The sequence below is a fragment of the Scyliorhinus torazame genome, chromosome 23 (assembly GCF_047496885.1).
Source record: "Scyliorhinus torazame isolate Kashiwa2021f chromosome 23, sScyTor2.1, whole genome shotgun sequence".
NCBI classification, from domain to species: Eukaryota; Metazoa; Chordata; class Chondrichthyes; order Carcharhiniformes; family Scyliorhinidae; genus Scyliorhinus; species Scyliorhinus torazame.
Window position 1 is genome coordinate 55,001,044 of NC_092729.1, and position 72,089 is coordinate 55,073,132.

At 53.3% G+C, this 72,089-nt stretch overlaps 1 long non-coding RNA gene across 1 annotated transcript; it reads left to right on the top strand.

Moving 5' to 3' along the window:
- Positions 1 to 7,057: 7,057 nt before the first annotated feature.
- Positions 7,058 to 16,942, top strand: LOC140399607 (uncharacterized). The gene is made up of 2 exons (XR_011937758.1): positions 7,058 to 7,552; positions 16,641 to 16,942. It is a non-coding gene; the product is annotated as an uncharacterized lncRNA (long non-coding RNA).
- The last annotated feature ends 55,147 nt before the right edge of the window (positions 16,943 to 72,089 follow it).

Consider the following 72,089-nt stretch of genomic DNA (forward strand, 5'->3'; position numbering starts at 1 on the left):
CATAGTCCATTTTGCTTTATTCCTACCAAAATAGATTGACACATTTACCAAACATGTACTCCACCTGCCAGATCCTTACCTACTGACTTAAACTATCTACAACCTTCTGCAGACATTCAGTGTCCTGTAAACTTTGCTCCAACACTCATCTTAGTGACATCTGCGAACTTTGACACGTTACAATTGGTCCCAAACTCCAAATTATCTATGTAAATTGTAAACAATTGCGATCTCAACACTGATCCACGGGGAACACAACTAGCCAATGATCACCAACAAGAAAAAAACTGTTTTCCCCACTCTTTGCTTTCTTTCAGTTAACCAATCCTCTATATATTCTACTGTATTACCCGTAACAATTTACACCTTTAACTGATGTAGCAGCCTTTCGTGCGGTACCGTGTCGAATGTCTTCTGGAAATTCAGATTCCTCACATCCGCGAGTTCCCCGTTGTCTACCGAGCTAGTAATGCCCTCATAGAATTCCAGACAATTAGTGAAGCATGACCGGCCTTTCATGAACCCATGCTGCGTCTGCCTATTGGGACACATTCGATCCAGATGTCTCGGTATTTCTTCCTTGATGATAAATTCTAGCATTTCCCCCACTACAGAAGTTAAGCTAACTGGCCTTTTGTCTCCCTCCTTTTTAAATCAGTGGCGTCATGTTTGCTGTTTTCCAATCTGCCAGAATCGCCCAGGTTCCAGCGACATTTGGTAAACTACCACAAAGGCATTTGCTATTTCCGCCCCCATCTCTTTTAGTTCCCTGGGATGCATTCCATCATGGCCAGGAGACTTGTGTACCTGTAGCCCCAATAGCTTACCCAACACTATCTCATTAGTAATAATGATCGTTTCTAGGTCCGTACCTGCCATAGCCTCCTTGCCTTTAATTATTGGCATGCTGTTTGTGGCTTATACTGTGAAGACCGACACAACATATTCGTTCACTCCATCGCCATTTCCTCAATTCCCATTATTAAATCCCGTTCTCATACTCAAAAGGAACAATGTTGACCCTAGCCACTCCTTTTCATTTATATTCTCAGCTACTTTAGCCTCTTAATCTATCTTCCTTTTCTTTATTTCTTTTTTCGTGGCTTTCTATTGACTTGCAAAGGTTTCCAAATGCTCTAGTTTCCCACTAATCTTTGCCACTTTGTTTAGATTTTTATTCACGTTTTCCCTTCGATATCCATGGCTGATTATCCCTTTTCCTCCACTCCTTCAATTTCACTGCAACATACCTTTGCGGAGCACTATGAATAAACTCTGAATGTACTCCACGTTTCGTCAATTGTCCAACCATGAAGTCTTTGCTCCCAGTCTACATTAGCCAACTCCTCCCTCAGTGTCGTCTCCTTTGCTTAAGCAGATGAAGCTGCAATAGGATTTTAGCTTCTTACCCTCCATCTGTATTTTAAATTCAACCATACTGTGACCGCTCCTTCCGAAAGGATGTCTACCTGTGAGATCTTTAATTATTCACCAGATCCGTCGGTGAGGCAGAATCCGAGTCAGTTTAAATAACGTGAAGGAAGATCATTATTGAGGCCAAAGTTTGCAAGAAAATTTAGACGGAAATATAGAAGCAAAGGTCGGAAAAAATTGGACATGTATATTAAAACCATTGAAAATTTCCTAGGCAGCGACCTAGGAGAAACAGCAATAGAACAAGTGACATTTAAATGATGTCGCTATAGAACTAGGAGACAACGTTGCAGAATAACGATCATTTTTACAAACTACCTGTTAACTGGGAGACACAGTTACAGAGTAAGGATCATGTGTGCACACTGCCTGTTAACCAGGAGATACAGTTACAGAACAAACGTCATGTGTGTCAGCTCCCTGTGGAACTGGCGGGCCCAGTTACAGAACAAGAGTACTGTAAGGAAGCTTGCTTGAGAATTTGGTGACAGTTACATGAAATATATTACGTGCATACACCTCTGGGTGACTGAGAAACACGGTTACAGATTAATGGTCATGTACATAAGCTCGCTGGAGAACTAAGACTCACATTTACAGCATGGGGATTATGCATACGAGCTCACTAGTTGAACTCAGAGACACAGTTCCAGAATAAGGGTCATGTTCATTGCTAGCACGGTTACTCGTCATTTCAGGAATCTGCAATGTTCCCAACTCCTTCCTTAAAACCCCTGGAATGGGAAGGGCCTATTCCTTGGTATCTGTCACATTCCAACACTAGTAATTTCTCCAATAGGGATGCGCAGACTGTGTGAATTTTAATAAATCCCTGCTCCTGTTTAATAATATTGTCCTTGAGACCTCTGGCATGCCAACCTCTTCCTCTATTGTAAATATTGAAAGCAATCCATCCTTCAGCATATCTGTCACCACCTTCTTTTAATTGAAGACAGCCCCATTATAAGTTTAAAAGGGCCCAATTATCTTCTAACTTTTCTCATTTTCCTTAAAAATTGTAAATGTTTCCTGTGATGCCGATGTTTTCACTTGCGAGGTTGCTTTCAGGCACCGTTTTTGTGGATTTTATTAGCTGTTTGGTCAGCCTTTCTAGTTGTGGGCATCTTGCAGTCATGTCTCTGTCATGTCTGCCATGTTGTGACAGCCAAGTTGACTTTTTGGCTGAGATAATTCATTCTGTTCTTTACACTCTGTGTGCCTGTATAAGGAAGACTATTTATACCATAAACTGTACACTGTCCTTCTGCTCTCATGTCTCACTCAAATACCGACTCCGCATCGCGATATATCCACCCGTATCTGTAGACACTCACCGGTCAATCTGGATAGGGGAGACGCAGTCTCAGGGGCCGCCACTGAAGACTGAAACGAGGTGAACAATATTTATCTCAGAGGATTTTGGATCTTTTGAATTCTGTTTTCCCAAACCCTGTGGATATTCAGCCGCTGAGGGTATTCTCTTTGACACTCTGTCTCTGTAACTGAGGCAGCTGTGTCAAATTGTAGACGTATCTTACAGATTTTAACATTTGGCAAATGTTGCTCCTGATATTCTGAGTGTATTCCCCTATTGAACATCGATCCCTGGAGTGAGGGAGGCTCCTAGTTAATTTAAACAATATGAAGAAAGATAATTTTTTAGACCTAATTTTGGAAGACAATTCAGTGGAATATAGGTAATATAAGGTCGGAAATAATTAAGACATAAATAAGAGTTATGGAATACGAGATACGAGTCATGTATATATGATTACATATGGTTACAAAAAATGGGACATGAATATAACCTAGCTGAGGAACTAAGAGACACGTAACATAAGAAGGGTGATGTGGGGAGAGGGATGAGATCCAGGTGGACGAGTCCAGGAGGCAGAGTTACAGGATCCTCAGCCCATGTCCATCTCCAAAAAGTTCGACATTCTTTCCACCTGATTGGGTGGAATCGGGGACTGGAGAGAGGATGACCAAATTGACCATGGTACAGGGATCGGTTAAAGTGTGTGTGGGGGGCGGGGCAGCGGAGAAAGAAATGGAGGCGTCATCGGGGAGAGTACAGTTACCGGCATTGGTATTATTTACTGGAACCAAGATCGATAATCTCGCAGGTTCTGGTGCTGTCTGGGGCAGGGGTTTGGCCATCTCATCTGGGGTGAAGACGAACAAAGAAAGGTACAGCACATGAACAGGCCCTTCGGCTCTACAAGCCTGAGCTGACCAATGTACCCCACCCTTCCCCAGACACATCATTCCTCAAGTCGTTCTCTGTGGTAAATGCTGATGCAAAGTACTCATTCAGTACCTCTCCGATTTCCTCTGGTTCCAAGCAGATATTCCCTCCGCTGTCCTTCACTTGGCCAACCCTTTACCTGGCTCATCTCTTGCTCATTATATATGTCTAATAGACTTGGGCTTTTATTTAATCCTGTTTGCCGATGACGTTTTTCATGACCCTTTAAGCCCTGACTCCTAGCGTATGTTCCTTCCTGGTTTCTTTATATTCCTCACAGGCTTTGTGTGTTCCCAGCCATCCAGCCCTTACACATGCTTCATTTTACTTTGGACCTGGCTCACAATATCCCTCATTATCCAAGGTTCCCAAAACTTGTCCTTCTTATTCTTCCTCACAGGATCATCCCGGTCCTGACTTCCTTTCAACTGACATTAGAAACCGTTCCACATGCTAGATGTTGATATACTCCCAAATATCCGCCTCCCCCCCACCCCCCACCCCCCTCCCCCCCCCCACGTCTCCCAATCTGGACTGTTCAGTTCCTGCCGAATATTGTTATAATCAGCCTTCCACCAAATTAGCACCTTCACCCGAGGACAACTCTTATCTTTGTCTAACAGTACCTTAAAACAAAATAGATTATGGTCACTCTTCATGAAATGTTCCCCAACAGAAATGTCGAAAGCCTGGCCGTGGTCATTCCGCTGGGCCAGATCCAGTGCGAACCCTTTCCTAGTTGGACTATCTACATATTGTTTCAAGATGCCCACATGGATGCTCCGTACAGGTTCTATAGATCCAAACCCCTGGAAATAAATGCGTCCCAGTCAACCGGGCAGCACGGTAGCATTGTGGATAGCACAATTGCTTCACAGCTCCAGGGTCCCAGGTTCGATTCCGGCTTGGGTCACTGTCTGTGCGGAGTCTGCACATCCTCCCCGTGTGTGCGGGGGTTTCCTCCGGGTGCTCCGGTTTCCTCCCACAGCCCAAAGATGTGCAGGTTAGGTGGACTGGCCATGTTAAATTGTCCTTAGTGTCCAGAATTGCCCTTAGTATTGGGTGGGGTTACTGGGTTATGGGATAAAAACTCCAAGTTTTTATTTAAAAATATGTTTTGTTAAGAATTTTTCAACAAAATTTTCACCCATATAACCACCCCCCCCCCTTAACAGAAAGAAAAGAAAAGTCACCGAGCAAGACATACACATATCAAATCGACATAATACAGAACTTTGTACATTCGATTCCTCCCGCACAGATTAACTTTCCTGAACATTTATGTATTTTCTTGCTCAAGTGCCCCCAGGAAAACCCCCTTCCCCGTCCAGCCTCCCCCCCCCCCCCCCCCCGAAAGAGATGTCCCCCCTCCCCCCGGGTTGCTGCTGCTGCTAACCGATCTTCATCTAACGCTCCGCGAGATAGTCTAGGAACGGTTGCCACCGCCTGGAGAACCCCTGCACTGACCCTCTCAAGGCAAACTTTATCCTCTCCAACTTGATAAACCCTGCCATGTCATTTATCCAGGCTTCCACACTGGGGGGCTTCGCATCTTTCCACACTAACAAGATCCTCCGCCGGGCTACCAGGGACGCAAAGGCCAGAATGCCGGCCTCTTTCGCCTCCTGCACACCCGGCTCGTCCGCCACTCCAAATAGTGCTAGCCCCCAACTTGGCTTGACCTGGACTTTCACCACCTTAGATATAGTTCTCGCAACCCCCCTCCAGAACCCATCCAGTGCCGGGCGCGACCCGAACATATGGGCGTGGTTTAGAAACTCCAAGTTAAAGGAGAAGGTAGAAGCGCAGGTTAATGGAGAAGACTTTAATTTAATTAAAGGGGCCGAGGCCTCCAGAAAGGATAGTAAAATTTCCAGAACACCGAGTACAACAGGAGAAGGTGGCAGGAATCCAACTTCAGCTAAAGCAAAAGAGGGGACAAATATGATGACGGAGTGGGGCGGTGGTGGCGGTCTATTCTGGAATGAAGGGGTTGCACCTGAATGCGCGCATTATACGAAACAAGGTGAATAAGATGGTCGCGCAAATTGAAATTTGGCCGGTACGATGTTGGGGGCATCACAGACTCGTGGCAGCAAGGGGATCAGGGCTGGGATTTAAATGGCCAATGATATATGCCCTCCAGAAAGGACACGCAGCTGGGACGAGTGAGCGTGGTTGCATTGTTAGTAAGGAAATGAATTCAATTTATAGTCAGAAGCGACATAGGGTTGGAAGGCAGAGAATCTGCGTGGGTAGAGTTGAGGAGCAGAAAGGGGAAAAAGCCTGATGGGAGTTAGGTACAGACCCCCAGGCAGTAGTCGGGATGTGGGACAGAGATAAAGAAAGGAATATAAGAAAGGCATCATGAAATACACAAAGATGATGTTCCACTGTGAGTCAATGGGAATCAGGGGGAAAACTCTCCGCTGGTTGGAGTCATACCTGGCAGAAGGTACGATGGTTGGACATCGCTGCAGGAGTTCCTCAGGATATTGCCGGGGGCCCAACCATCTACAGCTGTATTGTGCGGGTGGGTTTAAACTAATCTGGCAGGGGTGGGAATCAGGACAGTACGCCAGCAAGTGTAGAGACTGGGGATGAGCATGGTACCAGGGTCAGCCAGGATAACAGGAAGGGTAGGCTGAGGGAGGTCGAACTCAGTGGGCCTGGAGGTCTGGAGTGTATCTGCTTCAATGCACGGAGTACAACAAGTAAGACAGATAGCATACAAGCAAACCTCCCAGTCAGGATATTGGTGCCCCTCTAGTTCAGGTGTAACCTGCCCTTCTTGTAAGGCCTCGCCTTCCGTGGAAGACATCCCAGTGATCAAACAAATTGAAGCCCTCCCTTCTGCACTAGTTCTTTAGCCACGTGTTCATCTGCACTATATCGCTGTTGCTAGCCTTGCGAGTACATGGCACCTGGAGTATTCCTGAGATTACTACCCTAGAGGATTTGCTTTTTAATATTGTACCGAGCTGCGTAAATTGCAGTTACAGGACCTCGCTACTGCTTCTCCTATGTCATTGGTGCCAATGTGGGCAATGACCTCTGTCTGATTTCCTCCCGTTTGAAGATGCTCTGTAGCCGCTCAGAGACATCCAGGACCTTGGCATCAGGGAGGCAAACTACCAACCTGGAGTCCTTTCGCGGCCACAGAAGCGCCTTTCAGACGGGCAGCAAAGTGGCTGCAGTCTTGAAGGGCCGAAGGGCCTGCTCTTGTGCTGTAATTTGCTTTGCTCTTGTTTTCCTTCGTTGTGACGTGATGCATTTTGACAAGAGTGATAGGGAGGGACTACACGGAAATAATGTCTCCGGTCTGAAGAGTGCAGGGATACAGTGTCCGGACCTACATGTGGATAGGCATCTGAAGGTGGCCTTACACAACGCGACAGGGTCTAAGATACAGATGTGCTTCACAAAAAAGGACGTTCGTCCAAATTCAGGGGTTTTGATGAACATTTTTACAGGCACTGTGTCTGTATATGCACTCTAAGCACAGCTTCATTTCGGAGGGAGAGGCTGTCAGCAAGAGGAACACATCATGTGGAACACTAGCGAGGTACACTGCTGTCCCCTTTAGATTTTTAAACTAAACAGCTGTGTGGATCTGGCTTTGCTCAAGGCGACATTCATGGAAATAAGGCAGCATTAAGGAAAACAGTTTCCAATGATATCACCAGGAAGCAGACACGCCCGCTCGTGGGATTATAAAAGCAGCAACACTCCGCGATTAGATAGAGAGCAGATCTACACCAGCATTCTGACCGTAACTCTGACAGACCCCAGTGAAGATGCAGAAAGCGCTGTTCCTGGTGCTTGTACTTCTCGTGCTGACTCAGAGCAATCCTACTGGAGCGAGACCAGGTATTATGGAAGGAAGTAAGAATCTCTGAACGTTCTCCAACACTAAAGCCGCTGGGGTTCATGCAGATTAATTTTAAATCGATTGTATTTGCTTTGAATGCAATGGTTTGATAGGTTAAGAGATGTGGATTGTGAGATTCTAAAACAAACTGAAGAATTCAGGATAAACAATCTCCATTGGTAAATCTCTGATATTTTAGTCACTATCGGAGTGTTTCGCGGGGCTTGTTGGTTTTGTGAGCTGGTCCACACGGATCAATAATGAAACCACAAGTTACTGAGCGGGGCACGTTGCTGGGTCAAAGTGGGATCATTGATCCGGATAGCAAACTCTGTCATTGTCCTTATTGCAGAATTCAGTTACTGCTCCCGGTCACTGACACTGCTACAGATTGTGAGAGTGTGGACTGTGTGTGAAGACAGGATCAGCATCTCCATCAGCTATTTCTCCCCATTTAATTTTCACTGTACTTCGGTACAGGAGGTAGAGGGAGGTAGTGAGTTTGTACAGACTAGGAGGAGGGAGGGAGGGTGTTGATGTAGACCAGGAGGTAGAGGGACGGAGTGACTTTGTGCAGACCAGGAGGTTGAGGGTGTGAATTTGTAAAGACCAGGAGGTGGAGGGAGTGAGTTTGTACAGACCAGGAGCTGGAGGGTGTGAGTTTGTACAGACCAGGAGGTGGAGGGTGTCAGTTTGTGCAGACCAGGAGTTGGAGGGAGGGAGTTTCTACAGACCAGGAGGTGGAGGGAGGGAGTTTGTACTGACCAGGAGGTGGAGGTAGGGAGTTTGTACAGACGAGGAGGTGGAGGGAGGGAGTTTTTACAGACCAGGAGGTGGAGGGAGTGAATTTGTACAGACCAGGAGGTGGAGGGCGTGAGTTTGTACAGACGAGGAGGAGAGGGAGTGAGATTGTACAGACCAGGAGGTGGAGGGAGGGAGTTTGTACAGACCAGGATGTGGAGGGTGTGAGTTTGTACAGACCAGGAGGTGGAGTGAGTTAGTTTGTACAGACGAGGTTGTGGAGGGAGTGAGTTTGTACAGACCAGGAGGTGGAGGGAGATAGTTTGTACAGACCAGGAGGTGGAGGGAGTGAGTATGTGAAGACCAGGAGGAGGAGGGAGTGAGGGAGTTTGTACAGACCAGGAAGTGGAGGGAGTGAGTTTGTACAGACCAGGAGGTTGAGGGAGTGACTTTGTACAGACCAGGAGGTGGAGGGCGTGAGTTTGTACAGACCAGGAGGTGGAGGGAGGGAGTTGGCACAGTCCAGGAGGTGGAGGCAGTGAGTTTGTACAGACCAGGAGGTGGAGGGAGTACGTTGGTGTAGACCAGGAGTTGGAGGGAGGGAGGGAGTTTGTACAGACCAGGAGGTGGAGGGAGGGAGTTTGTCAAGACCAGGAGGTGGAGGGAGGGAAGGAGTTTGTACAGACCAGGAGGTGGAGGGAGTGAGTTTGTAAACACCAGGAGGTGGAGGGAGCGAGTGTGTTTGTCCAGACCAGGAGGTGGAGGGAGGGAGTTTGTACGGACCAGGAGGTGGAGGGAGAGAGGGAGTTTGTACAGACCCAGAGGTGGAGGGAGGGAGTTTGTACAGATCAGGAGGTGGAGGGAGTGAGTTTGTACAGATCAGGATGTGGAGGGAGTGAGTTTGTACAGACCAGGAGGTGGAGGGAGTGAGTTTGTACAGACCAGGAGGTGGAGGGAGGGAGTGAGTTTGTACTGACCAGGAGGTGGAGGTAGGGAGTTTGTACAGACCAGGAGGTGGAGGGAGGGAGTTTGTACAGACCAGGAGGTGGAGGGAGGGAGTTTGTACTGACCAGGAGGTGGAGGTAGGGAGTTTGTACAGACCAGGAGGTGGAGGGAGGGAGTTTGTACTGACCAGGAGGTGGAGGTAGGGAGTTTGTACTGACCAGGAGGTGGAGGTAGGGAGTTTGTACAGACCAGGAGGTGGAGTGAGGGAGTTTTTACAGACCAGGAGGTGGAGGGAGTGAGTTTGTAAACACCAGGAGGTGGAGGGAGGGAGTTTGTAAACACCAGGAGGTGGAGGGAGGGAGTTTTACAGACCAGGAGGTGGAAGAGGGAGGGAGTTTGTACAGACAAGGAGGTGGAGGGAGTGAGTTTGTACAGACCAGAGGGTGGAGGGAGTGCGTTTGTACAGACCAGGATGTGGAGGGAGTGAGTTTGTACAGAGCAGGAGGTGGAGGGAGGGAGTTTGTACAGACCAGAGGGTGGAGGGAGTGCGTTTGTACAGACCAGGATGTGGAGGGAGTGAGTTTGTACAGACCAGGAGGTGGAGGGTGTGAGTTTGTGCTGACCAGGAGGTGGAGGGAGGGGGTTTGTGCAGACCAGGAGGTGGAGTGAGTGAGTCCGTACAGACCAGGAAGTGGAGGGCGGGAGTCTATTTGTACAGACCAGGAGGTGGAGGGAGGGCGTGATTTTTTATAGACCAGGAGTTGGACGGTGTGCGTTTGTACAGAGCAGGATTTGGAGGGAGGGCCTGTGTTTGTCCAGACCAGGAGGTGGAGGGAATGTGTTTGTACAGACCTGGAGGTGGAGGGAGGGAGGGAGTTTGTACAGACCAGGAGGTGGATGGAGGAAGTGAGTTTGTACAGACCAGGAGGTGGTGGGAGGGAGTGAGCTTGTACAGATGAGGAGGAGGGGGGAGTGAGATTGTACAGACCAGGAGGTGGAGGGAGTGAGTTTGTGCAGACCAGGAGGTGGAATGAGTGAGTTTGTACAGACCAGGAGGTGGTGGGAGGGAGTTTGTACAGACCAGGAGGTGGTGGGTGTGAGTTTGTACAGACCAGGAGGTGGAGGGAGTGAGTTTGTGCAGACCAGGAGGTGGACGGAGTGAGTTTGTACAGACCAGGATGTGGAGGGAGTGAGTTTGTGCAGACCAGGAGGTGGAGTGAGTGAGTTTGTACAGACCAGGAAGTGGAGGGAGGGAGTCTATTTGTACAGACCAGGAAGTGGAGGGAGTGAGTGAGTTTGTACAGACAAGGAGTTGGAGGGTGTGCATTTTTACAGAGCAGGATGTGGAGGGAGGGCATGTGTTTGTCCGGAACAGGAGGTGGAGGGAATGTGTTTGTACAGACCAGGAGGTGGTGGGAGGGAGAGAGTTTGTACAGACCAGGCGGTGGATGGAGTAAGTGAGTTTGTGCAGACCAGGAGGTGAAGGGCGTGAGTTTGTACAGACCAGGAGGTGGGGCGAGGGAGTTTGTACAGACCAGGAGGTGGATGGAGGAAGTTTGTACAGACCAGGAGATGGAGTGAGTGAGTTTGTACAGACCAGGAAGTGGAGGGAGGGAGTCTATTTGTACAGACCAGGAAGTGGAGGGAGTGAGTGAGTTTGTACAGACCAGGAGTTGGAGGGTGTCATGATATTCAAACACACACATCATGATAGACACACCAACAGACAAATCAGAACACACAACACCACAACCAATGACAGAAAGATATAAAAGCACAGACACGACCCCCGGTAGTCAGTATTAGCTGCAGAGGAGAACCAGGACACATCTGTTACCAAACACACTCAGGGAGACAGCACGTGCAGAGTATCCAGAACGAACTGTATTATAAGAGTTATAATAAAATAGAGTTGTACCACATACAACTGTGTTGGCTCATCTGTGCACCAGAGCACCCAACACCACAGAGGGTGTGCGTTTTTACAGAGCAGGATGTGGAGGACGGGCATGTGTTTGTCCGGAACAGGAGGTGGAGGGAATGTGTTTGTACAGACCAGGAGGTGGTGGGAGGGAGAGAGTTTGTACAGACCAGGCGGTGGATGGAGGAAGTGAGTTTGTGCAGACCAGGAGGTGAAGGGCGTGAGTTTGTACAGACCAGGAGGTTGGGCGAGGGAGTTTGTACAGACCAGGAGGTGGAGGGAGTGAGTTTGTACAGAACGGGAGGGTGAGGGAGGGAATTTGCACTGAACAGGAGGTGGAGGCAGTGGGTTTGTACAGACCAGGAGGTGGGAGGGTGTGAGTTTGTGCAGACCAGGAGGTGGAGGGAGTGAGTTTGTGCAGACCAGGAGGTGGTGGGTGTGAGTTTGTACAGACCAGGAGGTGGAGGGAGTGAGTTTGTACAGACCAGGAGGTGGAGGGAGTGAGTTTGTACAGACCAGCAAGTGGAGGGAGGGAGGGAGTTTGTACAGACCAGGAGGTGGCGGGTGTGAGTTTGTGCAGACCAGGAGGTGGTGGGTGTGAGTTTGTACGGACCAGCAAGTGGAGGGAGGGAGGGAGTTTGTACAGACCAGGAGGTGGCGGGTGTGAGTTTGTACAGGCCAGGAGGTGGCGGGTGTGAGTTTGTACAGACCAGCAAGTGGAGGGAGGGAGGGAGTTTGTACAGACCAGGAGGTGGCGGGTGTGAGTTTGTACAGACCAGCAAGTGGAGGGAGGGAGGGAGTTTGTACAGACCAGGAGGTGGAGGGAGTGAATTTGTACATACCAGGAGGTGGAGGGAGGGAGTTTGTACATACCAGGAGGTGGAGGGAGGGAGTTTGTACAGACCAGCAGGTGGAGGGAGGGAGGGGGTTTGTACAGACCAGGAGGTGGAGGGAGTGAGTTTGTACATACCAGGAGGTGGAGGGAGTGAGTTTGTACAGACCAGGAGGTGGAGGGAGTGAATTTGTACAGACCAGGAGGTGGAGGGAGGGAGTTTGTACAGACCAGGAGGTGGAGGGAGGGAGGTAGTTTGTACACACCAGCAGGTGGAGGGAGGGAGGGAGTTTGTACAGACCAGGAGATGGAGGGAGGGAGTGAATTTGTACAGACCCGGAGGTGGAGGGAGGGAGTTTGTACAGACCAGGAGGTGGAGGGAGGTAGTTTGTACACACCAGCAGGTGGAGGGAGTGAGTATGTGAAGACCAGGAGGAGGAGGGAGTGAGGGAGTTTGTACAGACCAGGAAGTGGAGGGAGTGAGTTTGTACAGACCAGGAGGTTGAGGGAGTGACTTTGTACAGACCAGGAGGTGGAGGGCGTGAGTTTGTACAGACCAGGAGGTGGAGGGAGGGAGTTGGCACAGTCCAGGAGGTGGAGGCAGTGAGTTTGTACAGACCAGGAGGTGGAGGGAGTACGTTGGTGTAGACCAGGAGTTGGAGGGAGGGAGGGAGTTTGTACAGACCAGGAGGTGGAGGGAGGGAGTTTGTCAAGACCAGGAGGTGGAGGGAGGGAAGGAGTTTGTACAGACCAGGAGGTGGAGGGAGTGAGTTTGTAAACACCAGGAGGTGGAGGGAGCGAGTGTGTTTGTCCAGACCAGGAGGTGGAGGGAGGGAGTTTGTACGGACCAGGAGGTGGAGGGAGAGAGGGAGTTTGTACAGACCCAGAGGTGGAGGGAGGGAGTTTGTACAGATCAGGAGGTGGAGGGAGTGAGTTTGTACAGATCAGGATGTGGAGGGAGTGAGTTTGTACAGACCAGGAGGTGGAGGGAGTGAGTTTGTACAGACCAGGAGGTGGAGGGAGGGAGTGAGTTTGTACTGACCAGGAGGTGGAGGTAGGGAGTTTGTACAGACCAGGAGGTGGAGGGAGGGAGTTTGTACAGACCAGGAGGTGGAGGGAGGGAGTTTGTACTGACCAGGAGGTGGAGGTAGGGAGTTTGTACAGACCAGGAGGTGGAGGGAGGGAGTTTGTACTGACCAGGAGGTGGAGGTAGGGAGTTTGTACTGACCAGGAGGTGGAGGTAGGGAGTTTGTACAGACCAGGAGGTGGAGTGAGGGAGTTTTTACAGACCAGGAGGTGGAGGGAGTGAGTTTGTAAACACCAGGAGGTGGAGGGAGGGAGTTTGTAAACACCAGGAGGTGGAGGGAGGGAGTTTTACAGACCAGGAGGTGGAAGAGGGAGGGAGTTTGTACAGACAAGGAGGTGGAGGGAGTGAGTTTGTACAGACCAGAGGGTGGAGGGAGTGCGTTTGTACAGACCAGGATGTGGAGGGAGTGAGTTTGTACAGAGCAGGAGGTGGAGGGAGGGAGTTTGTACAGACCAGAGGGTGGAGGGAGTGCGTTTGTACAGACCAGGATGTGGAGGGAGTGAGTTTGTACAGACCAGGAGGTGGAGGGTGTGAGTTTGTGCTGACCAGGAGGTGGAGGGAGGGGGTTTGTGCAGACCAGGAGGTGGAGTGAGTGAGTCCGTACAGACCAGGAAGTGGAGGGCGGGAGTCTATTTGTACAGACCAGGAGGTGGAGGGAGGGCGTGATTTTTTATAGACCAGGAGTTGGACGGTGTGCGTTTGTACAGAGCAGGATTTGGAGGGAGGGCCTGTGTTTGTCCAGACCAGGAGGTGGAGGGAATGTGTTTGTACAGACCTGGAGGTGGAGGGAGGGAGGGAGTTTGTACAGACCAGGAGGTGGATGGAGGAAGTGAGTTTGTACAGACCAGGAGGTGGTGGGAGGGAGTGAGCTTGTACAGATGAGGAGGAGGGGGGAGTGAGATTGTACAGACCAGGAGGTGGAGGGAGTGAGTTTGTGCAGACCAGGAGGTGGAATGAGTGAGTTTGTACAGACCAGGAGGTGGTGGGAGGGAGTTTGTACAGACCAGGAGGTGGTGAGTGTGAGTTTGTACAGACCAGGAGGTGGAGGGAGTGAGTTTGTGCAGACCAGGAGGTGGACGGAGTGAGTTTGTACAGACCAGGATGTGGAGGGAGTGAGTTTGTGCAGACCAGGAGGTGGAGTGAGTGAGTTTGTACAGACCAGGAAGTGGAGGGAGGGAGTCTATTTGTACAGACCAGGAAGTGGAGGGAGTGAGTGAGTTTGTACAGACAAGGAGTTGGAGGGTGTGCATTTTTACAGAGCAGGATGTGGAGGGAGGGCATGTGTTTGTCCGGAACAGGAGGTGGAGGGAATGTGTTTGTACAGACCAGGAGGTGGTGGGAGGGAGAGAGTTTGTACAGACCAGGCGGTGGATGGAGTAAGTGAGTTTGTGCAGACCAGGAGGTGAAGGGCGTGAGTTTGTACAGACCAGGAGGTGGGGCGAGGGAGTTTGTACAGACCAGGAGGTGGATGGAGGAAGTTTGTACAGACCAGGAGATGGAGTGAGTGAGTTTGTACAGACCAGGAAGTGGAGGGAGGGAGTCTATTTGTACAGACCAGGAAGTGGAGGGAGTGAGTGAGTTTGTACAGACCAGGAGTTGGAGGGTGTCATGATATTCAAACACACACATCATGATAGACACACCAACAGACAAATCAGAACACACAACACCACAACCAATGACAGAAAGATATAAAAGCACAGACACGACCCCCGGTAGTCAGTATTAGCTGCAGAGGAGAACCAGGACACATCTGTTACCAAACACACTCAGGGAGACAGCACGTGCAGAGTATCCAGAACGAACTGTATTATAAGAGTTATAATAAAATAGAGTTGTACCACATACAACTGTGTTGGCTCATCTGTGCACCAGAGCACCCAACACCACAGAGGGTGTGCGTTTTTACAGAGCAGGATGTGGAGGACGGGCATGTGTTTGTCCGGAACAGGAGGTGGAGGGAATGTGTTTGTACAGACCAGGAGGTGGTGGGAGGGAGAGAGTTTGTACAGACCAGGCGGTGGATGGAGGAAGTGAGTTTGTGCAGACCAGGAGGTGAAGGGCGTGAGTTTGTACAGACCAGGAGGTTGGGCGAGGGAGTTTGTACAGACCAGGAGGTGGAGGGAGTGAGTTTGTACAGAACGGGAGGGTGAGGGAGGGAATTTGCACTGAACAGGAGGTGGAGGCAGTGGGTTTGTACAGACCAGGAGGTGGGAGGGTGTGAGTTTGTGCAGACCAGGAGGTGGAGGGAGTGAGTTTGTGCAGACCAGGAGGTGGTGGGTGTGAGTTTGTACAGACCAGGAGGTGGAGGGAGTGAGTTTGTACAGACCAGGAGGTGGAGGGAGTGAGTTTGTACAGACCAGCAAGTGGAGGGAGGGAGGGAGTTTGTACAGACCAGGAGGTGGCGGGTGTGAGTTTGTGCAGACCAGGAGGTGGTGGGTGTGAGTTTGTACGGACCAGCAAGTGGAGGGAGGGAGGGAGTTTGTACAGACCAGGAGGTGGCGGGTGTGAGTTTGTACAGGCCAGGAGGTGGCGGGTGTGAGTTTGTACAGACCAGCAAGTGGAGGGAGGGAGGGAGTTTGTACAGACCAGGAGGTGGCGGGTGTGAGTTTGTACAGACCAGCAAGTGGAGGGAGGGAGGGAGTTTGTACAGACCAGGAGGTGGAGGGAGTGAATTTGTACATACCAGGAGGTGGAGGGAGGGAGTTTGTACATACCAGGAGGTGGAGGGAGGGAGTTTGTACAGACCAGCAGGTGGAGGGAGGGAGGGGGTTTGTACAGACCAGGAGGTGGAGGGAGTGAGTTTGTACATACCAGGAGGTGGAGGGAGTGAGTTTGTACAGACCAGGAGGTGGAGGGAGTGAATTTGTACAGACCAGGAGGTGGAGGGAGGGAGTTTGTACAGACCAGGAGGTGGAGGGAGGGAGGTAGTTTGTACACACCAGCAGGTGGAGGGAGGGAGGGAGTTTGTACAGACCAGGAGATGGAGGGAGGGAGTGAATTTGTACAGACCCGGAGGTGGAGGGAGGGAGTTTGTACAGACCAGGAGGTGGAGGGAGGTAGTTTGTACACACCAGCAGGTGGAGGGAGGGAGGGAGTTTGTACAGACCAGGAGATGGAAGGAGGGAGTGAATTTGTACAGACCAGGAGGTGGAGGGAGGGAGTGAGTTTGTACAGACCAGCAGGTGGAGGGCGGGAGTTTGTGCAGACCAGCAGGTGGAGGGAGGGAGGGAGTTTGTACAGACCAGGAGGTGGAGGGAGGGAGGGAGTTTGTACAGACCAGGAGGTGGAGGGAGTGTGTTTGTACAGACCAGCAGGTGGAGGGAGGGAATGAGTTTGTTCCGACCAGGAGGTGGGGAGACGGAGTGGGTTTATACAAGTCTGGGAGTGGGAGGCTGTAAACTGTGGAATATTATTATATACAACAAACCTAATGTTGCTGCTTTGTGCCGAGTGTGTCCCTGTCAGGCTGAGAGATTCTGCTTTCTGTTTTCTCATTGTTCTCCATCAGGCTGAACAACCCGTAATTAATTCCTTCATCATGTTTTCTTTTACTCTTAGACGGTTATAAATCAAAAACTCCGATGTTGGAGGCCAGAATCAGTGATCCGTCAGTCACTGAGAAGATTGCACGTGACTTTCTCCCTTCCCAAAACGATGATGGGTCAAATTCGGATTGAAGGTAAAGATGAATGATCCAGTGAGGGGCGACCATCAACCCGGGATCTCCATGTTCTCTCTGAATGGAAGCTTCTTTCCTGGACAACAGGCTAATTTATTACTTCACTCCTCTAACACCTGACCTTGTATTCCTGCTGTCTGGATAATGGCCTGTAATCAGAAATAAAACTTACTGCATTGGTCACTGCTTCATGTCTTGTTAACCCTCAGGATCAGGCTGTCTGTAGCGAAGGTGTCCGGTTTGAATTGAGGCTGGGAACAGATGTGTACATTCCAGATAAAGGGGAGGGGAGGTCGATGCAAATGGTCTGAGATAAGATAGGGGGCCACAATATCAGCTCTCTGACCACTTACATGTGAGGATGTCTCAAGTACTGGGCTATGGAGAACGAGCTGGGGGTCTGGAAGTGATAGAAGGTAACCATGGAAATGGTTCTGGAGCTCGGCAATTGATTCAGAAAATAGGGGAGGGATTTAGTGGGTGAGTAAGAGGATGGTGAAGTGATTCAGAGGATGGTGCAGGAGATCAGAGTGTGGAGGAAATGTTCAGTGGGTGCTGAGGTTTGCTTTCATTTTCCAGGGCACCCCGGATGTTTTCAGAACACCACAAAAGTTTTCCCGGAACCGTTAACGGTTTCTCGGCGCCGCGAACTGCATTGAGGCGCCATGGAGGGGTTCAAGGCACGGTGAAGTGTTTCTGAACGCCATGGAGTGTTTCAGAACACAGTTACGGGTTTCTAGGTGCCATGGAACTGTTCGGAACACCGTGAAGCGTCTCCAGGCGCCATGGAGGGGTTCACGGATGAAGGGTCTCTCGTCGCCATGGAGGGGTTCACGGATGAAGGGTCTCTAGTCGCCATGGAGGGGTTCACGGATGAAGGGTCTCTCGTCGCCATGGAGGGGTTCAGGGTTCCTTGCAAGCTTTCTAGGCGCCATGGAGCGGTTCACGGATGAAGGGTCTCTAGTCGCCATGGAGCGGTTCACGGATGAAGGGTCTCTAGTCGCCATGGAGGGGTTCACGGATGAAGGGTCTCTAGTCGCCATGGAGCGGTTCACGGATGAAGGGTCTCTAGTCGCCATGGAGGGGTTCACGGATGAAGGGTCTCTAGTCGCCATGGAGGGGTTCACGGATGAAGGGTCTCTAGTCGCCATGGAGGGGTTCCGGACACGGTGCGGGGTTGGCGGTTACCGGAAAGGATATTAGAGGACTGTGAAAGATTTTAGCGCAAGGAATGAAATTCCTGCTGGAGGGGAAGGAGTTTTCTGCGTCACAGATGGATTGATCTTGCTACAAGATATTTGAACGGTCGGAGGGAGAAGAATAGTGAGGGGAATTTCCAGTGAGTGCAGATGGTGCTGGGAAACGTTTCAGTGGATAGGAAAGCGGTGGTGACGGGGGTCAAGGGAACTTAAATAATTTCAATGGGTGGGGAGGGAATGAGCGGCTAAGGAAGATTTTCAGTGTGTTTAGAAAGGATTCGGAGAGATGGGAATGACTGTCACTGGGTGCGGAAGGCAAAGAGAGGATGGGGAGGAGATTCGGTAAGCGACAAAAGGTATCAGGAATAGATGTAGAGGGGAGGCGGTGGCGTAGTGGTATTTCCATTGGACGAGTTAACCAAAGACTCAGAGACCCTAAGCACTGCTCTGGGGACGCAGGTTCAAGTCCCACCATGGCAGATGGTGACATTTGAATTCACTGAAAGTTTGATGGTGACCATGAAACAATTGTCGTAAAAACCCATCTGGTTCACAAATGTCCTTTCGGGAGGAAATCTGCCGCCTTTACCTGGTCCGGCCGACATGTGACGTCAGACCCACAGCTATGTTGTTGACTCTTAACAATCCATTTCGGATTGGCAGAAAATTCTGGCACAGACTGAGACGCCCACATCCCATGAACAAATTTTTAAAAGGTCCTTTGAATGAGTGTCCTACATGAAGCTAACATTAGAAACATATCCTTTTAAAAAATAGTTTATTTAACCTGTGTCCTGAATTTAACAGAGACTATTTAAGCCGTGTACAATATTAAATACAAACTACTTAAACAATGTGAGGTCATTAGAACATTTTCGTACATTAAATAGACCAATTAAACCGTTTCCGACAGAAAACCGCGTTGATTTAAATACCGTTCTGCATTCAAAAGAGAGTATTGAAAAAGTGTCCTCCTTTCAACAGAGAGAACTAAAATAGTGCCCTGGACCTACATTAAACGTAGAACATTTAAATAGTGACCTCCAGTCAACACAGATTATTTAAAAAGGTTCCTACGTTAAAGAGCCGATTTAAATAGTACTCTCCACGCAAAAATGGCCATTTAAACAGTTTCTTGTATTAAACAGAGACCATTTGAACAGTATACACACAAAAATCAAAGATAATTAAAACAATGTCCAACATTAAACAGGGACCATTAAAACATTATACACAAGAAAACAGCTATTAAGGCAGAGAAAGAGCAGGAAGGCAATGCAGGTGTCCCCTGCGGTCATCTCCCTCCAAAACAGGGTATCAGAGCGGGGCTTGATCTCCCAACTAGGGGAGGGGAAGCCTTCCAGCCCGTCAATCTCGCCTCCGTGCCATCGACTAGGTGAAAGACGTCCCGTTTCCGACCCCCCGTATACAACGCCAGGTGAGTCGGTGGCCAAGGCTCCAGATCGCTACCAAGACCCCCTGACATGGCGTTAAAGAGGGGATCAGGGATCTGACAAGTTTAGAGCAAAACCAGAAGGCATGATACCCCGCACCTCAAAACTAACATATGCACATATCCCCCACCCCTGAGGAAAATACCACTCATCCTTGCCCTGGTCAAGGCCGCCCTGTGCACCATCTTCAACCGGATCAAGATGAGCTGAGTGCAGGGGAAAAACATAAGAACTAGGAACAGGAGTAGGCCATCTGGCCCCTCGAGCCTGCTCCGACATTTAATGAGATCATGGCTGATCTTTGTGGACTCAGCTCCACTCTCCGGCCCGTACACCATATCCCCGAATCCCTTTATTCTTTAGAACACCAGACGCTGCGACAACGAATGAACGGACATCGCGCAACAATTACCAGGCAGGGATGTTCCCTTCCAGTCGGGGAACACTTCAGCAGTCAAGGGCATTCAGCCTCTGATCTCCGGGTAAGCGTTCTCCAAGGCGGCCTTCAGGACCCGCGACAACGCAGAATCGCCGAGCAGAAACTTATAGCCAAGTTCCGCACACATGAGTGCGGCCTCAACCGGGACCTGGGATTCATGTCGCATTACATTCATCCCCCACCATCTGGCCTGCAAAATCCTACCAACTGTCCTGGCTTGATTTCATAGAATTTCATAGATTTCATAGAATTTACAGTGCAGAAGGAGGCCATTTGGCCCATCGAGTCTGCACCGGCTCTTGGAAAGAGCACCCTACCCAAGGTCAACACCTCCATCTCATCCCCATAACCCAGTAACCCCACTCAACACTATGGGCAATTTTGGACACTAAGGGCAATTTATCATGGGCAATCCACCTAACCTGCACATCTTTGGACTGTGGGAGGAAACCGGAGCACCCGGAGGAAACCCACGCACACACGGGGAGAACGTGCAGACTCCGCACAGACAGTGACCCAAGCCGGGAATCGAACCTGGGACCCTGGAGCTGTGAAGCAATTGGGCTAACCACCATGCTACCATGCTGCCCTAATTGATACAATTCACACCTCTTTAACCTGGGGTTACCCCATCTCTGGATCTGTAAAGATTTAATCACCTGCTAATGCTCGCATTCCTAGCATTGTTTGGCATATTTGAATTTGTCTATATGTGTGTTTCTGGAACAGACCTCTTCATTCACCTGAGGAAGGAGCAGCGCTCCGAAAGCTAGTGCCATCGAAACAAACCTGTTGGACTTTAACCTGGTGCTGTAAGACTTCATACTATGAAAATAGGAGACACAGTTACATTGTGTGGGCAATGTAAATACACAAGATTTTTAATTTGGAGACACAGCTACCGCATGGGTTATTAAGTGAAGCTTGTTGGGAAATAGTAGAAACAGTTACAGACTGTGGCTATATTTCCAAGTCAGGGTGGTGAGTGACTTGGAGGGAAATCACCCGGTAGTGGGGTTCCTAGATATCTGAATTTTGCCCAGACCCTGCTCCTGTTTCAATAATATGTCTCCTCGTATCGCTGGCATTTTGAACTCTTCCTCTCTTCTAAATACTGAAACACAGTCATTAAAAAGCACGTTTGTCATTTCCTTATTTTAATTGACAAATGCACCATCAACTGTTAACAAGGGACGACCTTCCATGTGACCACTCGCATTTTCATAATTAATTGCAAAAGCTCCCTGTGATGATTTTAGTATTGCGAGTTTATTTTCATGCTCCATTTATTTGTATTTTACTCTTGCTTTGTCACCATTTACAACTGTGACAATCTTGCATTCATGATTCTGTCATGGCTGCCATCTTGTAACCCGCAAGCTAGATTTTGTGGCTGGAGTCATTTAATCTATTATTTATACTCAGGATATGTACAAACAAGATTAATAATGCCGGAAGCTAGACACTGTCATTCTGCTCTAATTTTGTTTGTTAACTATTGCTATTTCAGTGACTTATCCACGTTTTTGTACAGACACTAACCCGGGTACTGGAAGATACAGTCTCGAAATAATTGGTAGCAACTGACGTCTGTAAAAAGGGGCATATTATTTATTTCAGAGGTTTTGGGATGTTCTGAATTCTCTACCCCAGAACGCTGTGAATTTTCAGCTGCAGAGGATATTATCTTTAAAAGGCTGTCTCTGTGAATGAGGCTGCTGTGTCAACTTGCAAATATACCTTCTAGATTTGAATTATTTGCAAGAGTTGCTGGTGATCTTCTGAGTGTATTTCCCTATTGGACATCGGGGTCAGGGTGAGCAAAGCTCAGACTAAGTTTAAATAACGTTAAGAAATATAATTTTTGGACCTAATTTTGGATGACAACTTAGAGGAAACGATATAACCAAAGTTATGAAATAATTGAAAATAAATATAATACTTCCATAAAAATACAAAGCCATAGAACTTGGAGACACTGCAATAGAACACATGTTCTATTCAATAGACATTAATCAGAGCTAGCTGCGGAAATGGGGCACACAGTTACAGAATTATAGCTCAGGTATATAAGCTCGCTGGTGAACTGGGAGACACAGTTACAGAAAAGGGCCATGAATTTAAGCTCTCTGGGTAAGTGGCGAGCCAACTTAAAGAATAACGCTGTTGTATGTCAGCATAGGAACTGCCAATTCATGCTGCAGTTGTTTCCAACCTATGTGTGGCCGCACTTGAATCATTGAGCACGATTTTTGTCCACAGAAGGATGGGGAGGCTTTGAGAGAGGGTGCAGAGGAGGTTTACCAGCATGTTGTCTGGTCTGCAGGGTGTTAGCTATGGGAAAAGGCTGAAAACACCCGGACTGTTTTTATCAGAACGCCGGAGGTTGATGAATAAGGCTGGAGAATATCAGTATAAAAAGTCATCTTTCATTTTTTTGGAACCGATGTAAGGCATAAAATATTTTGAGGTGCGTGCAGAGAGTGGATGAGCAGGCACTCTACTGTTGGGTGGAGGAGTCAGGCACCAGGAGGATTTATGGTCAGTGGGGAAATGTTTAGAGGAGATGTGCGAGACAGGTTTTATTAGATTGGGTGGTGATTGCCAGGAACGCATTATCAGATTAGTTTGTCGAAGCAGATATATTAACGGCGTTCAAAGGGGTTAATGACAAATACATGGATAAGATGGATATAGAGGGATACGGCGCCAGGAAGTACTAAGTGTGGTATTGTAGCCATCTGGGATGGCCACTTCCCGATTACAAAATGGACACTTTGTAAGGATTGCAGGGAAAATGGACAATACTGAGAAAACAAGCAGGTTCAGGGTTTGTCTGTTGATTCGAGCCGCAGCTCCCAGACAAGACCAAAAACTGTAGGTCCATTAGCATACTAATGGCCCATCTCCGGGATCAAAAGAGTAACATTTGATTAACCGATACTAAGGCAGACACCCCGGCGCCAGAGGAGACCAGAACAAAGCAGGCCAACGGCCACCTAGGACACGCCCAGCAATCAGGGCACCCACCCCTTTATTGGATGAAATCGATAGGAACCATCAAGAAACGGCCCAATTGATTGGGGCCAAGTTCAAGGCTCGCCCAAAAAAGGGTGCAGCCCCTTCACAGAGAGCGAGGGAGGCACAGAGAGCGAGGGACACACAGAGCGAGGGGCACACAGAGAGCGAGGGATGCACAGAGAGTGAGGGACGCACAGAGAGCGAGGGAAACACAGAAAGCGAGGGACACACAGAGAGCGAGGGACACACAGAGCGAGGGGCACACAGAGAGCGAGGGACGCACAGAGCGAGGGACACACACACAGAGCGAGGGACACACAGAGAGCGAGGGACACACACCGAGAGCGAGGGACACACAGAGAGAGCGAGGGACACACAGAGAGCGAGGGAGGCACAGTGAGCGAGGGACACACAGAGCGAGGGGCACACAGAGAGCGAGGGACACACAGAGCGAAGGGACACACACACAGAGCGAGGGACACACAGAGAGAGAGGGACACACACCGAGAGCGAGGGACACACAGAGAGAGCGAGTTACACACAGAGAGCGAGGGAGGCACAGAGAGCGAGGGACACACAGAGCGAGGGGCACACAGAGAGCGAGGGACGCACAGAGAGTGAGGGACGCACAGAGAGCGAGGGACACACAGAGCGAGGGGCACACAGAGAGCGAGGGACGCACAGAGAGTGAGGGACGCACAGAGAGCGAGGGAAACACAGAAAGCGAGGGACACACAGAGAGCGAGGGACACACAGAGCGAGGGGCACACAGAGAGCGAGGGACGTACAGAGCGAGGGACACACACACAGAGCGAGGGACACACAGAGAGCGAGGGACACACACCGAGAGCGAGGGACACACAGAGAGAGCGAGGGACACACAGAGAGCGAGGGAGGCACAGTGAGCGAGGGACACACAGAGCGAGGGGCACACAGAGAGCGAGGGACGCACAGAGCGAGGGACACACACACAGAGCGAGGGACACACAGAGAGCGAGGGACACACACCGAGAGCGAGGGACACACAGAGAGAGCGAGTTACACACAGAGAGCGAGGGAGGCACAGAGAGCGAGGGACACACAGAGCGAGGGGCACACAGAGAGCGAGGGACGCACAGAGAGTGAGGGACGCACAGAGAGCGAGGGAAACAAAGAGAGCGAGGGACACACAGAGCGAGGGGCACACAGAGAGCGAGGGACGCACAGAGCGAGGGACACACACACAGAGCGAGGGACACACAGAGAGCGAGGGACACACAGAGAGAGCGAGGGACACACAGAGAGCGATGGAGGCACAGAGAGCGAGGGACACACAGAGCGAGGGGCACACAGAGAGCGAGGGACGCACAGAGCGAGGGAGACACACACAGCGAGGGACACACAGAGAGCGAGGGACACACACCGAGAGCGAGGGACACACACCGAGAGCGAGGGACACACAGAGAGAGCGAGGGACACACAGAGAGCGAGGGAGGCACAGAGAGCGAGGGACACACAGAGCGAGGGGCACACAGAGAGCGAGGGACGCACAGAGTGAGGGACACACAGAGAGCGAGGGACACACAGAGAGCGAGGGACACACAGAGAGCGAGGGACACACAGAGAGCGAGGGACACACAGAGAGCGAGGGACACACAGAGAGAGAGGGACACACACAGAGCGAGGGACAAACAGAGCGAGGGGCACACTGAGAGCGAAGGACGCACAGAGCGAGGGACACACACACAGAGCGAGGGACGCACAGAGAGCGAGGGACGCACAGAGTGAGGGACACACACAGAGAGCGAGGGCACACAAAGAGAGAGGGACACACAGAGAGCGAGGGACACACAGAGCGAGGGGCACACACACAGAGCGAGGGACAGACAGGGACCGAGGGACACACAGAGAGCGAGGGACACACAGAGCGAGGGACACACACAGAGAGCGTGGGACACACAGAGAGCGAGGGGCACACAGAGAGCGAGGGACGCACAGAGCGAGGGACACACACAGAGAGCGAGGGCACACAAAGAGCGAGGGACACACAGAGAGCGAGGGACACACAGAGCGAGGGGCACACACACAGAGCGAGGGACAGACAGGGACCGAGGGACGCACAGAGAGCGAGGGACGCACAGAGCGAGGGACACACACAGAGAGCGAGGGCACACAAAGAGCGAGGGACACACAGAGAGCGAGGGACACACAGAGCGAGGGGCACACACACAGAGCGAGGGACAGACAGGGACCGAGGGACACACAGAGAGCGAGGGACACACAGAGCGAGGGACACACACAGAGAGCGTGGGACACACAGAGAGCGAGGGGCACACAGAGAGCGAGGGACGCACAGAGAGCGAGGGACGCACAGAGCGAGGGACACACACAGAGAGCGAGGGACACACAAAGAGCGAGGGACACACAAAGAGCGAGGGACACACTGAGAGCGAGGGACACACAGAGCGACGGACACACACAGAGAGCGAGGGGCACACAGAGAGCGAGGGACGCACAGAGAGTGAGGGACGCACAGAGAGCGAGGGAAACAAAGAGAGCGAGGGACACACAGAGCGAGGGGCACACAGAGAGCGAGGGACGCACAGAGCGAGGGACACACACACAGAGCGAGGGACACACAGAGAGCGAGGGACACACAGAGAGAGCGAGGGACACACAGAGAGCGATGGAGGCACAGAGAGCGAGGGACACACAGAGCGAGGGGCACACAGAGAGCGAGGGACGCACAGAGCGAGGGAGACACACACAGAGCGAGGGACACACAGAGAGCGAGGGACACACACCGAGAGCGAGGGACACACAGAGAGAGCGAGGGACACACAGAGAGCGAGGGAGGCACAGAGAGCGAGGGACACACAGAGCGAGGGGCACACAGAGAGCGAGGGACGCACAGAGTGAGGGACACACAGAGAGCGAGGGACACACAGAGAGCGAGGGACACACAGAGAGCGAGGGACACACAGAGAGCGAGGGACACACAGAGAGCGAGGGACACACAGAGAGAGAGGGACACACACAGAGCGAGGGACAAACAGAGCGAGGGGCACACTGAGAGCGAGGGACGCACAGAGCGAGGGACACACACACAGAGCGAGGGACGCACAGAGAGCGAGGGACGCACAGAGTGAGGGACACACACAGAGAGCGAGGGCACACAAAGAGCGAGGGACACACAGAGAGCGAGGGACACACAGAGCGAGGGGCACACACACAGAGCGAGGGACAGACAGGGACCGAGGGACACACAGAGAGCGAGGGACACACAGAGCGAGGGACACACACAGAGAGCGTGGGACACACAGAGAGCGAGGGGCACACAGAGAGCGAGGGACGCACAGAGAGCGAGGGACGCACAGAGCGAGGGACACACACAGAGAGCGAGGGACACACAAAGAGCGAGGGACACACAAAGAGCGAGGGACACACTGAGAGCGAGGGACACACAGAGCGACGGACACACACAGAGAGCGAGGGACACACAGAGAGCGAGGGACATACAGAGAGCGAGGGACACACAGAAAGCGAGGGACACACAGAGAGCGAGGGACACACAAAGCGAGGGACACACACAGAGAGCGAGGGACACACAGAGAGCGAGGGACACACAGAGGGAGGGACACACACAGAGAGCGAGGGACACACACAGAGAGCGAGGGACACACACAGAGCGAGGGATACACACAGAGAACGAGGGACACACAGAGAGCGATGGACACACAGAGAGCGAGGGACACACAGAGAGCGAGGGTCACACAGAGAGCGAGGGATACACAGAGAGCGAGGGACACACAGAGAGCGAGGGACACACAGAGCGAGGGACGCACAGAGCTTATATACATGACCCTTATTCTATAGCTGGCTCCTTGTCATTCTGTAACTTTGTCTCCTAGTTCCCCAGCTAACTTACGTACATGACCCTTACTCTGTACCTGTATCGCCTAGTTCCCCAGCTAACTTACATAGGTAAGGTTTACTCTGTAACTGTGTCTGCTAGTTCCCATCTAACTTTTAGACAAGACCCTTATTCTGTGCCTGTCGTGCCTCGTTTCCCAGCTAGTTTATATACATGACCCTCATTTTGTACTCGTGTCTCCCATTCCCCAGCTAGCATGTTTACCAACCCTTATTATGTACCCGTGACTCCCAATTTCCCCATTTGCGTATATACATGGCCCTTAGTGTGTACCTATGTCCCCTAGTGTCTCTATGTTCTCCAGCGACCATGAATACGTGGCACTTATTCTGAAACTGTCACCCAGTTCCCCAGCGAACTTACATACATACTCTTATTCTGCAACTGTGTCTCACAGTCCCCCAGCCAGCTGATAGAGATGAAACACGCGATGTTAACTGTGCCTCCAAGTTCATAGAATTCACAGTGCAGAGGGAGACCATTTGGCCCATCGAGCCTGCACAGGCCGTTAGAAAAATCACCCTACTTTAAGTCCACCTTCTCCCCGCAACCCAGTAACCCCACCCAAACCTTTTTGGACATAATGGGCAATTTAGCATGGCCACTCCACCTAACCTGCACATCCCCGGACCGTGGGAGAAAGCCGAAGCTCCCGGAGGAAACCCACGCAGACGTTGGGAGAACATGCAGACTCCGCACAGACAGTGACCGAAGCCAGGAATCGACCCTGTGACCCTGGCGTGTGAAGAAACAGTGCTAACCAATGTGTTCCTGTGCCACCCACTGACAGTGCGACCAAGTGACACTTACTCTCAGTAATAACCTGCTCGCTGACCCCCAGTTCGGTTCTACAGCAAGTGAATATGCATAACTCTTATTGTGTAACGGTGTCTCCCAATTCACCATTGTGCTTATACGCCTTACACATGTTCTATAACTGCGACCCTGAGTTCTCCGGCTAGCTTATATATATGACGCTGATTTTGTAACTGTGTCTCCCGCTGCCCAGATAGCTCATATACATGACCCTTATTCTGTAACTATATATCCTGGTTCCCCAGCTAGTGATATCCATGGTCCTTATTTTGTAACTGTCCAGACAGTTGCTGAGGGAGATTTTATACGACCCTCATTGTGTATCTGTGTCTCCTAGTTCCCCAGATAGCTAGGTACACATGACCCTTATTCTCTAACTGTCTCTTCCTGTTCATCAGCGAGCTAATATACATGTCCCATTTCCGTAACTGTGTCTCCTAGTTTCACAGCTAGTTACCATACATAACTCTAATTCTGTAACTTTGTCTCCTCGTTCTGCAGGTAGCTTCTCTACATGGCCAGTGTTCTGTTACTGTGTCTCCGCCTTCTCCAGCGCGAATGTCTCCATGACTCTCACTGCAACTGTCACCCTGTTCCCCAGCCAACGTACATGCATACTCTTATTCTGTAATAGTGTCTCACAGTTCCCCAGGTAACAAACATGTATAAAACTCATTCTGGAACTGTGCCTCCCAGTTCTGCAGCGAGCTTATGTACATGACCATTACTCTGTAACGGTGTCTCTTAGTTCAACATCTAACCTACACGCATGATCACGATTCTGTAACTGTGTCTCCCATTTCCCAGCTGGCTTGTATACCTAACAGTTATTCTCCACCTGCCACTTCCAATTTCCCCGCTTGTGATACACATGACCCTTATTATGAAATTGTATCTCCCAGTTCACCAGCTAGATTTTGTGCATTTCTCTTATTCTGCAACTTTATCCCAGTTCACTGAGAGCTTTATATTGTGACCCTCATTATCTAACGGTGTCTCAGAGTTCTCCAGCGACATTAAATTAATAAATATGATTCTGCTATTGACTCCCAGATCCTCCGCGACATTATATACATGACCGTTATTCTTCAACCGTGTCTCGCACTTGCACAGCTCGCTAACATACATGAGCCTCATTGTGTAATTTTGTCTCCTAGTTCTAAATAAATGACCCTTATTCTGCAACTGTCTGTCTTGGTTCCCCAAAAGCTTATACACATGATCTATATTCTGTAACTGCGACTCGTACTTCTCCAACTAACTTATATACATGAGGTCTATTGTGTAACTGTATCTCCTGCTTCCCAAGGTAGCTTATATACATGAACCATTTTCAGTAATGTGTCAGCCAGTTCCTGAGCAAGTTTATATACATTACCCTCTGTATGTACCTATGTCTCCCAGTTCCCCAACTAGCTCGGTATATTATTCCCTAGTTGTAGGGTGCACAGAGAGCGAGACACACACACAGAGCGAGGGACACACAGAGTGCGAGGAACACACAGAGAGCGACGGACACACGGAGAGCGAGGGACACACAGAGAGCGAGGGTCACACAGAGAGCGAGGGACACACACAGAGAGCGAGGGACACACAGAGGGCAAGGAACACACACGGAGAGAGAGGGAATCACAGAGAGCGAGGGATGCACAGAGAGCGAGGGACACACACAGAGAGCGAGGGACACACAGAGAGCGAGGGACACACACAGAGAGCGAGGGACACACAGAGAGCGAGGGACACACAGAGAGTGAGGGACACACAGAGAGCGAGGGACACACAGAGAGCGAGGGACACACAGAGAGCGAGGGACACACAGAGAGCGAGGAACACACAGAGAGCGAGGGACACAGAGAGCGAGGGACATACAGAGAGCGAGGGACGCACAGAGAGCGAGGAACACACAGAGAGCGACGGACACAGAGAGCAAGGGACACACAGAGAGCGAGGGGCGCACAGAGAGCGAGGGACGCACAGAGAGCGAGGGACGCACAGAGAGCGAGGGACACACAGGGAGCAAGGGACACACACAGAGAGCGAGGGACACACACAGAGAGCAAGGAACACACAGAGAGCGAGGGACACACAGAGAGCGAGGGACACACAGAGAGCGAGGTACGCACAGAGAGCGAGGGACGCACAATGAGCGAGGGACGCACAGAGAGTGAGGGGTACACAGAGAGTGAGGGGCACACAGAGAGTGAGGGATACACAGAGAGCGAGGGACTCAGTGAGAGCGAGGGACTCAGTGAGAGCGAGGGACACAGCGAGAGCGAGGGACACAGCGAGAGCGACGACACAGCAAGAGCGAGCGACACAGCGAGAGAAGGAGAGTGAGCGATAGAGTGATAGAAAGAGAGATGTACACAGTGAGAGATAGTGGGACAAAGAGAAAGAGGGATAGAGATAGAGGGAGAGGGAGAGAGGGAGACAGAGAGAGGGGGATACAGAAAGGGAGAGGGCGACAGGGAGAGTGACACAGAGAGAAAGAGGTAGACAGTGAAAGAGAGGGATAGAGTGAGAGGACACTTTGAGAGCAACAGGGACACAGAGGGAGAGAGGGACAGAGAGAGATGGGCACACGGTGAGAGTGAGGGACACACACAGAGAAAGAGGTACACAGCGGGTCAGGATCTGAGGTTTCGGGGACGTGAGTGGGTCAGGATGTGAGGGTTAGGGGACATGAGGGTGTGATGGTGTGAGGGTGCCAGGACGTGAGGCAGTCAGGACATTAGGGTTATCAAACTGACCGTTTTCATTCAATCCAAATTGTTTCTTTATAAATTCTAATCTCAGGAATTAACATCAGAAGATTTCAGTGAAAAATCTGTCCGTGAACAACAAGTAAAATATGAAGTGAAACTTTGCAATGAGCTTTGTTTGTCTGGCCAGGAATCTTCTCTCTAAATGGAAGCAGGAATGAAGTTGTGTTTAACTCACATTCTGTGATTTCTTGCTGGTTTTTACTCATTCTATGGAAAGCCTTCCTAAGGCGACAGACGAATGGTCATTCCCAACAGGTCAGAAATTCAGAGGGAACAAATGTTAAACAAAGACAGAAATAAGGACAGGACATTGTGAATCTGTGGCTGTCTGCTGAATTAACATAACCATAGACAGGACAAGTGTTACCTTTGCAGATACAGGAAACGCACCGAGGGGGACATTCCTGACAGAAAGTTGGGGGTGGGGACTGCACACAGGTCACTGAGGAGATCTCAGTCCAAACTGTTTCTAATCATTTCCCAAATGTTTCACAACATTTGTGGCTCTTCCAAAATTTAAGATACTTTGCTGTCTGTATTCTGTGAATCCAGCTGTGAAATATCTTCACTTCAATGTCTTTTCCCCAACACTATCCCCATGTCCCTTTATGTCATTGGGATTTAGAAAGCTGTCAATTTCTGCTTTAACTTGCTCAATAACTTTCCATCTTTGAGAGTGGAGACATCACCAGGAATGTGGGATTAGATCTCCAGGGTTAGGTTGGAGAAACAGGGCTCGTTCGGGTCCTATTGAACCAATCTCTCCTCCTAGGACAGTCCGGCAATCTCCCTATCAGCAGATTGACCCTCCGCTGCACTCCCTCTCTGGCAACTATATCCTTTCTATGTTAGGGAGACCAAAAACTGTACACAGTACTCCAGGTGTGGTCTCACCAAGGGCTTGTATAACTGCAGTAAGACATCTCCACTTCTGAACTCAAATCCCTCTTTCAATGAAGGCCAACATATCATTGGTCTTCTTAACTGCTTGCTGCACCCCCCTCTCCACTTTCAGTGACTGGTGTACAAGCTCCATTTGTACATCCACATTGCCCAACATATCACCATTTAAATTTGACTCTTTCCTTCAGTTTTTGTTTGACACTAACTTGGACAACTGTCCGAATTGTCTCAGTGTTGTGCTCACATAAAATGGCCACCGTTCAGTAACTTAAAATGGCTGACTGCTGATCGTGGATTTGTTTATACAGATTCCCAGAGAGAGAGAGAGAGAGATGCAGAGACAGAGAAGATGGGGAGAATAACAGAATACATTAATTCAATATTCAGAATCTCCATCTCTGTGTATACTCTGCACAGCGCTGTTGGAATGTAATACATTTCAATCAGAGCTCACAGAATCATAGAATATACATTGCAGGAGTAGCCCATTTGGCCCATCGAGTCTGCACTGGCCCTCGGAGAGAGCACCCTACCCAAGCCCACGCCTCCACCCTATCCAAATAACCCCAGTAACACCACCTAACCTTTGGGCCACAAAGGGGCAATTTAGCACGGCCAACATCTCCTCACATCCTTCTAGGCCCTAGTGAATACAGGCACAATCATAGAATCCCTACAATGCAGAAGGAGGCCATTCTGCCCATCGAATCTACACCAACCCTCTGACACAGCATTCTATGTAAGCTCAGTCACCCGCCCTATCCCAATAACTCCTTAACCTAATCTAAACAATCTTTCTTGGACACTAAGGGGTAATTTAGCAGGACCATTCCACCTAGCCTGCACATCTTTGGACTGTGGAAGGAAACCGGAGCACCCGGAGGAAACCCACGCACACACGGGGAGAAACTGCCAACTCCACGTAATCAGTCACACAAGGCCGGAATTTATCCCGGGTCACTGGCACGATGAGGCAGCAGTGCTAACCACTGTTCCACAGTCAAACCAATCTCTCCTTGTAGGACAGTCCGGCAATCTCCCTATCAGCCGATTCACCTTCCGCTGCACTCCCTCTCTGGCAACTATATCCTTTCTTAGTCAGGGAGACCGAAACTGTACGCAATACTCCAGGTGTGGTCTCACCAAGGCCTTGTGTAACTGCTGTAAGACATCTCCACTTCTGAACTCAAATCCCTCTTTCAATGAAGGCCAACATATCATTGGCCTTCTTAACTGCTTGCTGCTCCCCCCTCTCCACTTTCAGTGACTGGTGTACAAGGACAGCCAGCTCCCTTTCTACATCCACATTCCCCAACAAATCGCTGTTTAAATCAGACACTTACCATCAGGATTTTGTTATACCAACGTGTACAAATATCAGAAATGACTGTGCTGTGCTCACCTAATATGGCCACCATTATGTAACTTAAAATGGCTGACTGCTGATCGTGGATTTTGTTCTGACAATATTCCCAGACAGACAGAGAGAGAAGCAGAAACAGAGGGATGGAGAAACTAACAGAAGACATTTATTTGAGATTTTGAAACTCCGTCAAACACGACCAGCAATGGTACATCATGGGGTTAGACAAAGATTCCTCTACACTGTACCTGGCAAACACTCCCAGGACAGATACAACATGGTATTAGATATCGAGCAAGGCTCTCTCTACACTGTGCCCATCAAACACTCCCAGGACAGGTACAACACGGTATTAGATATCGAGCAAGGCTCTCTCTACACTGTCCCCATCAAACACTCCCAGCACAGGTACAGCACGGGGTTAGACATAGAGTAAAGTTCCCTCTACACTGTCCCCATTAAACACTCCCAGCACAGGTACAGCACGGGGTTAGACATAGAGTAAAGTTCCCTCTACACTGTGCCCATCAAACATTCCTAGGACAGGTACAACACGGTATTAGATATCGAGCAAGGCTCTCTCTACACTGTCCCCATCAAACACTCCCAGCACAGGTACAGCACGGGGTTAGACATAGAGTAAAGTTCCCTCTACATTGTCCCCATCAAACACTCCCAGCACAGGTACAGCACGGGGTTAGACATAGAGTAAAGTTCCCTCTACACTGTGCCCATCAAACACTCCCAGCACAGGTACAGCACGGGGTTAGACATAGAGTAAAGTTCCCTCTACACTGTCCCCATCAAACACTCCCAGGACAGGTACAGCACTGGGTTAGATACAGAGTAAAGCTCCCTCGACACTGTCCCCATCAAACACTCCCAGGACAGGTACAGCACGGGGTTAGATACAGAGTAAAGCTCCCTCTACACTGTCCCCATCAAACACTCCCAGGACAGGTACAGCACGGGGTTAGATACAGAGTAAAGCTCCCTCTACACTGTCCCCATCAAACACTCCCAGGACAGGTACAGCACGGGGTTAGGTACAGAGTAAATCTCCCTCTACACTGTCCCCATCAAACACTCCCAGAACAGGTACAGCACGGGGTAAGATACAGAGTAAAGCTCCCTCTACACTGTCCCCATCAAACACTCCCAGAACAGGTACAGCACGGGGTAAGATACAGAGTAAAGCTCCCTCTACACTGTCCCCATCAAACACTCCCAGAACAGGTACAGCACGGGGTAAGATACAGAGTAAAGCTCCCTCTACACTGTCCCCATCAAACACTCCCAGAACAGGTACAGCACGGGGTAAGATACAGAGTAAAGCTCCCTCTACACTGTCCCCATCAAACACTCCCAGAACAGGTACAGCACGGGGTAAGATACAGAGTAAAGCTCCCTCTACACTGTCCCCATCAAACACTCCCAGAACAGGTACAGCACGGGGTAAGATACAGAGTAAAGCTCCCTCTACACTGTCCCCATCAAACACTCCCAGAACAGGTACAGCACGGGGTAAGATACAGAGTAAAGCTCCCTCTACACTGTCCCCATCAAACACTCCCAGAACAGGTACAGCACGGGGTAAGATACAGAGTAAAGCTCCCTCTACACTGTCCCCATCAAACACTCCCAGAACAGGTACAGCACGGGGTAAGATACAGAGTAAAGCTCCCTCTACACTGTCCCCATCAAACACTCCCAGAACAGGTACAGCACGGGGTTAGATACAGAGTAAAGTTCCCTCTACACTGTCCCCATCAAACACTCCCAGGACAGGTGCAGCACGGGGTTAGATACAGAGTAAAGCTCCCTCTGCATTTTTCCTCTCAAACACTCCCAGGACAGGTACAGCACGGGGTGTGATACCGAGCAGGGCTCTCTCTACACTATACTGTTTCCATTTTCCCCCATCACATTTGCTTCTTTTCCAATTCACTTTAATTCTGTGCCATCTCGTTCTTGATCTTCTCAACAGTGGGAACCGTTTCTCCCTGTCTACTCTGTCCGGCACCCCCAAGAATTTGATCACCTCTATCCAATCTCCTCTTGGACATTTCTCTCCGTGGAGAACAGACCCAACCTCACCAATCTATCCTCATCACTGAAGTTTCTCATTCCTGAACCATTCTTGTGAACCTCCTCTGCACTCGCTCCAGTGTGTTCACATCCTTCCTATAGTGTGGCGCCCAGAACTGTCCACAATATTCCAGCTGAGGTCTAACTAGTGTCTTGTATAAGTTCAGCCGTACCTCCTCGCTCTTGTACCAATGCGGGAAAATACTGAGCACGTCAGGCAGCATCTGTGGAGAGAGAAACAGAACGTTGGACCAGGGCGACTGGCAGATAGACAGATAGAGAAAAGTCCACACACACAGTAACACACTTACCCTCACACAGACACCCTGCTCTAAACAGATAGAAAATGCGGCAGATCACTTCTCCATCAGTAAATGGAAGGAGATTTTGGATTTCTCTTCAAAAGGACCAGCACACATTTAAAAAGAATGGGTGGGTGGGAGGGTTGGTGCTTCCCAATCTTTTGTATTATTATTGGGCGGTGAATTTGGAGAAGATTCGACAATGGTGGGGAGAGGAAGAAGCGGAATGGGTACAGGTGGAGTAAGCATCGTGTAAGGGGGCTAGTTTGCAGACTTTCGCTGCGGCCCCACTCCCATTTCCCCCGGGGAAGTTTACACAAAGCCCGGTGCTGGCATCTTCCTTCAACATCTGGAGCAAGCGGAGACGCCATTTTGCTTTGGTTAACTTGCCGGTGCGAGCCCCTATTTATGGAAACCCCCGATTCACCCCGGCGGCAAGACTGGATACAATATTTAAACAGTGGCATAAAGCTGGGCTGAGACAGGTTACAGACTTGTTGTTGGAAAGTAGATTTGAAGAATTGAGGGAGAAACATAAAATGCCGAGGGAGGTGAAGTTTAATTATCTTCAATGATGAAACTTGGTGAACAAGGAGTTGTCCTCTTTCGTTGCCTACCAGAGAACAAGCTGCTGGATAAATTGCTCCTCCCAGCTGAGTTGGTGATGGGAGAATGACTAACATTTACAGCTGGCTGATGGACAGAAAGAAAGCAGCAATTGAGGAAATAAAACAAAAGTGGAAGGAAGAGTTGGGTGTGGCGTTGGAATGGGGACTATGGAGTGAGGTTATACACAGGGTCAATGCGACATCTTCACGTGCTCGAATGGGCTTGATACAATTCAAGGATGTACACAGGGGCGATATGACACAGGGATGAACGAGCAGATCCTTCACAGAGGAAGAAGATAAATGTGAGAGTGTAAAGGAGGACCAGGGAACCACGTCCACATCTTCTGGTCACGTCCACGATTATTGGGCTTCTGGCTCTCGCTATTTAAAACAGTAACAAAAGTTGTGGAGGTGGAAATATTACTGGGACCACATGAGGCAATTTCTGGGGTGTCGGAAGTACCGGGACTAATAGATGGGGACGGGGCCGATGTGGTGGCCTTTGCCACATTGATCGCCCGGAGGCTAATTGTATTGGAAGGGAAGTCAGAAGATCCGCCAAAAATATCGACATGGTTGAGGGATATTGCGGAATTCCTTAAACTTGAGAAACTAAAGTTAGCCCTTTGTGGCTCAGGTGGGGGGTTCTGCACGAGATGGAAGCTGTTCTTGTCTCTATTTACAGATCTGTTTGTTGCCAGTGGGTAAGGGGAGGGAAGAGGGGAAAGTTTAATGGAAATAAAGGAATAAATCTCAAATGAGGAGAATAGTATTTTGTTTGTGTTGTGACTGATTGTTTGTATTTTGTTATGTCCGTCCTCATCGGAATGATAATATTTTCAAAAAACACAGCAATAATGACCACATTTTTTAAAAATTAGCTCACGGACTGCAAAATGGGTTTGAAGGTCTTGAGTTAAAAGTCTTAAACTTAAAGGTGGGAATGAGGGAGTTAATTCATCCTTTCCACTGGGGACGTGGGGGAATTTTCCACCAGGATCACATTTCTGATTGTGGAATCTTACTGTGCAATCAATATGCCTGCTGTCAGTTTGTACAGGTTCAAGTAGAAAGAGAGAAAGAAATCCATCTTCAGAGACTCTGAACTTAATTTTGAAAGTGCCACCATTTTTGGGGCTCTTCCTGTGCACAAGCTGCCTGCAGAATTCCCCAAATTAAAATCAAGGTGAGAGAGGAGCGTGAGGGGCGAGGTAACAGAAAGCAGTTGGGGTTATCAAACTGACCGTTTTCATTGAATATTGTCATGATATTCAAACACACACATCATGATGGACACACTAACAGGCAAATCAGAGTACACAACACCACAACCAATCACAGACAAGAACACCAACCACATAAAAAGCACGAGCACGACACCTGGAGGTCAGTAGGTCTGGGGAGAAGGGAACAGAAAGAGCTGATGAAACACCACAAGCAGGGAGCCCCCCACGTGCAGAGTGCAAAGACCAAGTTGTAAATAGTGAGTTTAAATAAAGAAGTGTTGTACCATATGCAACTGTGTTGGCTCATCTGTGTGTCAGAACACCCAACACCACATGGTACAGGAGTGGATCGATACCTGCCTACTAACCTGCCATTCTGGACATGGACCACACCGGCAAACCGCAGCCGATGCAAGTCACGGGGAACCTAGGCACCAACTGGAAGCTCTACAGGCAGCGATTTGACCTGTACATCCGTGCCACCGAAAAACAGAATGTCTCGGATGATTCGAAGATTGCAATGCTCCTCTTCTACGCAGGCCCCCACCCAAACGATGTCTATAATTCACTGGTGTTCGAAGAAGGCGAAAACCAGGCCAAATATGACACGGTCATCCTCAAACTGGACCAGCACTTTCAAACTGAAGTAAACGAAACTTTTGAAAGATACATCTTTCAGCAACGCCTGCAAGGTAAGGAGGAGCTTTTTCAACCCTTTTTGACGCACCTCCGGATTCTAGCGCAGTCCTGCGGTTACGGCACCACTACAGAGTCCATGATCAGGGACCAGATTGTTTTTGGCGTTGCCTCTAGTGGCCTACGCCAGCAGCTTCTTAAAATAAAGAGCCTCACCTTAGCGTCTGCTGTGGAAGCCTGTGTCCTCCATGAAAATGCTACCTGCCGTTTTGCCCGATTTCAGGCGTCCCAGTTGGCACGGAGGGGGTCCCCAGCCGTCGAATCGGCAAGCCAGGCCGCCCACGACGTTGAACGCATCCAGGCCGTCGATTTCTTCCCGCCCCACGGCCCGGACGACAGCGGCCGCTTCCCGCGCTTTTCGCGGTCTCCCGCGCAGGTGCGCGCCAAAAATAACGGCCACAACGAGGGACGCACTGCGCAGGCGCGCCCACCGCAAGATCGCACTGCGCATGCGCAGTGGCGCAACGAACGCCGTGACGTCATGACGTGCAGAAATTGTGGAGGTCTACACTTAAAAGGGCAATGTCCTGCAAAACACCGACAGTGCAACAGATGTGCCATGATAGGCCACTACGCAGCCCGCTGTCGTGCGGCTCAACCCATGGATCCGGCGCATCCTCGACAACCTCGCACACGAGTCAGGACCGTCCAGCCCACGCATCAAGACTTCCAATTAAGTGATGCAGATGACCAGGATGACTTCCGAGTTGCCGTCATTGATGTCAACAAGGTCAATGCCATCAATCCAGACGATGAGTGGTGTGCCACCCTGACGGTCAACCGATCGCGCGTCGCCTTCCGTCTGGACACCGGCGCATCCGCCAACCTGATTGCTTACTCTGCAGTCCAAGCCATGAAGGTCAAACCACCCATCACACCATCCCGGCTTAAGATGGTTGACTATAACGGGAACGTTATCCCGTCCATAGGATCTTGCCAGCTACAGGTGACTCACAAGAGGTACACGGCCACACTCCCCTTCGAAGTTGTGGGCTCATCAAAGGACTCGTTACTGGGCGCACAAGCGTGTAAGGTCCTTCACCTGGTACAGCGCATCATGTCTCTCTCTCCAGATGAGATATCCGACTTCCCGGATGCTGAGTTCCACGCGAATCTCCATTCCCTCCTCGCTCACAACCAGGAGGTTTTTGAAGGCATGGGGACATTGCCACACACGTACAAGATTCGACTCAGACCGGACGCCATCCCTGTCGTTCACGCACCTCGCAGGGTTCCTGCGCCTCTCAAAGACCGCCTCAAGGCACAACTGCAGATTCTTCAGGACCAAGGGGTCCTATCCAAGGTCACGGAGCCCACGCCATGGGTCAGCTCCATGGTCTGTGTAAAGAAGCCCTCTGGCGAGCTCCGTATATGTATAGATCCAAAAGATCTGAACAACAACATCATGCGGGAACACTATCCCATCCCGAAACGAGAAGACCTCACCAGCGAGATGGCGCGAGCCAACATATTCACTAAATTGGATGCGTCCAAAGGATTCTGGCAGATCAAACTGGACCCGGCCAGCCGAAGACTATGCACATTCAACACCCCTTTTGGCAGATTCTGCTACAACCGGATGCCATTCGGCATCATTTCGGCATCTGAAGTATTCCACCGCATTATGGAACAGATGATGGAAGGCATCGAAGGGGTACGTGTATATGTGGACGATATCATCATTTGGTCCACCACTCCGCAGGAACACATGCATCGTCTTCGACGTGTCTTCACCCGCATACGGCAAAATGGCCTGCGTCTCAACCGTGCGAAGTGTGCTTTCGGCCAGACGGAGCTGAAATTCCTCGGGGACCACATCTCAAGGTCCGGGGTCCGTCCCGATGCAGACAAGGTTAGCGCCATCACAGCCATGCCACGACCGGCTGACAAGAAGGCTGTCTTAAGATTCCTCGGCATGGTCAACTTCCTTGGGAAGTTCATTCCCAACCTGGCTTCTCATACAACAAACATGCGCCATCTCGTAAAAAAATCGACGGAATTCAACTGGCACCAGTCGCATCAGCGGGAATGGGAGGAGCTCAAGCACAAACTGGTCACGGCACCAGTGCTGGCCTTCTTTGACACGACTCGCCCTACAAAGATCTCAACAGACGCCAGCCAATCTGGTATTGGAGCGGTACTCCTCCAAAAAGACAGCACGTCATCATGGGCCCCGGTTGCGTATGCCTCACGAGCCATGACCCCTACCGAACAGCGCTACGCGCAAATCGAAAAAGAATGCCTGGGCTTGTTAACTGGACTGGACAAGTTCCACGACTATGTGTATGGCCTGCCACGATTCACGGTCGAAACTGACCACCGCCCCCTGGTCAACATCATTAACAAAGACCTGAACGACATGACTCCTCGCCTCCAGCGCATCTTACTCAAACTCAGGAGGTACGATTTTGAACTGATCTACACTCCGGGGAAGGAACTCATCGTGGCGGACACTCTTTCCCGAGCAGTGAGCACACCACCAGATGCAGAGGGGTTCGTGCGTCAAATTGAGGCACACGTGACTCTGACAGCAGCAAATATGCCAGCTGATGATCCTAGTCTGGCCCACATACGCGCAGAGACGGCGACTGACCCTCTGCTGCAGCGAGTGATGCGCCACATGACGGAAGGGTGGCTAAAAGGGCAGTGCCCCCAGTTTTATAATGTGCGAGATGATCTCACCAATATAGACGGGGTCCTTATGAAATCGCATAGGATCGTCATTCCACACAGTGTGCGCCAGATGATTCTTCGTCAACTACACGAAGGCCACTTGGGCGTCGAAAAATGCAGACGAAGGGCCCGGGAGGCGGTATATTGGCCGGGTATTAATGAAGACATAGCCAACATGGTTCTCAACTGCACAACCTGTCAGAGGTTTCAGCCAGCGCAACCTCCGGAAACACTTCTACCACACGAGATGGTGACGTCCCCCTGGGCGAAGGTGGGTGTTGACCTATTTCACGCGCTCGGCAGAGATTACATTGTTATTATAGACTACTTCTCAAACTACCCGGAAGTCATGCCTCTCCATGATCTGACGTCGTCCGCAGTCATTGGGGCCTGCAAGGAAACGTTTGCTCGCCATGGCATTCCAAGGACTGTCATGTCAGACAATGGACCTTGTTTTGCCAGCCGTGAATGGTCGTCCTTTGCCGCAGCATATGGTTTCACTCATGTGACATCCAGCCCTCTGCATCCACAATCGAACGGGAAGGCTGAAAAGGGTGTCCACATCGCAAAGCGGCTCCTGTGCAAGGCGGCTGATGCCGGATCGGACTTTAACCTTGCCTTGCTGGCCTATCGATCGGCCCCGTTATCCACGGGCCTCTCGCCAGCGCAGCTACTAATGGGTCGCTCCCTCAGGACGACGGTACCTTCCGTCCTGGCACCGACAACAGACCATGAGGCGGTTCTTCGGAACATGCAACTGCAGCGTGATCGCCAGAAAGGTCGGTACGACACACGAGCGACGGACCTGCCCCCCCTGTCCTCCGGAGACAAAGTACGCGTCCATCAACCGTATGGTGGCTGGTCAGCACCGGCCGAAGTCCTCCGACAAGTGGCTCCCCGCTCGTTCCTGGTTCGCATGCCGGATGGTTCCGTGCGTCGCCGCAATCGGCGCGCCCTTCGCCGACTTCCACGCTCACAGCCACACAACACGCCAGATCCTCAACCGGCTTCCGAGGATGACTTTGTGGAGCTGCCGCACATCACGCCCTTTCCATCGCCACCCATGGCCATGCCTGCACAGCAGCCGGTGGTTCTTGATCCACCCTTAAGGCGGTCAACCCGAATTCGTCGCAAACCCATTAGAATGGACTTATAATACAGTTCATATGTTTAATAAGTTGGACAATTTTACATGATAACCTGTTGTTGTTTATCGTTCCAGATGTCGTCTGACTGGACAACTGATCAAATTTTTTTTCTTCTTCTCTCGTTCGCATTTCTGTTATGTTATGGTACAACTGGATTCATGTGACGCACTCGACATCGCCCCATGTACATAGTTCCGTCATAGACACATGCTGCACACGACACACACACACTCTTAGATGCACTCACGTCACGATCATATTTATTACCACGTAGGCACATATCTTTGTAAAAAGGGGGGATGTCATGATATTCAAACACACACATCATGATGGACACACTAACAGGCAAATCAGAGTACACAACACCACAACCAATCACAGACAAGAACACCAACCACATAAAAAGCACGAGCACGACACCTGGAGGTCAGTAGGTCTGGGGAGAAGGGAACAGAAAGAGCTGATGAAACACCACAAGCAGGGAGCCCCCCACGTGCAGAGTGCAAAGACCAAGTTGTAAATAGTGAGTTTAAATAAAGAAGTGTTGTACCATATGCAACTGTGTTGGCTCATCTGTGTGTCAGAACACCCAACACCACAAATATAAATTGTTTCATTATAAATTCTAATCTCAGGAGGGTTTCCTGAAACAATATGTTGACAGGCCAACAAGAGGCGAGGCCACGTTGGATTTGGTTTTGGGTAATGAACCAGGCCAGGTGTTGGATTTGGAGGTAGGAGAGCACTTTGGGGACAGTGACCACAATTCGGTGACGTTTACATTAATGATGGAAAGGGATAAGTATACACCGCAGGGCAAGAGTTATAGCTGGGGGAAGGGCAATTATGATGCCATTAGACGTGACTTGGGGGGGATAAGGTGGAGAAGTAGGCTGCAAGTGTTGGGCACACTGGATAAGTGGGGCTTGTTCAAGGATCAGCTACTGCGTGTTCTTGATAAATATGTACCGGTCAGGCAGGGAGGAAGGCGTCGAGCGAGGGAACCGTGGTTTACCAAGGAAGTGGAATCTCTTGTTAAGAGGAAGAAGGAGGCCTATGTGAAGATGAAGTGTGAAGTTTTGGTTGGGGCGATGGATAGTTACAAGGTAGCGAGGAAGGATCTAAAGAGAGAGCTAAGACGAGCAAGGAGGGGACATGAGAAGTATTTGGCAGGAAGGATCAAGGAAAACCCAAAAGCTTTCTATAGGTATGTCAGGAATAAGCGAATGACTAGGGAAAGAGTAGGACCAGTCAAGGACAGGGATGGGAAATTGTGTGTGGAGTCTGAAGAGATAGGCGAGATACTAAATGAATATTTTTCGTCAGTATTCACTCAGGAAAAAGATAATGTTGTGGAGGAGAATGCTGAGCCCCAGGCTAATAGAATAGATGGCATTGAGGTACGTAGGGAAGAGGTGTTGGCAATTCTGGACAGGCTGAAAATAGATAAGTCCCCGGGACCTGATGGGATTTATCCTAGGATTCTCTGGGAGGCCAGGGAAGAGATTGCTGGACCTTTGGCTTTGATTTTTATGTCATCATTGGCTACAGGAATAGTGCCAGAGGACTGGAGGACAGCAAATGTGGTCCCTTTGTTCAAAAAGGGGAGCAGAGACAACCCCGGCAACGATAGACCAGTGAGCCTCACGTCTGTAGTGGGTAAAGTCTTGGAGGGGATTATAAGAGACAAGATTTATAATCATCTAGATAGGAATAATATGATCAGGGATAGTCAGCATGGCTTTGTGAAGGGTAGGTCATGCCTCACAAACCTTATTGAGTTCTTTGAGAAGGTGACTGAACAGGTAGATGAGGGTAGAGCAGTTGATGTGGTGTATATGGATTTCAGCAAAGCGTTTGATAAGGTTCCCCACGGTAGGCTATTGCAGAAAATACGGAGGCTGGGGATTGAGGGTGATTTAGAGATGTGGATCAGAAATTGGCTAGCTGAAAGAAGACAGAGGGTGGTGGTTGATGGGAAATGTTCAGAATGGAGTACAGTCACAAGTGGAGTACCACAAGGATCTGTTCTGGGGCCGTTGCTGTTTGTCATTTTTATCAATGACCTAGAGGAAGGCGCAGAAGGGTGGGTGAGTAAATTTGCAGACAATACTAAAGTCGGTGGTGTTGTCGATAGTGTGGAAGGATGTAGCAGGTTACAGAGGGATATAGATAAGCTGCAGAGCTGGGCTGAGAGGTGGCAAATGGAGTTTAATGTAGAGAAGTGTGAGGTGATTCACTTTGGAAGGAATAACAGGAATGTGGAATATTTGGCTAATGGTAAAGTTTTTGAAAGTGTGGATGAGCAGAGGGATCTAGGTGTCCATGTACATAGATCCCTGAAAGTTGCCACCCAGGTTGATAGGGTTGTGAAGAAGGCCTATGGAGTGTTGGCCTTTATTGGTAGAGGGATTGAGTTCCGGAGTCGGGAGGTCATGTTGCAGCTGTACAGAACTCTGGTACGGCCGCATTTGGAGTATTGCGTACAGTTCTGGTCACCGCATTATAGGAAGGACGTGGAGGCTTTGGAGCGGGTGCAGAGGAGATTTACCAGGATGTTGCCTGGTATGGAGGGAAAATCTTATGAAGAAAGGCTGATGGACTTGAGGTTGTTTTCGTTGGAGAGAAGAAGGTTAAGAGGAGACTTAATAGAGGCATACAAAATAATCAGGGGGTTGGATAGGGTGGACAGTGAGAGCCTTCTCCCGCGGATGGATATGGCTGGCACGAGGGGACATAACTTTAAACTGAGGGGTAATAGATATAGGACAGAGGTCAGAGGTAGGTTCTTTATGCAAAGGGTAGTGAGGCCGTGGAATGCCCTACCTGCTACAGTAGTGAACTCGCCAACATTGAGGGCATTTAAAAGTTTATTGGATAAACATATGGATGATAATGGCAGAGTGTAGGTTAGATGGCTTTTGTTTCGGTGCAACATCGTGGGCCGAAGGGCCAGTATTGCGCTGTATCGTTCTATGTTCTATGTTCTAGAGCGAGGGATGCACAGAGAGCGAGGGACACACAGAGAGCGTGGGACACACAGAGAGTGAGGGACACATACAGAGAGTGAGGGACACACAAAGAGCGAGGAACACACAGAGAGCGAGGGACACACAGAGAGCGAGGGACACACAGAGAGCGAGGGACACACAGAGAGCAAGGGACACACAGAGAGCGAGGGACACACAGAGAGCGAGGGAAACACACAGAGCGAGGGACACACACAGAGAACGAGGGACACACACAGAGAACGAGGGAGACACACAGAGAATGAGGGACACATGGAGAGCGAGGGAAACACACAGAGAGCGAGGGACACACACAGAAAGCGAGAGACACACAGAGAGTAGGGACACACAGAGAGCGAGGCGCACACAGAGATCGAGGGACACACAGAGAGCTGGGACACACAGAGAGCGAGGGACACACAGAGAGTGAGGGACACACAGAGAGCGAGGGACACACAGAGAGCGAGGGACACACAGAGTGAGGGGCACCCAGAGAGCGAGGGACACAGAGAGCGAGGGACACACAGAGAGCGAGGAACACACACAGAGAGCGAGGGACACACAGAGAGCGAGGGACACACAGAGAGCTGGGACACACAGAGAGCGAGGGACACACAGAGAGCGAGGGACACACACAGAAAGCGAGGGACACACACAGAGAGCAAGGAACACACAGAGAGCGAGGGACACACACAGAGAGCGAGGGACACACACAGAGAGCGAGGAACACACACAGAGAGCGAGGGACACACACAGAGAGCGAGGGACACACACAGAGAGCGAGGGACACACACAGAGAGCAAGCGACACACACAGAGAGCGAGGAACACACACAGAGAGCGAGGGACACACAGAGAACGAGGGACACGCACAGTGAGCGAGGGACACACAGTGAGCGAGGGACACACAGAGAGCGAGGAACACACAGAGAGCGAGGAACACACAGAGAGCGAGGGACACACAGAGAGCGAGGGACACACAGAGAGCGAGGTACACACAGAGAGCGAGGGACACACAGAGAGCGAGGGACACACAGAGAGCGAGGGACACAAAGAGAGCGAGGAACACACAGAGAGCGAGGGACACACAGAGAGCGAGGGACACGCACAGAGAGCGAGGGACACACAGAGAGCGATGGCACAGAAAACGAGGGGTGCACAGAGAGTGAGGGACACACAGAGAGTGAGGGACACACAGAGGGCGAGGGACACCAGAGAGCGAGGGGCACACAGAGAGCGAGGGACACACAGAGAGCGAGGGACACAGAGAGCAAGTGACACACAGAGAGCGAGGGACGCACAGAGAGCGAGGAACACACAGAGAGCTAGGGACGCACAGAGAGCGAGGGACACACAGAGAGCGAGGGACACACACAGAGAGCGAGGGACACACAGAGAACGAGGGACACACAGAGAGCGAGGGACTCACACAGAGAGCGAGGGACACACAGAGAGCGAGGGACGCACAGAGAGCGAGGAACACACAGAGAGCTAGGGACGCACAGAGAGCGAGGGACACACAGAGAGCGAGGGACACACACAGAGAGCGAGGGACACACAGAGAGCGAGGGTCACACAGAGAGCGAGGGACTCACACAGAGAGCGAGGGACACACAGAGAGCAAGGAACACACACAGAGAGCGAGGGACTCACAGAGAGCGAGGGATGCACAGAGAGCGAGGGACACACCAGAGAGCGAGGGACACACAGAGAGCAAGTAACACACACACAGAGCGAGGGACACACAGAGAGCGAGGGACACGTACAGAGAGCGAGGGACACACTGAGAGCGAGGGACTCACACAGAGAGCGAGGGACACACAGAGAGCGAGGGACGCACAGAGAGCGAGGAACACACAGAGAGCTAGGGACGCACAGAGAGCGAGGGACACAGAGAGCGAGGGACACACACAGAGAGCGAGGGACACACACAGAGAGCGAGGGACACACACAGAGAGCGAGGGACACACACAGAGAGCAAGCGACACACACAGAGAGCGAGGAACACACACAGAGAGCGAGGGACACACAGAGAACGAGGGACACGCACAGTGAGCGAGGGACACACAGTGAGCGAGGGACACACAGAGAGCGAGGAACACACAGAGAGCGAGGAACACACAGAGAGCGAGGGACACACAGAGAGCGAGGGACACACAGAGAGCGAGGTACACACAGAGAGCGAGGGACACACAGAGAGCGAGGGACACACAGAGAGCGAGGGACACAAAGAGAGCGAGGAACACACAGAGAGCGAGGGACACACAGAGAGCGAGGGACACGCACAGAGAGCGAGGGACACACAGAGAGCGATGGCACAGAAAACGAGGGGTGCACAGAGAGTGAGGGACACACAGAGAGTGAGGGACACACAGAGGGCGAGGGACACCAGAGAGCGAGGGGCACACAGAGAGCGAGGGACACACAGAGAGCGAGGGACACAGAGAGCAAGTGACACACAGAGAGCGAGGGACGCACAGAGAGCGAGGAACACACAGAGAGCTAGGGACGCACAGAGAGCGAGGGACACACAGAGAGCGAGGGACACACACAGAGAGCGAGGGACACACAGAGAACGAGGGACACACAGAGAGCGAGGGACTCACACAGAGAGCGAGGGACACACAGAGAGCGAGGGACGCACAGAGAGCGAGGAACACACAGAGAGCTAGGGACGCACAGAGAGCGAGGGACACACAGAGAGCGAGGGACACACACAGAGAGCGAGGGACACACAGAGAGCGAGGGTCACACAGAGAGCGAGGGACTCACACAGAGAGCGAGGGACACACAGAGAGCAAGGAACACACACAGAGAGCGAGGGACTCACAGAGAGCGAGGGATGCACAGAGAGCGAGGGACACACCAGAGAGCGAGGGACACACAGAGAGCAAGTAACACACACACAGAGCGAGGGACACACAGAGAGCGAGGGACACGTACAGAGAGCGAGGGACACACTGAGAGCGAGGGACTCACACAGAGAGCGAGGGACACACAGAGAGCGAGGGACGCACAGAGAGCGAGGAACACACAGAGAGCTAGGGACGCACAGAGAGCGAGGGACACAGAGAGCGAGGGACACACACAGAGAGCGAGGGACACACAGAGAGCGAGGGACACACAGAGAGCGAGGGTCACACAGAGAGCGAGGGACTCACACAGAGAGCGAGGGACACACAGAGAGCAAGGAACACACACAGAGAGCGAGGGACTCACAGAGAGCGAGGGATGCACAGAGAGCGAGGGACACACCAGAGAGCGAGGGGCACACAGAGAGTGAGGGACACACAGAGAGCGAGGAATACATAGAGAGCGAGGGACACACAGAGAGCGAGGGACACACAGGGAGCGAGTGGCACACACAGAGAGCGAGGGACACACAGAGAGCGAGGAATACATAGAGAGCGAGGGACACACAGAGAGCGAGGGACACAGAGAGCGAGGGACATACAGACAGCGAGGGACGCACAGAGAGTGAGGAACACACAGAGAGTGAGGGACACACAGAGAGCGAGGGACACACAGAGCAAGGGACACACAGAGAGCGAGGGGCGCACAGAGAGCGAGGGACGCAGAGTGAGCGAGAGACACAGAGAGCGAGGGACACACAGAGAGCGAGGGACATATAGAGAGCGAGGGACATACAGACAGCGGCGGACGCAAAGAGAGCGATCACAGTTTGTCAGAGAATTTAAAGTGCAGAAGGAGGCCATTCGGCCCGTCGAGTCTGTACCAGATCTTGGAAAGGACACCCTATCCAAGCCCACACCCCCACCCTATCCCCATAACCCAGCAACCCCACCCAACACTAAGGGCAATTTTGGACACAAAGGGCAATTTATCAAGGCCAATCCACCTAACCTGCACATCTTTGGACTGTGGGAGGAAACCGGAGCACCCGGAGGAAACACACGCACACACGGGGAGGATGTGCAGACTCCGCACAGACAGTGACCCAATCCGGAATCGAACCTGGGACCCTGGAGCTGTGAAGCAATTGTGCTATACACAATGATACCGTGCGCATGGGCGCACACAGAGCGAGGGACGCACAGAGCGAGGGACGCACAGAGAGCGAGGGACACACTCAGAGAGCGAGGGACACACTCAGAGAGCGAGGGACACACAGAGAGCGAGGGACACACACAGAGAGCGAGGGACACACAGAGAGCGAGGGATGCACAGAGAGCGAGGGACACACAGAGAGCGAGGGACACACAGAGCGAGGGACACACAGAGAGCGAGGGACACACAGAGAGCGAGGAACGCACAGAGCGAGGGGCACACACAGAGAGCGAGGGGCGCACAGAGAGCGAGGGGCGCACAGAGAGCGAGGGACGCACAGAGTGCGAGGGACGCACAGAGAGAGCGAGGGACGCACAGAGCGAGGGACACACAGAGAGCGAGGGACACACAGAGCGAGGGGCACACAGAGAGCGAGGGACACACAGAGAGCGAGGGACACACAGAGAGCGAGGGACACACAGAGAGCGAGGGACACACAGAGCGAGGGACACACAGAGCGAGCGGCACACAGAGAGCGAGGGACACACAGAGAGCGAGGGACACACAGAGAGCGAGGGACACACAGAGAGCGAGGGACACACAGAGCGAGGGGCACACAGAGAGCGAGGGACACACAGAGAGCGAGGGACACACAGAGAGCGAGGGACACACAGAGAGCGAGGGGCGCACAGAGAGCGAGGGACACACAGAGCGAGGGACACAGAGAGCAAGGGACGCACAGAGAGCGAGGGACGCACAGAGAGCGAGGGACGCACAGAGCGAGGGACACACAGAGCGAGGGACACACAGAGAGCGAGGGACACACAAAGTGCGAGGGACACACAAAGAGCGAGGGACGCACAGAGAGCGAGGGACGCACAGAGAGCGATGGACGCACAGAGAGCTAGGGACACACAGAGAGCGAGGGGCACACAGAGAGCGAGGGACGCACAGAGAGCGAGGGATGCACAGAGCGAGGGACACACACACAGAGCGAGGGACGCACAGAGAGCGATGGACGCAGAGAGCGAGGGACACACAGAGAGCGAGGGACGCACAGAGCGAGGGACACACACAGAGAGCGAGGGGCACACAGAGAGCGAGGGACGCACAGAGAGCGAGGGATGCACAGAGCGAGGGACACACACAGAGAGCGAGGGAGGCACAGAGTGAGGGACACACACACAGAGCGAGGGACGCACAGAGAGCGAGGGACGCACAGAGCGAGGGACACACAGAGTGCGAGGGACACACACAGAGAGCGGGGGACAAACAGAGCGAGGGACACACAGAGAGCGAGGGACACACAGAGAGCGATGGACACACACAGAGAGCGGGGGACAAACAGAGAGCGAGGGACACACAGAGAGCGAGGGACGCACAGAGAGCGAGGGACACACAGAGAGCGAAGGACACAGAGAGCGAGGGGTGCACAGAGAGCGAGACACACACACACAGAGCGAGGGACACACAGAGTGCGAGGAACACACAGAGAGCGAGGGACTCACAGAGAGCAAGGGACACACAGAGAGCGAGGGACACACAGAGAGCGAGGGACGTACAGAGAGCGAGGGACACACAGAGAGCGAGGGATGCACAGAGAGCGAGGGACACACAGAGAGCGAATTACACAGAGAGCGAGGGGTGCACAGAGAGCGAGGAACACACACAGAGAGCGAGGGACACACAGAGAGTGAGGGACACACAGAGAGTAAGGTACACACAGAGAGCGAAGAACACACAGAGAGCGAGGGACACACAGAGAGCGAGGGACACACAGAGAGCGAGGGACACACACAGAGAGCGAGGGACACACAGAGAACGAGGGACACACAGAGAGCGAGGGACACACAGAGAGCGAGGGACACACAGAGAGCGAGGGTCACACAGAGAGCGAGGGACTCACACAGAGAGCGAGGGACACACAGAGAGCAAGGAACACACACACAGAGCGAGGGACTCACAGAGAGCGAGGGATGCACAGAGAGCGAGGGACACACCAGAGAGCGAGGGACACACAGAGAGCAAGTAACACACACACAGAGCGAGGGACACACAGAGAGCGAGGGACACACACAGAGAGCGAGGGTCACACAGAGAGTGAGGGACACACAGAGAGCGAGGGACACACAGAGAGCGAGGAACGCACAGAGCGAGGGGCACACACAGAGAGCGAGGGGCGCACAGAGAGCGAGGGGCGCACAGAATGCGAGGGACGCACAGAGAGAGCGAGGGACGCACAGAACGAGGGGCACACAGAGAGCGAGGGACGCACAGAGAGCGAGGGACACACAGAGCGAGGGACACAGAGAGCAAGGGACGAACAGAGAGCGAGGGACGCACAGAGAGCGAGGGACGCACAGAGCGAGGGACACACAGAGCGAGGGACACACAGAGAGCGAGGGACACACAAAGTGCGAGGGACACACAAAGAGCGATGGACGCACAGAGAGCGAGGGACGCACAGAGAGCGAGGGACGCACAGAGCGAGGGACACACACAGAGAGCGAGGGGCACACAGAGAGCGAGGGACGCACAGAGAGCGAGGGACGCACAGAGCGAGGGACACACACAGAGAGCGAGGGAGGCACAGAGTGAGGGACACACACACAGAGCGATTGACGCACAGAGAGCGAGGGACGCACAGAGCGAGGGACACACAGAGTGCGAGGGACACACACAGAGAGCGGGGGACAAACAGAGAGCGAGGGACACACAGAGAGCGAGGGACACGCAGAGAGCGAGGGACACACACAGAGAGCGGGGGACACACAGAGAGCGAGGGACACACAGAGAGCGAGGGACGCACAGAGAGCGAGGGACACACAGAGAGCGAAGGACACAGAGAGCGAGGGACTCACAGAGAGTAAGGGACACACAGAGAGCGAAGGGACACACAGAGAGCGAGGGATGTACAGAGAGCGAGGGACACACAGAGTGCGAGGGACGCACAGAGAGCGAGGGACACACAGAGAGCGAATTACACAGAGAGCGAGGGGTTTACAGAGAGCGAGGAACACACACAGAGAGCGAGGGACACACACAGAGAGCGAGGGACACACAGAGAGTGAGGGACACACAGAGAGTGAGGTACACACAGAGAGCGAAGAACACACAGAGAGCGAGGGACACACAGAGAGCGAGGGACACACAGAGAGCGAGGGACACAGAGAGAAAGGGACACACAGAGAGCGAGGAACACACAGAGAGCTAGGGACGCACTGAGAGCGAGGGACACACAGAGAGCGAGGGACACACAGAGAGCGAGGGACACACAGAGAGCGAGGGTCACACAGAGAGCGAGGGACTCACACTGAGAGCGAGGGACACACAGAGAGCAAGGAACACACACAGAGAGCGAGGGACTCACAGAGAGCGAGGGATGCACAGAGAGCGAGGGACACACCAGAGAGCGAGGGACACACAGAGAGCAAGTAACACACACACAGAGCGAGGGACACACAGAGAGCGAGGGACACACACAGAGAGCGAGGGTCACACAGAGAGTGAGGGACACACAGAGAGCGAGGGAAACACAGAGAGTGAGGGACACACATAGAGCGAGGAATACACAGAGAGCGAGGGACACACAGAGAGCGAGGGACGCACAGAGAGCGAGGGACACACAGAGCGGGAGACACAGAGAGCAAGGGACGCACAGAGAGCGAGGGACGCACAGAGAGCGAGGGACGCACAGAGCGAGGGACACACAGAGCGAGGGACACACAGAGAGCGAGGGACACACAAAGTGCGAGGGACACACAAAGAGCGAGGGACGCACAGAGAGCGAGGGACGCACAGAGAGCGAGGGACGCACAGAGCGAGGGACACACACAGAGAGCGAGGGGCACACAGAGAGCGAGGGACGCACAGAGAGCGAGGGACGCACAGAGCGAGGGACACACACAGAGAGCGAGGGAGGCACAGAGTGAGGGACACACACACAGAGCGAGGGACGCACAGAGAGCGAGGGACGCACAGAGCGAGGGACACACACAGAGAGCGGGGGACAAACAGAGAGCGAGGGACACACAGAGAGCGAGGGACACACAGAGAGCGAGGGACACACACAGAGAGCGGGGGACACACAGAGAGCGAGGGACACACAGAGAGCGAGGGACGCACAGAGAGCGAGGGACACACAGAGAGCGAAAGGACACAGAGAGCGAGGGGTGCACAGAGAGCGAGACACACACACACAGAGCGAGGGACACACAGAGTGCGAGGAACACACAGAGAGCGAGGGACTCACAGAGAGCAAGGGACACACAGAGAGCGAGGGACACACAGAGAGCGAGGGAAACACAGAGAGCGAGGGACGCACAGAGAGCGAGGGACACACAGAGAGCGAAGGACACAGAGAGCGAGGGGTGCACAGAGAGCGAGACACACACACACAGAGCGAGGGACACACAGAGTGCGAGGAACACCCAGAGAGCGAGGGACTCACAGAGAGCAAGGGACACACAGAGAGCGAGGGACACACAGAGAGCGAGGGACGTACAGAGAGCGAGGGACACACAGAGAGCGAGGGATGCACAGAGAGCGAGGGACACACAGAGAGCGAATTACACAGAGAGCGAGGGGTGCACAGAGAGCGAGGAACACACACAGAGAGCGAGGGACACACAGAGATTGAGGGACACACAGAGAGTAAGGTACACACAGAGAGCGAAGAACACACAGAGAGCGAGGGACTCACACAGAGAGCGAGGGACACACAGAGAGCGAGGGACGCACAGAGAGCGAGGAACACACAGAGAGCTAGGGACGCACAGAGAGCGAGGGACACACAGAGAGCGAGGGACACACACAGAGAGCGAGGGACACACAGAGAGCGAGGGTCACACAGAGAGCGAGGGACTCACACAGAGAGCGAGGGACACACAGAGAGCAAGGAACACACACAGAGAGCGAGGGACTCACAGAGAGCGAGGGGTGCACAGAGAGCGAGGGACACACCAGAGAGCGAGGGACACACAGAGAGCAAGTAACACACACACAGAGCGAGGGACACACAGAGAGCGAGGGACACGTACAGAGAGCGAGGGACACACTGAGAGCGAGGGACTCACACAGAGAGCGAGGGACACACAGAGAGCGAGGGACGCACAGAGAGCGAGGAACACACAGAGAGCTAGGGACGCACAGAGAGCGAGGGACACAGAGAGCGAGGGACACACACAGAGAGCGAGGGACACACAGAGAGCGAGGGACACACAGAGAGCGAGGGTCACACAGAGAGCGAGGGACTCACACAGAGAGCGAGGGACACACAGAGAGCAAGGAACACACACAGAGAGCGAGGGACTCACAGAGAGCGAGGGATGCACAGAGAGCGAGGGACACACCAGAGAGCGAGGGGCACACAGAGAGTGAGGGACACACAGAGAGCGAGGAATACATAGAGAGCGAGGGACACACAGAGAGCGAGGGACACACAGGGAGCGAGTGGCACACACAGAGAGCGAGGGACACACAGAGAGCGAGGAATACATAGAGAGCGAGGGACACACAGAGAGCGAGGGACACAGAGAGCGAGGGACATACAGACAGCGAGGGACACACAAAGTGCGAGGGACACACAAAGAGCGAGGGACGCACAGAGAGCGAGGGACGCACAGAGAGCGATGGACGCACAGAGAGCTAGGGACACACAGAGAGCGAGGGGCACACAGAGAGCGAGGGACGCACAGAGAGCGAGGGATGCACAGAGCGAGGGACACACACACAGAGCGAGGGACGCACAGAGAGCGATGGACGCAGAGAGCGAGGGACACACAGAGAGCGAGGGACGCACAGAGCGAGGGACACACACAGAGAGCGAGGGGCACACAGAGAGCGAGGGACGCACAGAGAGCGAGGGATGCACAGAGCGAGGGACACACACAGAGAGCGAGGGAGGCACAGAGTGAGGGACACACACACAGAGCGAGGGACGCACAGAGAGCGAGGGACGCACAGAGCGAGGGACACACAGAGTGCGAGGGACACACACAGAGAGCGGGGGACAAACAGAGCGAGGGACACACAGAGAGCGAGGGACACACAGAGAGCGATGGACACACACAGAGAGCGGGGGACAAACAGAGAGCGAGGGACACACAGAGAGCGAGGGACGCACAGAGAGCGAGGGACACACAGAGAGCGAAGGACACAGAGAGCGAGGGGTGCACAGAGAGCGAGACACACACACACAGAGCGAGGGACACACAGAGTGCGAGGAACACACAGAGAGCGAGGGACTCACAGAGAGCAAGGGACACACAGAGAGCGAGGGACACACAGAGAGCGAGGGACGTACAGAGAGCGAGGGACACACAGAGAGCGAGGGATGCACAGAGAGCGAGGGACACACAGAGAGCGAATTACACAGAGAGCGAGGGGTGCACAGAGAGCGAGGAACACACACAGAGAGCGAGGGACACACAGAGAGTGAGGGACACACAGAGAGTAAGGTACACACAGAGAGCGAAGAACACACAGAGAGCGAGGGACACACAGAGAGCGAGGGACACACAGAGAGCGAGGGACACACACAGAGAGCGAGGGACACACAGAGAACGAGGGACACACAGAGAGCGAGGGACACACAGAGAGCGAGGGACACACAGAGAGCGAGGGTCACACAGAGAGCGAGGGACTCACACAGAGAGCGAGGGACACACAGAGAGCAAGGAACACACACACAGAGCGAGGGACTCACAGAGAGCGAGGGATGCACAGAGAGCGAGGGACACACCAGAGAGCGAGGGACACACAGAGAGCAAGTAACACACACACAGAGCGAGGGACACACAGAGAGCGAGGGACACACACAGAGAGCGAGGGTCACACAGAGAGTGAGGGACACACAGAGAGCGAGGGACACACAGAGAGCGAGGAACGCACAGAGCGAGGGGCACACACAGAGAGCGAGGGGCGCACAGAGAGCGAGGGGCGCACAGAATGCGAGGGACGCACAGAGAGAGCGAGGGACGCACAGAGCGAGGGGCACACAGAGAGCGAGGGACGCACAGAGAGCGAGGGACACACAGAGCGAGGGACACAGAGAGCAAGGGACGAACAGAGAGCGAGGGACGCACAGAGAGCGAGGGACGCACAGAGCGAGGGACACACAGAGCGAGGGACACACAGAGAGCGAGGGACACACAAAGTGCGAGGGACACACATAGAGCGATGGACGCACAGAGAGCGAGGGACGCACAGAGAGCGAGGGACGCACAGAGCGAGGGACACACACAGAGAGCGAGGGGCACACAGAGAGCGAGGGACGCACAGAGAGCGAGGGACGCACAGAGCGAGGGACACACACAGAGAGCGAGGGAGGCACAGAGTGAGGGACACACACACAGAGCGATTGACGCACAGAGAGCGAGGGACGCACAGAGCGAGGGACACACAGAGTGCGAGGGACACACACAGAGAGCGGGGGACAAACAGAGAGCGAGGGACACACAGAGAGCGAGGGACACGCAGAGAGCGAGGGACACACACAGAGAGCGGGGGACACACAGAGAGCGAGGGACACACAGAGAGCGAGGGACGCACAGAGAGCGAGGGACACACAGAGAGCGAAGGACACAGAGAGCGAGGGACTCACAGAGAGTAAGGGACACACAGAGAGCGAAGGGAGACACAGAGAGCGAGGGATGTACAGAGAGCGAGGGACACACAGAGTGCGAGGGACGCACAGAGAGCGAGGGACACACAGAGAGCGAATTACACAGAGGGCGAGGGGTTTACAGAGAGCGAGGAACACACACAGAGAGCGAGGGACACACACAGAGAGCGAGGGACACACAGAGAGTGAGGGACACACAGAGAGTGAGGTACACACAGAGAGCGAAGAACACACAGAGAGCGAGGGACACACAGAGAGCGAGGGACACACAGAGAGCGAGGGACACAGAGAGAAAGGGACACACAGAGAGCGAGGAACACACAGAGAGCTAGGGACGCACTGAGAGCGAGGGACACACAGAGAGCGAGGGACACACAGAGAGCGAGGGACACACAGAGAGCGAGGGTCACACAGAGAGCGAGGGACTCACACTGAGAGCGAGGGACACACAGAGAGCAAGGAACACACACAGAGAGCGAGGGACTCACAGAGAGCGAGGGATGCACAGAGAGCGAGGGACACACCAGAGAGCGAGGGACACACAGAGAGCAAGTAACACACACACAGAGCGAGGGACACACAGAGAGCGAGGGACACACACAGAGAGCGAGGGTCACACAGAGAGTGAGGGACACACAGAGAGCGAGGGAAACACAGAGAGTGAGGGACACACATAGAGCGAGGAATACACAGAGAGCGAGGGACACACAGAGAGCGAGGGACGCACAGAGAGCGAGGGACACACAGAGCGGGAGACACAGAGAGCAAGGGACGCACAGAGAGCGAGGGACGCACAGAGAGCGAGGGACGCACAGAGCGAGGGACACACAGAGCGAGGGACACACAGAGAGCGAGGGACACACAAAGTGCGAGGGACACACAAAGAGCGAGGGACGCACAGAGAGCGAGGGACGCACAGAGAGCGAGGGACGCACAGAGCGAGGGACACACACAGAGAGCGAGGGGCACACAGAGAGCGAGGGACGCACAGAGAGCGAGGGACGCACAGAGCGAGGGACACACACAGAGAGCGAGGGAGGCACAGAGTGAGGGACACACACACAGAGCGAGGGACGCACAGAGAGCGAGGGACGCACAGAGCGAGGGACACACACAGAGAGCGGGGGACAAACAGAGAGCGAGGGACACACAGAGAGCGAGGGACACACAGAGAGCGAGGGACACACACAGAGAGCGGGGGACACACAGAGAGCGAGGGACACACAGAGAGCGAGGGACGCACAGAGAGCGAGGGACACACAGAGAGCGAAAGGACACAGAGAGCGAGGGGTGCACAGAGAGCGAGACACACACACACAGAGCGAGGGACACACAGAGTGCGAGGAACACACAGAGAGCGAGGGACTCACAGAGAGCAAGGGACACACAGAGAGCGAGGGACACACAGAGAGCGAGGGAAACACAGAGAGCGAGGGACGCACAGAGAGCGAGGGACACACAGAGAGCGAAGGACACAGAGAGCGAGGGGTGCACAGAGAGCGAGACACACACACACAGAGCGAGGGACACACAGAGTGCGAGGAACACCCAGAGAGCGAGGGACTCACAGAGAGCAAGGGACACACAGAGAGCGAGGGACACACAGAGAGCGAGGGACGTACAGAGAGCGAGGGACACACAGAGAGCGAGGGATGCACAGAGAGCGAGGGACACACAGAGAGCGAATTACACAGAGAGCGAGGGGTGCACAGAGAGCGAGGAACACACACAGAGAGCGAGGGACACACAGAGAGTGAGGGACACACAGAGAGTAAGGTACACACAGAGAGCGAAGAACACACAGAGAGCGAGGGACTCACACAGAGAGCGAGGGACACACAGAGAGCGAGGGACGCACAGAGAGCGAGGAACACACAGAGAGCTAGGGACGCACAGAGAGCGAGGGACACACAGAGAGCGAGGGACACACACAGAGAGCGAGGCACACACAGAGAGCGAGGGTCACACAGAGAGCGAGGGACTCACACAGAGAGCGAGGGACACACAGAGAGCAAGGAACACACACAGAGAGCGAGGGACTCACAGAGAGCGAGGGATGCACAGAGAGCGAGGGACACACCAGAGAGCGAGGGACACACAGAGAGCAAGTAACACACACACAGAGCGAGGGACACACAGAGAGCGAGGGACACGTACAGAGAGCGAGGGACACACTGAGAGCGAGGGACTCACACAGAGAGCGAGGGACACACAGAGAGCGAGGGACGCACAGAGAGCGAGGAACACACAGAGAGCTAGGGACGCACAGAGAGCGAGGGACACAGAGAGCGAGGGACACACACAGAGAGCGAGGGACACACAGAGAGCGAGGGACACACAGAGAGCGAGGGTCACACAGAGAGCGAGGGACTCACACAGAGAGCGAGGGACACACAGAGAGCAAGGAACACACACAGAGAGCGAGGGACTCACAGAGAGCGAGGGATGCACAGAGAGCGAGGGACACACCAGAGAGCGAGGGGCACACAGAGAGTGAGGGACACACAGAGAGCGAGGAATACATAGAGAGCGAGGGACACACAGAGAGCGAGGGACACACAGGGAGCGAGTGGCACACACAGAGAGCGAGGGACACACAGAGAGCGAGGAATACATAGAGAGCGAGGGACACACAGAGAGCGAGGGACACAGAGAGCGAGGGACATACAGACAGCGAGGGACGCACAGAGAGTGAGGAACACACAGAGAGTGAGGGACACACAGAGAGCGAGGGACACACAGAGCAAGGGACACACAGAGAGCGAGGGGCGCACAGAGAGCGAGGGACGCAGAGTGAGCGAGAGACACAGAGAGCGAGGGACACACAGAGAGCGAGGGACATATAGAGAGCGAGGGACATACAGACAGCGGCGGACGCAAAGAGAGCGATCACAGTTTGTCAGAGAATTTAAAGTGCAGAAGGAGGCCATTCGGCCCGTCGAGTCTGTACCAGATCTTGGAAAGGACACCCTATCCAAGCCCACACCCCCACCCTATCCCCATAACCCAGCAACCCCACCCAACACTAAGGGCAATTTTGGACACAAAGGGCAATTTATCAAGGCCAATCCACCTAACCTGCACATCTTTGGACTGTGGGAGGAAACCGGAGCACCCGGAGGAAACACACGCACACACGGGGAGGATGTGCAGACTCCGCACAGACAGTGACCCAATCCGGAATCGAACCTGGGACCCTGGAGCTGTGAAGCAATTGTGCTATACACAATGATACCGTGCGCATGGGCGCACACAGAGCGAGGGACGCACAGAGCGAGGGACGCACAGAGAGCGAGGGACACACTCAGAGAGCGAGGGACACACTCAGAGAGCGAGGGACACACAGAGAGCGAGGGACACACACAGAGAGCGAGGGACACACAGAGAGCGAGGGATGCACAGAGAGCTAGGGACACACAGAGAGCGAGGGACACACAGAGAGCGAGGAACGCACAGAGCGAGGGGCACACACAGAGAGCGAGGGGCGCACAGAGAGCGAGGGGCGCACAGAGAGCGAGGGACGCACAGAGTGCGAGGGACGCACAGAGAGAGCGAGGGACGCACAGAGCGAGGGACACACAGAGAGCGAGGGACACACAGAGCGAGGGGCACACAGAGAGCGAGGGGCGCACAGAGAGCGAGGGACACACAGAGCGAGGGACACAGAGAGCAAGGGACGCACAGAGAGCGAGGGACGCACAGAGAGCGAGGGACGCACAGAGCGAGGGACACACAGAGCGAGGGACACACAGAGAGCGAGGGACACACAAAGTGCGAGGGACACACAAAGAGCGAGGGACGCACAGAGAGCGAGGGACGCACAGAGAGCGATGGACGCACAGAGAGCTAGGGACACACAGAGAGCGAGGGGCACACAGAGAGCGAGGGACGCACAGAGAGCGAGGGATGCACAGAGCGAGGGACACACACACAGAGCGAGGGACGCACAGAGAGCGATGGACGCAGAGAGCGAGGGACACACAGAGAGCGAGGGACGCACAGAGCGAGGGACACACACAGAGAGCGAGGGGCACACAGAGAGCGAGGGACGCACAGAGAGCGAGGGATGCACAGAGCGAGGGACACACACAGAGAGCGAGGGAGGCACAGAGTGAGGGACACACACACAGAGCGAGGGACGCACAGAGAGCGAGGGACGCACAGAGCGAGGGACACACAGAGTGCGAGGGACACACACAGAGAGCGGGGGACAAACAGAGCGAGGGACACACAGAGAGCGAGGGACACACAGAGAGCGATGGACACACACAGAGAGCGGGGGACAAACAGAGAGCGAGGGACACACAGAGAGCGAGGGACGCACAGAGAGCGAGGGACACACAGAGAGCGAAGGACACAGAGAGCGAGGGGTGCACAGAGAGCGAGACACACACACACAGAGCGAGGGACACACAGAGTGCGAGGAACACACAGAGAGCGAGGGACTCACAGAGAGCAAGGGACACACAGAGAGCGAGGGACACACAGAGAGCGAGGGACGTACAGAGAGCGAGGGACACACAGAGAGCGAGGGATGCACAGAGAGCGAGGGACACACAGAGAGCGAATTGCACAGAGAGCGAGGGGTGCACAGAGAGCGAGGAACACACACAGAGAGCGAGGGACACACAGAGAGTGAGGGACACACAGAGAGTAAGGTACACACAGAGAGCGAAGAACACACAGAGAGCGAGGGACACACAGAGAGCGAGGGACACACAGAGAGCGAGGGACACACACAGAGAGCGAGGGACACACAGAGAACGAGGGACACACAGAGAGCGAGGGACACACAGAGAGCGAGGGACACACAGAGAGCGAGGGTCACACAGAGAGCGAGGGACTCACACAGAGAGCGAGGGACACACAGAGAGCAAGGAACACACACACAGAGCGAGGGACTCACAGAGAGCGAGGGATGCACAGAGAGCGAGGGACACACCAGAGAGCGAGGGACACACAGAGAGCAAGTAACACACACACAGAGCGAGGGACACACAGAGAGCGAGGGACACACACAGAGAGCGAGGGTCACACAGAGAGTGAGGGACACACAGAGAGCGAGGGACACACAGAGAGCGAGGAACGCACAGAGCGAGGGGCACACACAGAGAGCGAGGGGCGCACAGAGAGCGAGGGGCGCACAGAATGCGAGGGACGCACAGAGAGAGCGAGGGACGCACAGAGCGAGGGACACACAGAGAGCGAGGGACGCACAGAGAGCGAGGGACACACAGAGCGAGGGACACAGAGAGCAAGGGATGAACAGAGAGCGAGGGACGCACAGAGAGCGAGGGACGCACAGAGCGAGGGACACACAGAGCGAGGGACACACAGAGAGCGAGGGACACACAAAGTGCGAGGGACACACAAAGAGCGAGGGACGCACAGAGAGCGAGGGACGCACAGAGCGAGGGACACACACAGAGAGCGAGGGAGGCACAGAGTGAGGGACACACACACAGAGCGATTGACGCACAGAGAGCGAGGGACGCACAGAGCGAGGGACACACAGAGTGCGAGGGACACACACAGAGAGCGAGGGACAAACAGAGAGCGAGGGACACACAGAGAGCGAGGGACACGCAGAGAGCGAGGGACACACACAGAGAGCGGGGGACACACAGAGAGCGAGGGACACACAGAGAGCGAGGGACGCACCGAGAGCGAGGGACACACAGAGAGCGAGGGACGCACAGAGAGCGAGGGACGCACAGAGCGAGGGACACACAGAGAGCGAGGGACACACACAGAGAGCGAGGGACACACAGAGAACGAGGGACACACAGAGAGCGAGGGACACACAGAGAGCGAGGGACACACAGAGAGCGAGGGTCACACAGAGAGCGAGGGACTCACACAGAGAGCGAGGGACACACAGAGAGCAAGGAACACACACACAGAGCGAGGGACTCACAGAGAGCGAGGGATGCCCAGAGAGCGAGGGACACACCAGAGAGCGAGGGACACACAGAGAGCAAGTAACACACACACAGAGCGAGGGACACACAGAGAGCGAGGGACACACACAGAGAGCGAGGGTCACACAGAGAGTGAGGGACACACAGAGAGCGAGGGACACACAGAGAGCGAGGAACGCACAGAGCGAGGGGCACACACAGAGAGCGAGGGGCGCACAGAGAGCGAGGGGCGCACAGAATGCGAGGGACGCACAGAGAGAGCGAGGGACGCACAGAGCGAGGGACACACAGAGAGCGAGGGACGCACAGAGAGCGAGGGACACACAGAGCGAGCGACACAGAGAGCAAGGGATGAACAGAGAGCGAGGGACGCACAGAGAGCGAGGGACGCACAGAGCGAGGGACACACAGAGCGAGGGACACACAGAGAGCGAGGGACACACAAAGTGCGAGGGACACACAAAGAGCGAGGGACGCACAGAGAGCGAGGGACGCACAGAGAGCGAGGGACGCACAGAGCGAGGGACACACACAGAGAGCGAGGGACACAGAGAGCGAGGGACGCACAGAGAGCGAGGGACGCACAGAGCGAGGGACACACACAGAGAGCGAGGGAGGCACAGAGTGAGGGACACACACACAGAGCGATTGACGCACAGAGAGCGAGGGACGCACAGAGCGAGGGACACACAGAGTGCGAGGGACACACACAGAGAGCGGGGGACAAACAGAGAGCGAGTGACACACAGAGAGCGAGGGACACGCAGAGAGCGAGGGACACACACAGAGAGCGGGGGACACACAGAGAGCGAGGGACACACAGAGAGCGAGGGACGCACCGAGAGCGAGGGACACACAGAGAGCGAAGGACACAGAGAGCGAGGGGTGCACAGAGAGCGAGACACACACACACACAGAGCGAGGGACACACAGAGTGCGAGGAACACACAGAGAGCAGGGGACTCACAGAGAGCAAGGGACACACAGAGAGCGAGGGACACACAGAGAGCGAGGGATGTACAGAGAGCGAGGGACACACAGAGAGCGAGGGACGCACAGAGAGCGAGGGACACACAGAGAGCGAATTACACAGAGAGCGAGGGGTTCACAGAGAGCGAGGAACACACACAGAGAACGAGGGACACACACAGAGAGCGAGGGACACACAGAGAGCGAGGGACACTCAGAGAGTGAGGTACACACAGAGAGCGAGGGACACACAGAGAGCGAGGGACACACAGAGAGCGAGGGACACACAGAGAGTGAGGTACACACAGAGAGCGAAGAACACACAGAGAGCGAGGGACACACAGAGAGTGAGGGACACACAGAGAGCGAAGAACACACAGAGAGCGAGGGACACACAGAGAGTGAGGGACACACAGAGAGTGAGGTACACACAGAGAGCGAAGAACACACAGAGAGCGAGGGACACACAGAGAGCGAGGGACACACAGAGACCGAGGGACACAGAGAGCAAGGGACACACAGAGAGCGAGGAACACACAGAGAGCTAGGGACGCACTGAGAGCGAGGGACACACAGAGAGCGAGGGACACACAGAGAGCGAGGGACACACAGAGAGCGAGGGTCACACAGAGAGCGAGGGACTCACACAGAGAGCGAGGGACACACAGAGAGCAAGGAACACACACAGAGAGCGAGGGACTCACAGAGAGCGAGGGATGCACAGAGAGCGAGGGACACACCAGAGAGCGAGGGACACACAGAGAGCAAGTAACACACACACAGAGCGAGGGACACACAGAGAGCGAGGGACACACACAGAGAGCGAGGGTCACACAGAGAGTGACGGACACACAGAGAGCGAGGGAAACACAGAGAGTGAGGGACACACAGAGAGCGAGGAATACACAGAGAGCGAGGGACACACAGAGAGCGAGGGACGCACAGAGAGCGAGGGACACACAGAGCGAGGGACACAGAGAGCAAGGGACGCACAGAGAGCGAGGGACGCACAGAGAGCGAGGGACGCACAGAGCGAGGGACACACAGAGCGAGGGACACACAGAGAGCGAGGGACACACAAAGTGGGAGGGACACACAAAGAGCGAGGGACGCACAGAGAGCGAGGGACGCACAGAGAGCGAGGGACGCACAGAGCGAGGGACACACACAGAGAGCGAGGGGCACACAGAGAGCGAGGGACGCACAGAGAGCGAGGGACGCACAGAGCGAGGGACACACACAGAGAGCGAGGGAGGCACAGAGTGAGGGACACACACACAGAGCGAGGGACGCACAGAGAGCGAGGGACGCACAGAGCGAGGGACACACACAGAGAGCGGGGGACAAACAGAGAGCGAGGGACACACAGAGAGCGAGGGACACACAGAGAGCGAGGGACACACCCAGAGAGCGGAGGACACACAGAGAGCGAGGGACACACAGAGAGCGAGGGACGCACAGAGAGCGAGGGACGCACTGAGAGTGAGGAACACACAGTGAGCGAGGGACGCACAGAGAGCGAGGGACACACAGAGAGCGAAGGACACAGAGAGCGAGGGGTGCACAGAGAGCGAGACACACACACACAGAGCGAGGGACACACAGAGTGCGAGGAACACACAGAGAGCGAGGGACTCACAGAGAGCAAGGGACACACAGAGAGCGAGGGACACACAGAGAGCGAGGGACGTACAGAGAGCGAGGGGGACACAGAGAGCGAGGGATGCACAGAGAGCGAGGGACACACAGAGAGCGAATTACACAGAGAGCGAGGGGTGCACAGAGAGCGAGGAACACACACAGAGAGCGAGGGACACACAGAGAGTGAGGGACACACAGAGAGTGAGGTACACACAGAGAGCGAAGAACACACAGAGAGCGAGGGACACACAGAGAGCGAGGGACACACAGAGAGCGAGGGACACACACAGAGAGCGAGGGACACACAGAGAGCGAGGGACACACAGAGAGCGAGGGACACACAGAGAGCGAGGGTCACACAGAGAGCGAGGGACTCACACAGAGAGCGAGGGACACACAGAGAGCAAGGAACACACACACAGAGCGAGGGACTCACAGAGAGCGAGGGATGCACAGAGAACGAGGGACACACCAGAGAGCGAGGGACACACAGAGAGCAAGTAACACACACACAGAGCGAAGGACACACAGAGAGCGAGGGACACACACAGAGAGCGAGGGTCACACAGAGAGTGAGGGACACACAGAGAGCGAGGGACACACAGAGAGCGAGGAACGCACAGAGCGAGGGGCACACACAGAGAGCGAGGGGCGCACAGAGAGCGAGGGGCGCACAGAGTGCGAGGGACGCACAGAGAGAGCGAGGGACGCACAGAGCGAGGGACACACAGAGAGCGAGGGACGCACAGAGAGCGAGGGACACACAGAGCGAGGGACACAGAGAGCAAGGGACGCACAGAGAGCGAGGGACGCACAGAGAGCGAGGGACGCACAGAGCGAGGGACACACAGAGCGAGGGACACACAGAGAGCGAGGGACACACAAAGTGCGAGGGAGACACAAAGAGCGAGGGGCACACAGAGAGCGAGGGACGCACAGAGAGCGAGGGACGCACAGAGCGAGGGACACACACAGAGAGCGAGGGAGGCACAGAGTGAGGGACACACACACAGAGCGATTGACGCACAGAGAGCGAGGGACGCACAGAGCGAGGGACACACAGAGTGCGAGGGACACACACAGAGAACGGGGGACAAACAGAGAGCGAGGGACACACAGAGAGCGAGGGACACGCAGAGAGCGAGGGACACACACAGAGAGCGGGGGACACACAGAGAGCGAGGGACACACAGAGAGCGAGGGACGCACAGAGAGCGAGTGACACACAGAGAGCGAAGGACACAGAGAGCGAGGGGTGCACAGAGAGCGAGACACACACACACAGAGCGAGGGACACACAGAGTGCGAGGAACACACAGAGAGCGAGGGACTCACAGAGAGCAAGGGACACACAGAGAGCGAGGGACACACAGAGAGCGAGGGATGTACAGAGAGCGAGGGACACACAGAGAGCGAGGGACGCACAGAGAGCGAGGGACACACAGAGAGCGAATTACACAGAGAGCCAGTGGTTCACAGAGAGCGAGGAACACACACAGAGAGCGAGGGACACACACAGAGAGCGAGGGACACACAGAGAGTGAGGGACACACAGAGAGTGAGGTACACACAGAGAGCGAAGAACACACAGAGAGCGAGGGACACACAGAGAGCGAGGGACACACAGAGAGCGAGGGACACAGAGAGCAAGGGACACACAGAGAGCGAGGAACACACAGAGAGCGAGGGACGCACTGAGAGCGAGGGACACACAGAGAGCGAGGGACACACAGAGAGCGAGGGACACACAGAGAGCGAGGGTCACACAGAGAGCGAGGGACTCACACAGAGAGCGAGGGACACACAGAGAGCAAGGAACACACACAGAGAGCGAGGGACTCACAGAGAGCGAGGGATGCACAGAGAGCGAGGGACACACCAGAGTGCGAGGGACACACAGAGAGCAAGTAACACACACACAGAGCGAGGGACACACAGAGAGCGAGGGACACACACAGAAAGCGAGGGTCACACAGAGAGTGAGGGACACACAGAGAGCGAGGGAAACACAGAGAGTGAGGGACACACAGAGAGCGAGGAATACACAGAGAGCGAGGGACACACAGAGAGCGAGGGACGCACAGAGAGCGAGGGACACACAGAGCGAGGGACACAGAGAGCAAGGGACGCACAGAGAGCGAGGGACGCACAGAGAACGAGGGACGCACAGAGCGAGGGACACACAGAGCGAGGGACACACAGAGAGCGAGGGACACACAAAGTGCGAGGGACACACAAAGAGCGAGGGACGCACAGAGAGCGAGGGACGCACAGAGCGAGGGACACACACAGAGAGCGAGGGGCACACAGAGAGCGAGGGACGCACAGAGAGCGAGGACCGCACAGAGCGAGGGACACACACAGAGAGCGAGGGAGGCACAGAGTGAGGGACATACACACAGAGCGAGGGACGCACAGAGCGAGGGACACACACAGAGAGCGGGGGACAAACAGAGAGCGAGGGACACACAGAGAGCGAGGGACACACAGAGAGCGAGGGACACACACAGAGAGCGGGGGACACACAGAGAGCGAGGGACACACAGAGAGCGAGGGACGCACAGAGAGCGAGGGACACACAGAGAGCGAAAGGACACAGAGAGCGAGGGGTGCACAGAGAGCGAGACACACACACACAGAGCGAGGGACACACAGAGTGCGAGGAACACACAGAGAGCGAGGGACTCACAGAGAGCAAGGGACACACAGAGAGCGAGGGACACACAGAGAACGAGGGACGTACAGAGAGCGAGGGACACACAGAGAGCGAGGGACACACAGAGAGCGAGGGACACACAGAGAGCGAATTACACAGAGAGCGAGGGGTGCACAGAGAGCGAGGAACACACACAGAGAGCGAGGGACACACACAGAGAGCGAGGGACACACAGAGAGTGAGGGACACACAGAGAGTGAGGTACACACAGAGAGCGAAGAACACACAGAGAGCGAGGGACACACAGAGAGCGAGGGACACACAGAGAGCGAGGGACGCACAGAGAGCGAGGGACACACAGAGAGCGAGGGACACACACAGAGAGCGAGGGACACACAGAGAACGAGGGACACACAGAGAGCGAGGGACACACAGAGAGCGAGGGACACACAGAGAGCGAGGGTCACACAGAGAGCGAGGGACTCACACAGAGAGCGAGGGACACACAGAGAGCAAGGAACACACACAGAGAGCGAGGGACTCACAGAGAGCGAGGGATGCACAGAGAGCGAGGGACACACCAGAGAGCGAGGGACACACAGAGAGCAAGTAACACACACACAGATCGAGGGACAAACAGAGAGCGAGGGACACACACAGAGAGTGAGGGTCACACAGAGAGTGAGGGACACACAGAGAGCGAGGGAAACACAGAGAGTGAGGGACACACAGAGAGCGAGGAATACACAGAGAGCGAGGGACACACAGAGAGCGAGGGACACAGAGAGCGAGGGAAATACAGAGAGCGAGGGACGCACAGAGAGTGAGGAACACACAGAGAGCGAGGGACACACAGAGTAAGGGACACACAGAGAGCGAGGGGCGCACAGAGAGCGAGGGACGCAGAGTGAGCGAGGGACACACAGGGAGCGACGGACACACACAGAGAGCGAGGGACACACAGAGAGCGAGGGACACACAGAGAGCGAGGGACACACAGAGAGCGAGGGACACACAGAGCGAGGGACACACAGAGCGAGGGACACACACAGAGCGAGGGATACACACAGAGAACGAGGGACACACAGAGAGCGATGGACACACAGAGAGCGAGGGACACACAGAGAGCGAGGGTCACACAGAGAGCGAGGGACACACAGAGCGAGGGACACACAGAGAGCGAGGGACTCACAGAGAGAGAGGAATGCACAGATAGCGAGGGACACACACAGAGAGCGAGGGACACACAGAGAGCAAGGAACACACACAGAGAGCGAGGGACATACGCAGAGAGCGAGGGACACACTGAGAGCAAGGGACACACAGAGAGCAAGGAACACACAGAGAGCGAGGGACACACAGAGAGCGAGGGACGCACAGAGAGCGAGGGACGCACAATGAGCGAGGGACGCACAGAGAGTGAGGGTTACACAGAGAGTGAGGGGCCCACAGAGAGTGAGGGATACACAGAGAGCGAGGGACTCAGTGAGAGCGAGGGACACAGCGAGAGCGAGGGACACATCAAGAGCGAGGGACACAGCGAGAGAAGAACAGTGAGCGATAGAGTGATAGAAAGAGAGAGAGATGTACACAGTGATAGATAGTGGGACAAAGAGAAAGAGGGATAGAGATAGAGGGAGAGGGAGAGAGGGGGACAGAGAGAGGGGGATACAGAAAGGGAGAGGGCGACAGGGAGAGTGACACAGAGAGAAAGAGGTAGACAGTGAAAGAGACGCATAGAGTGAGAGGACACTTTGAGAGCAACAGGGACACAGAGGGAGAGAGGGACAGAGAGAGGTGGGCACACGGAGAGAGTGAGGGAAACACACAGAGAAAGAGGTACACAGCGGGTCAGGATCTGAGGTTTCGGGGGCGGGAGTGGGTCAGGATGTGAGGGTTAGGGGACATGAGGGTGTGATGGTGTGAGGGTGCCAGGACGTGAGGCAGTCAGGACATTAGGGTTATCAAACTGACCGTTTTCATTCAATCCAAATTGTTTCTTTATAAATTCTAATCTCAGGAATTAACATCAGAAGATTTCAGTGAAAAATCTGTCCGTGAACAACAAGTAAAATATGAAGTGAAACTTTGCAATGAGCTTTGTTTGTCTGGCCAGGAATCTTCTCTCTAAATGGAAGCAGAAATGAAGTTGTGTTTAACTCACATTCTGTGATTTCTTGCTAGTTTTTACTCATTCTATGGAAAGCCTTCCTAAGGCGACAGACGAATGGTCATTCCCAACATGTCAGAAATTCAGAGGGAACAAATGTTAAACAAAGACAGAAATAAGGACAGGACATTGTGAATCTGTGGCTGTCTGCTGACTTAACATAACCATAGACAGGACAAGTGTTACCTTTGCAGACACAGGAAACACACCGAGGGGAACATTCCTGACAGAAAGTCGGGGGTGGGGACAGCACACAGGTCACTGAGGAGATCTCAGCCCAAACTGTTTCTAATCATTTCCCAAATGTTTCACAACATTTGTGGCTCTTCCAAAATTTAAGATACTTTGCTGTCGGTATTCTGTGAATCCAGCTGTGAAATATCTTCAATTCAATGTCTTTTCCCCAACACTATCCCCATGTCCGTTTATGTCATTGGGATTTAGAAAGCTGTCAATTTCTGCTTTAAACTTGGTCTTTGAGAGTGGAGAAATCACCAGGAATGTGGGATTAGATCTCCAGGGTTAGGTTGGAGAAACAGGGCTCGTTCGGGTCCTATTGAACCAATCTCTCCTCCGAGGACAGTCCGGCAATCTCCCTATCAGCTGATTGACCCTCCGCTGCACTCCCTCTCTGGCAACTATATCCTTTCTATGTTAGGGAGACCGAAACTGTACACAGTACTCCAGGTGTGGTCTCACCAAGGGCTTGTGTAACTGCAGTAAGACATCTCCACTTCTGAACTCAAATCCCTCTTTCAATGAAGGCCAACATATCATTGGTCTTCTTAACTGCTTGCTGCACCCCCCTCTCCACTTTCAGTGACTGGTGTACAAGCTCCATTGGTACATCCACATTGCCCAACATATCACCATTTAAATTTGACTCTTTCCTTCAGTTTTTGTTTGACACTAACTTGGACAACTGTCCGAATTGTCTCAGTGTTGTGCTCACATAAAATGGCCACCGTTCAGTAACTTAAAATGGCTGACTGCTGATCGTGGATTTGTTTAGACAGATTCCCAGAGAGAGAGATAGAGAGATGCAGAGACAGAGAAGATGGGGAGAATAACAGAATACATTAATTCAATGTTCAGAATCTCCATCTCTGTGTATAGTCTGCACAGCGCTGTTGGAATGTAATACATTTCAATCAGAGCTCACAGAATCATAGAATATACATTGCAGGAGTAGCCCATTTGGCCCATCGAGTCTGCACTGGCCCTCGGAGAGAGCACCCTATCCAAGCCCACGCCTCCACCCTATCCAAATAACCCCAGTAACACCACCTAACCTTTGGGCCACAAAGGGGCAATTTAGCACAGCAAACATCTCATCACATCCTTCTAGGCCCTAGTGAATACAGGCACAATCATAGAATCCCTACAATGCAGAAGGAGGCCATTCTGCCCATCGAATCGACACCAACCCTCTGACACAGCATTCTATGTAAGCTCAGTCACCCGCCCTATCCCAATAACTCCTTAACCTAATCTAAACAATCTTTCTTGGACACTAAGGGGTAATTTAGCAGGACCATTCCACCTAGCCTGCACATCTTTGGACTGTGGAAGGAAACCGGAGCACCCGGAGGAAACCCACGCACACACGGGGAGAAACTGCCAACTCCACGTAATCAGTCACACAAGGCCGGAATTTATCCCGGGTCACTGGCACGGTGAGGCAGCAGTGCTAACCACTGTGCCACAGTCAAACCAATCTCTCCTTGTAGGACAGTCCGGCAACCTCCCTATCAGCCGATTCACGTTCCGCTGCACTCCCTCTCTGGCAACTCTATCCTTTCTATGTTAGGGAGACCGAAACTGTACGCAATACTCCAGGTGTGGTCTCACCAAGGCCTTGTGTAACTGCAGTAAGACATCTCCACTTCTGAACTCAAATCCCTCTTTCAATGAAGGCCAACATATCATTGGTCTTCTTAACTGCTTGCTGCTCCCCCCTCTCCACTTTCAGTGACTGGTGTACAAGGACAGCCAGCTCCCTTTCTTCATCCACATTCACCAACAAATCACTGTTTAAATCAGACACTTTCCATCAGGATTTTGTTGTACCAACGTGTACAAATGTCAGAAATGACTGTGCTGTGCTCACCTAAAATGGCCACCATTAAGTAACTTAAAATGGCTGACTGCTGATCGTGGATTTTGTTCTGACAATATTCCCAGACAGACAGAGAGAGAAGCAGAAACAGAGGGATCGAGAAACTAATAGAAGACATTTATTTGAGATTTTGAAACTCCGTCAAACACGACCAGCAAAGGTACATCATGGGGTTAGACAAAGATTCCTCTACACTGTCCCTGGCAAACACTCCCAGGACAGGTACATCACGGGGTTAGATATCGAGCAAGGCTCTCTCTACACTGTGCCCATCAAACACTCCCAGCACAGGTACATCACGGTATTAGATATCGAGCAAGGTCTCTCTACACTGTCCCTGGCAAACACTCCCAGGACAGGTACAACATGGTATTAGATATCGAGCAAGGCTCTCTCTACACTGTGCCCATCAAACACTCCCAGGACAGGTGTAACATGGTATTAGATATCGAGCAAGGCTCTCTCTACACTGTGCCCATCAAACACTCCCAGCACAGATATAGCACGGGGTAAGATATAGAGTAAATCTCCCTCTACACTGTCAACATCAAACACACCCAGGACAGGTACAGCACGGGGTTAGATACAGAGTAAAG